At 47.8% G+C, this 67,295-nt stretch overlaps 9 protein-coding genes across 13 annotated transcripts in view; 4 read left to right on the top strand and 5 right to left on the bottom strand.

Annotated features, from left to right (window-relative positions):
- LOC135233466 (histone-lysine N-methyltransferase Smyd1-like) overlaps positions 1 to 5,441 on the bottom strand; it is a 7,664-nt gene extending 2,223 nt beyond the window's left edge. Inside the window, 6 exon segments of the mRNA XM_064297046.1 lie at positions 530 to 725; positions 1,317 to 1,355; positions 1,842 to 1,972; positions 2,116 to 2,408; positions 2,780 to 2,880; positions 5,251 to 5,441. Coding sequence (XP_064153116.1) covers positions 530 to 725; positions 1,317 to 1,355; positions 1,842 to 1,972; positions 2,116 to 2,408; positions 2,780 to 2,880; positions 5,251 to 5,372 — 882 coding nt within the window. The 5' untranslated portion in view covers positions 5,373 to 5,441.
- A 3,657-nt stretch (positions 5,442 to 9,098) lies between these two features.
- lzts3b (leucine zipper, putative tumor suppressor family member 3b) lies at positions 9,099 to 19,776 on the top strand. The gene is made up of 6 exons (XM_064297028.1): positions 9,099 to 9,323; positions 13,569 to 14,147; positions 14,381 to 14,986; positions 15,426 to 15,746; positions 16,234 to 16,464; positions 16,682 to 19,776. Exons 2-6 carry the CDS (start codon positions 13,608 to 13,610, stop codon positions 17,651 to 17,653), a joined length of 2,670 nt encoding a protein of 889 aa, XP_064153098.1. The 5' UTR covers positions 9,099 to 9,323; positions 13,569 to 13,607; the 3' UTR covers positions 17,654 to 19,776.
- Positions 19,777 to 20,470: 694 nt separating this feature from the next.
- On the top strand, positions 20,471 to 24,336 carry ubox5 (U-box domain containing 5). 3 transcript variants are annotated; one of them, XM_064297029.1, is made up of 5 exons: positions 20,471 to 20,627; positions 21,627 to 21,698; positions 22,091 to 23,381; positions 23,579 to 23,725; positions 23,915 to 24,336. In XM_064297029.1, exons 2-5 carry the CDS (start codon positions 21,645 to 21,647, stop codon positions 24,115 to 24,117), a joined length of 1,695 nt encoding a protein of 564 aa, XP_064153099.1. In that variant the 5' UTR covers positions 20,471 to 20,627; positions 21,627 to 21,644; the 3' UTR covers positions 24,118 to 24,336. The 3 variants fall into 3 exon arrangements, with proteins under 3 accessions (XP_064153099.1, XP_064153100.1, XP_064153101.1); XM_064297030.1 differs by having other exon boundaries at positions 20,475 to 20,642; XM_064297031.1 differs by lacking the exon at positions 21,627 to 21,698 and having other exon boundaries at positions 20,476 to 20,627.
- Positions 24,337 to 24,447: 111 nt separating this feature from the next.
- LOC135233462 (C-C motif chemokine 28-like) lies at positions 24,448 to 27,776 on the top strand. The gene is made up of 3 exons (XM_064297041.1): positions 24,448 to 25,362; positions 26,186 to 26,303; positions 26,733 to 27,776. Exons 1-3 carry the CDS (start codon positions 25,290 to 25,292, stop codon positions 26,845 to 26,847), a joined length of 306 nt encoding a protein of 101 aa, XP_064153111.1. The 5' UTR covers positions 24,448 to 25,289; the 3' UTR covers positions 26,848 to 27,776.
- Positions 27,777 to 29,964: 2,188 nt separating this feature from the next.
- Positions 29,965 to 34,961, bottom strand: LOC135233458 (uncharacterized). Its single transcript, XM_064297035.1, has 9 exons — positions 34,413 to 34,961; positions 33,797 to 34,031; positions 33,556 to 33,632; positions 33,263 to 33,351; positions 33,032 to 33,149; positions 32,635 to 32,771; positions 32,215 to 32,375; positions 31,720 to 31,837; positions 29,965 to 31,379 (listed from the first exon to the last, which is right to left on the bottom strand). Exons 2-9 carry the CDS (start codon positions 33,997 to 33,999, stop codon positions 31,044 to 31,046), a joined length of 1,239 nt encoding a protein of 412 aa, XP_064153105.1. The 5' UTR covers positions 34,000 to 34,031; positions 34,413 to 34,961; the 3' UTR covers positions 29,965 to 31,043.
- A 148-nt stretch (positions 34,962 to 35,109) lies between these two features.
- Positions 35,110 to 38,216, bottom strand: cenph (centromere protein H). Its single transcript, XM_064297037.1, has 10 exons — positions 38,050 to 38,216; positions 37,460 to 37,605; positions 37,290 to 37,345; positions 37,139 to 37,184; positions 36,966 to 37,034; positions 36,487 to 36,543; positions 36,309 to 36,372; positions 36,020 to 36,071; positions 35,591 to 35,751; positions 35,110 to 35,365 (listed from the first exon to the last, which is right to left on the bottom strand). Exons 2-10 carry the CDS (start codon positions 37,579 to 37,581, stop codon positions 35,273 to 35,275), a joined length of 720 nt encoding a protein of 239 aa, XP_064153107.1. The 5' UTR covers positions 37,582 to 37,605; positions 38,050 to 38,216; the 3' UTR covers positions 35,110 to 35,272.
- A 203-nt stretch (positions 38,217 to 38,419) lies between these two features.
- Positions 38,420 to 42,183, top strand: kgd4 (alpha-ketoglutarate dehydrogenase subunit 4). 2 transcript variants are annotated; one of them, XM_064297039.1, is made up of 5 exons: positions 38,420 to 38,683; positions 39,050 to 39,150; positions 40,079 to 40,142; positions 40,594 to 40,811; positions 41,359 to 42,183. In XM_064297039.1, the coding sequence occupies exons 2-5, from the start codon at positions 39,100 to 39,102 to the stop codon at positions 41,374 to 41,376; spliced, it is 351 nt and encodes a 116-aa protein (XP_064153109.1). In that variant the 5' UTR covers positions 38,420 to 38,683; positions 39,050 to 39,099; the 3' UTR covers positions 41,377 to 42,183. The 2 variants fall into 2 exon arrangements, with proteins under 2 accessions (XP_064153109.1, XP_064153108.1); XM_064297038.1 differs by having other exon boundaries at positions 38,420 to 38,759.
- Positions 42,184 to 42,254: 71 nt separating this feature from the next.
- LOC135233459 (chronophin-like) lies at positions 42,255 to 44,862 on the bottom strand. The gene is made up of 2 exons (XM_064297036.1): positions 44,011 to 44,862; positions 42,255 to 43,137 (listed from the first exon to the last, which is right to left on the bottom strand). The coding sequence occupies exons 1-2, from the start codon at positions 44,609 to 44,611 to the stop codon at positions 42,806 to 42,808; spliced, it is 933 nt and encodes a 310-aa protein (XP_064153106.1). The 5' UTR covers positions 44,612 to 44,862; the 3' UTR covers positions 42,255 to 42,805.
- Positions 44,863 to 45,358: 496 nt separating this feature from the next.
- Positions 45,359 to 55,798, bottom strand: mier3b (mesoderm induction early response 1, family member 3 b). Of its 2 annotated transcripts, none has more exons than XM_064297033.1 (13): positions 55,324 to 55,798; positions 54,517 to 54,541; positions 53,765 to 53,910; positions 53,016 to 53,150; positions 52,669 to 52,792; positions 52,259 to 52,332; positions 52,096 to 52,168; positions 51,600 to 51,745; positions 51,364 to 51,436; positions 51,172 to 51,266; positions 50,721 to 50,848; positions 50,257 to 50,408; positions 45,359 to 49,793 (listed from the first exon to the last, which is right to left on the bottom strand). In XM_064297033.1, the coding sequence occupies exons 1-13, from the start codon at positions 55,330 to 55,332 to the stop codon at positions 49,387 to 49,389; spliced, it is 1,587 nt and encodes a 528-aa protein (XP_064153103.1). In that variant the 5' UTR covers positions 55,333 to 55,798; the 3' UTR covers positions 45,359 to 49,386. The 2 variants fall into 2 exon arrangements, with proteins under 2 accessions (XP_064153103.1, XP_064153104.1); XM_064297034.1 differs by lacking the exon at positions 55,324 to 55,798 and adding an exon at positions 55,261 to 55,319.
- Positions 55,799 to 67,295: the final 11,497 nt, after the last annotated feature.

Genomic DNA, 67,295 nt, shown 5'->3' with positions numbered 1-67,295 from the left:
CACTGACTAGATAATCAATTCCCCCAGATTAGGCATGGGGATGGATTTATGTCCAGAAGGATGGAGCCAGGCCCAGCTTATCTTAATATAACATTGAAATCTGCAGGAGAGGCACTATATGTGATTGGCTGTGGACACGCACCTCTTACCTTGACAAAGTTAATGGCACTAGTTAATCATTTATGTATTGTCCATGTTAGTTAGCTACTGAACAATCCTCTGACTGATAAGTTGCATTTTCAATGATCTCATTTGTGTCAAAGGCCAGTCTATGATCTTTTTAATGGAGTGTTGCACATTGCATGACTATAAACCTTTTCAGTACAGTTCTGCTCATGTATGCATGTGTGTATGAGAAAGTGTGAGTGTGAGTGTGTGTGTGTGTGTATCTGTATATGTAACCTTTGTGTAAGTTATAGTGATTGACAGGCTGTCGCTACATTACTGGCTGAGTACGGTCACTACACCTGAGCTGCCAGTGGCCGTGAAGCGCACACACAGGTCATGTGACAGTGTGACCCCGCCCCACCTTGTTCTCCTCCGTGTCCAGGCTGGCCATCATCAGGTCGTCCTTGATGTGCTCGGTGCAGTGCTGGCAGGTGCAGGTGAAGTAGTACTGCTGCTTCAGCAGCTGCTGGCGCTCGGCGGACACGTTCAGGAAGTCCACGTACGACACCGTCACCTCCTCCCCCTCGCTGATCTTACCCAGAGCGCGCAGCTCTATCCTGAGAGAGGGGTAGGGGTGGGGGGGAGAGAGGGGGAGAGGGAGGAGGGAGAGAGGAGGGGGAGAGACAGAGAATGGGGGAGAGGGCCGAGAGAGGGGGAGAGCGGGGGGGTGAGAGAGGGAAAGAGAGAGAGGGAGGGGGGTAAGAGAGAGACAGAGAAAGGTAGAGAGCATGAGAAAGAGAGGGAGAGAGGGAGAGAAGAAGAGAAAGAGATGGATGGATGGAGGCAAACGACTTTAACAGGAAGTTACAGAGATGAGGGAGGGAAAGAGAGGAAGAAACCCCTATCTCTTTCTTTCGCTCTCCCAGTCTTTCACACGTGAAGGAGCTGTTGACCCCGCAGACCTGTGGGGTAACGGCTCTGCTGAACGCAGCGGTCGCAGGGCAAACGCAGGCAGGATGGAGCAACCGCGAGATGACAGGAAGTGATGTCACTCAGGTCAGTCTACGTGGGGGCGGGAGCAATGGAATGGAGTGGTGGGCAGGTGGGGGGTGGGGGGTGCGGGTGTGCCACGTGAAGGAAGTGGGGGGTTCTGTTTTTGGAGTTTTTACGGGGGAAGGGGGGGGAGGGGAGAACCCAAACAGACGCACCTCTTTTGAGAGTGAAACATAGTGCTCACGGCCGACTGACTGAAAGACAAAACCACAGCAGACCTTACAGCAACCCTACTCACACCCTAACTCTTCCTTTGCACCATCCTTGATGCCACCACTTAGCCCCCACCCCTCTGTCTTTTGGTAGGAAGTGACACATGTCCTTCCACCACCTTTGCCCCCTGTCATTGGACAGGTAGGCCTGGTCCCAAATTACCTCCTAATCACCCCGCCTGCACACTAACGCTCATTTTGCGTATTCGCGTGAGTCGCCATCTTGTACGAGCGTTGTCCCAGAACTGAGCGAGCCAGGGGTAGTCCCCCCAATAATGAGAAAACAAAAGCGCTGGCTTAAAAGTGAGTGCTGACCCAGCATGCATTGCTTTGCTTAATGCCGTTATGAGAGTCCTTAAAGCACGGCAGAGCTAGCCATGTTTAAAATGTCATTATGACTGCCAGTGGTGTGCCTGTGGCAACCCCGGTCCCTTTCGTTAGACAGGAAGTGACACGCGCGGTGCGTACTTTCCGTGGTTGAGGATGACGGTGCAGTTGGGCCAGCAGTCGTGGTTCACCAGGCACAGATTCGGAAACAGACCAACGCCCACTGCCTGGATGCCTCTTTGATCGCTCACCATAAACCCATTGCAGTTTACCTGATTAGAGAGAGAGAGAGAGAGAGAGAGAGGGAGGGAGAGAAAAAGAAAGAATGGAGAGATTGAGGCATATTCAAAGGAGGAGGAGAGGGGTGTGAGGAGGAGGAGAATGAGGATGAGGATGAAGAGGGAGACACACTGACCACTCCGAAGATGTGTGAGATGTCGTCCACCCTGTACTGCTTGCTGTTCCGTGGCCAGTAGTCCAGGAAGTTGTGAATGTCCACCTTGAGCTCCTTCAGGTCGTCCTCTGCCATGTCCGACACGTGGTCCTCCAGGTCTGTCAGGGTGGTCAGCTGCGTGTCCGACGCCACCTCCCCCTCCTTCTCCACCCGCCACAGGATCCGAGCCGCTAGCCTGCGGGACACACACACACACACACGCCATCAACACGCTCACACACCGCACGTCCTCTTCGTCCTCCCTCTTCCCTCCTCTCCCTCCTCTTCCTCCCTCCCTCCATTCCTCCTTCCCTCCCTCTCTCCCTCCTCCCTTTCTCCCTCTCTCACCCTCCCTCCCTCCCTCCATTCCTCCTTCCCTCCCTCCCTCCATTCCTTCCTCTCCTCCTCTCTCCCTCCTCTCCTCCCTCCCTCCCTCCCTCCTCCTCCCTCTCCTCCCTCTCCCTCCTCCTCCTCCCTCCCTCCCTCTCCTCCCACTCCCTCCCTCTCTCTCTCTCCTCTCCCCTCTCCCTCCTCCCTCCCTCCCTCCCTCGTCCTCCTCCTCACCATTTCTCTTCCCTTGCCTAGTCTTGACGCTCCCGCCACTCCCGTGCTTGGTTTCCGTCGCCCCACCGCGTGCTCGCCCTGCCGGCCCAGGTGCGGTCGCAGTACTGCGCAAACTTGCACTGACCGCAGCGCTGCAGCTTCTGCTGCCGCCGGAAACAGCTGTGGCACACGTGATCCACCATGCTGCGGGGAGAGAGAGAGGGAGAGAGAGAGAGAGAGAGAGAGAGAGAGGGGAGGGAGAGGGAGAGAGAGAGTCAGAGAGAGAGAGAGAGAGAGAGGGGAGAGAGAGAGAGAGCAGAGAGAGGAGAGGAAGAGGAGAGAGAGAGAGAAGAGAGAGAGAGCGAGAGAGAGAGAGAGAGAGAGAGAGAGAGAGAAGAGAGAGAGAGAGAGAGGAGGGGAGAAGAGGAGAGGAGGAGAATGAGAGAGGGAAGAGAGAGAGAAGACAATTATAAGGCAAAAAAAATATCCATGTTTTCTCAAAGCAGTGACAGAGGGAGGCGGGGCATTGAATGAGGGAGGAGGGGCAATGATAGAGGGAAGAGTGGCAGTAACAGAGGGAGGAGGGGCAATGATAGTGGGAAGAGTGGCAGTAACAGAGGAAGGCAGGGCAGTGACAGAGGGAGGTGACTGACACAAGCACACACACACAGACACACACACACACACACACACACACATTCCTGAAGGCAGAAACAAATGACCTTGAGACTGTAAAACACACATGTCCATCAGCGGTGCTCACAGGTTGCTGTACAGGGTGAATGAGGACAGGAACTCGTCTCACTCAAACACAGTCTATCCAATCAGAGCGCGGGGTATTTACGGCTATTACCGACCAACTCACTCAAGGTTTCATGGGCTGATATTGACCCTGTGGGTGCGTTTGCTGTTTATTTGACTCCTGCAGTAAAACTGGAGCGTTTCCATTACGGGACAAAAGGTCCAAAATGTTAGTGAGTTGCGTGGTTGCAATCAATCGTTTTTTTATTCCTCAGTGTTTTTATCTCGCTCGTGAAGCCATGGCAGAACTTCAGCACTGGCTTGGACAGTGTTCCTGCACAGCCAATTTGTGCTTTGATTGAACGGACCCCCAGGGTTTCGGGCAGCCAAGGGGGGACTCCTGTACCTGTTTGAGAATGCTAGAACAGGTCAGGCACAGGTGGGCTAATGCGCTGGCCTGCTGTCAGTCTGGACTCCCGTCTCATGGCCTCGCCACTAATGCAACTGCCAAATACCATAGATAAAAATGTCATAGATCCCCCTCCATCAGAGCACCATAGATATCCTGTGACTAAAAACACACCACAAAGCTGCTTGATGTTAGTGCAGCTTTTGAAATTAGCGATCAAAGCGCTCTCACTGAAGGGCTAAGGCCGTGGGTGGGTCTTGCAATACAGCCTTTTCATCTTGTCTCTCTGATGGGACTTTCTCATTCTCTGTAAGTGACCGTTTTGTCATCTTCTCCTCCCCATCCATGCGGTGTCCCACAGGGCTCAGTTCTTGGGCCTATCTTTTTTTTACTATTCATACGCTTCCTATTGGTGAGATTAAGAGCTTCACCATTGTAACATGGAAGATACTCAACTGTACCTCTCCTTTAAACCTAATCAGCTAGACGGGTTTCCTTTCTCGCAAGACTGCTTCGCTGCCATTAAAGGTTTGGATGGCTAACAATTTCCTACAGGCAAACTGTGATAAAACCGAACTTCTTATCGGCCCTGATAGCATGAGATTCACGGTACGTTTGAACTTCGGCTTGCTAGCAGATCTTATGCAAGATCTCGCTCTAAGAATTCACGAGTCATGCCGGACGAGCACATGAGCCTTGATCGGCGTGTAAAGACAGCGACTCCTTCCCGTTTTTTCATCTTAGAAATATTTCAAAACTTCAAAAAAAAACTGGCATCTCCCATTAAGAACTTGAATCAGTTACCCATGCTTAAACAACAATCCATGCGTTTCATACTGGCTGAATTATTGCATTTCTCTTTTCAGCGGCCTCAGCAAATCAGCTCTGGAGAAACTACAATTAGTTCAAAATTCCACAGCAAGTTTCCTCCGTAGGACAAGCCACACAGCTCCCATTATTCCCGCTTTGGCCTCTCTGCACTGGCTACCAGTGAAAAATAGGATTGATTTTTTATAATATTGCCAGTCGCTTTCAAGGCACACCATGACCTGCCTCCCTTTTACATTTCTGATCTCCTGTCCCTGCATCTCACTAGCAGGACTCCTGGGTCACCAAGTGTGTGTGTAAGTATGTGTGCTTATGTCAGTGTGTGCGCACGTGTGTAAATAAGTATGTGTATATAAGTATGTGAGTGTGTGTATGTGTGTATGAGCATGATATGTGAATGTGTGTGTGAAGGTGCATGTATCCGAGTGTGGGCAGTCACATGTGCGTGTGTAAGTGTGCGTGCGCATGTGCGTGTGTAAGTGTGCGTGTGCGTGTGTAAGTGTGCGTGCGCATGTGTAAGTATGCGTGTGCGTGTGTAAGTGTACGTGTGCAAGTGTGCGTGTGCGTGTGTGTGAGTCGGTCGGGTCTGTCCCTACTTGTCGAAGACGACGGCGGCGAAGCTGGGCTCAGAGAACAGCACGTCCCCGGCCCACAGCTCCTTGGCGGCCCGAAGGCCGCGACCCTTTCCCGGGGAGTCGAACACTCGCACGCTCTCCATGTTCCTGTCGTGGTTCGGAAAGACCCCCTGTGCCCCTCGGTCCTCCAAATCAAACCCCTGCTCATTCCACAACCCCAAGTCGCCACCCCCCACCCGTCTAAAATAGACTCCTGTCCTGGGCCGTACCACCTCCGGAGCAAACGTGGGGGTGGCTGGGGGGGTCCTGATGTGGAGATAGATCAGGGGGGAGGCGGAGGGGCTCTGAGGGTCTCCCACTCTGGGGGGGGGAATTAGACTGTCCCGTCTGTATTTTTATCGGCCAGCTGTTCCTGTTCATCTGGGCATGGTCTGCCCAAGCGTTCCTCTACTCTCTCTTTCACTCTTTCCCTTTCGCTCTCCTTCTCGCACTTTCCCTTCCTCTTGCTCTCACTTTCTCCAGTTTCCTTCTGGACTCCTCTACCTCTTTCTATTTGCCCCTCCTTTTTCTTTCTTCCTTTCTTCCCCCCCCCCCCCCAAAACACTCTGTTTAGCAAGTTTTCCTTGGATATCTACCCCCCCTTTACAGTTTTAATAAAACGTTTTTTAATAAAAAATTTAGCTTTTATAGTAGCCATTCAGTTCTGAGGCTTCCAACTGGCCAATTATCATTTTAGCAACTGTCTGCATCTGCATCTGCATCTACAGTCTGTCTGTGTTTACCTTATTTGTCTGCGTGTCTGTTTACCATCTGAGTCTGTGTTTAGTACCTGCGTCTGTGTTCATCATCTGTGTCTGTGTTTCCCGTCTGTGTCTGTGTTCAACATCGGTGTCTGATGTCAGTGTAGAGTAAGGACAGGGAAGGCTTTAGCTGAAATGTCTGAGTGAACACAACGGAAAAGCACACAGATTATCTTTGACCTCTAACAGAGGTCAAAGGTCAGAGGTCACCTGCACCTTCCACAGCCTGTGAAAGTCCCTTCCCTCATAAAGTAAGTGTGAGTTTGAGTAAGGCTCAAGTATTTCCTGTTTGGTCTTAAATACAGTTTACAGTTTTCTGCGAACATTGAAACATGAAAAGTGGGTAGATACAACAGACTAACCACACGGTTGGCTCTGTATTCTTTAGCTACAGACTGCACACACACACACACACACACACACACACACACACGTGCACAAATGCACACAGGTACTCACCCACAACACAGGGCATCAGTTCTTGCTTCAGTAGATTTAGGACTGTTGCTTGTGTTTATTTCCTGCATGTCCAAACATCTACTGCCATCTACTGGTTAGAAATGTGCATTGCAGGCTGAGTAGCAGTAGGTGGATCAGATTGGCAGTGGTGGACGGGCTTATTGTCATCACAGACATACATACACACCCCAAGAGCAGCGCCACATGAGTTACAACATGTGTTTGTCACGTTCGCAGGTAGCAGCAGCATCATTAAAAATCTCATCATACAATGGTGAGTATAAAGATGGAGTACTGTGGGCTGCAAGTTTAAGTCCTGATAGGTGATAGGGGCAAAGCAAACCCAGATACTCAGCTTGCGCCCCATCAGTTGGTCACCTTGGACACAGCCGTGAGAATCTCTGGGGAAAATTTTACGTTTTAAATTTTAAATAAATTTGTTTTCCCAAATATATTGTTGCCAATGGCATATACCAGACTTTCAGAAAAACAAAATCAAATATTGCCTAGTTCTGGATGATATTGTATGCAGTATATCCCTGGTTATATTTGGATCATTGCAATTCATTCAGTATTTTTAGTGTATCAAATACACACCTGATTTAGATCCATAAAATATGACATCACACTTTAGACATGCTTTCATACACAGTACTAGTGTGCTAAGTAGCCAGGACTCTGCAGACTGCAGGGGGTGTCTGATTGAGGTGTGAAAGTGCAGTTTCGTTAAGATGGGGTTCCTTAACCACGGGTTGGTCATTTTAAGGGCACTGACTGCATAACTGTGCTAAGCGGATTGGATAATGAGAGGTTGCCTGCTTCTGTTTTGCTCTAGTAAAAGAGGTACATCTGGTACTCTCCTTGGGTATTCTAAGTACCCAGCTCTGTTTGACAACAAAAGCATTCATGTTTAACGCTGACTCCTTTCTTGCTGAGGCTAAGTGATCTTTTCAATAGAGCCTAGAGATGAGCGTGTTCCAAATATGTGCTCATCTCTCTCCCTCTCTCTCCCTGTTCTACAGCACAAGCACTTTTACCTCTCTCCATCACATGACATGAGCCAAGCTTCACATTGGATGGAGCACATCGCCATAGCAACTGTGACCCACTGTAAATGGCATCAGTGAATTTGTGAATGGAGAAGGAAGGCAGGGTTTTGGAAGATTTCCTGTGTGTGCGTGTGTGCATGTGCATATGTGTTTGTGTATGTGTGTGTGTGTGTGAGTGTATGTGTTTGTATGTGTGTGGGTGCGTGTGTGTTTGTGTCTGTGCGTATGTTTGTGCATATGTGTGTGTGCATGTGTATGTGTTTGTGTATGTGTGTGTGTGTACGTTTTTGTGTGTGTACTTGTGGTGTATGTGCGTGTGTGTGTGTGTGTGTGTGTTGGTGTGTGCATGACTGGGAATTCCAAACTCAAGAGATGTGTGGAGAAAAATTCTAAATATCCCTTCAGAACACTCTCATCATCAGATGCTGTATCTCAGGATGATATAACTCAGAAGACGTACCTCTCTCTCTCCACCTACACATCACATGATGTGCAAATAAATTAATAAATTGTTTTTGAACACTGCAATTTTGTAAACAGGTTTTCCACAGTCCATCACATTTGGACGAGCAAGGCCAGTAGTTGTGTAAGCACAACAAGACCCAAGCCGGGCGTATATTTGTATTATAGGTGTCTTTCCTGAAGACCTTGACCTCGGTGAGATCAGGCAAGTTTCCGACTCGTATCCCAGAGTACAGTACCGTTCCAGCACCGCGGTCAACAGGTACCCTCTCCTGTCGAAAACTCCCTCGCACCTCCTCCCTCTTTCAATCCTGTGTCCCTCTCTTTGCCTCTCTCATCTCTTCATCTTTCACCGCCGTTTTTTTCCTCTACCTTCGTTCTGACTTAATTAGCCTGACAAACCAAAGAAATGTCTCAAACAATATGGAATAAGCAGTGTGTCATAAACCATATGGGGGGGGGGGGACTGTGTCATAACCCTTATGAAATAAGCAGTGCTATAGACTAATATATAAAATCTGTGATCCAGGGACCTTTTTTACTCCCAGCAGTCCCTACAGTTTGAAAGGGGGGAGCTGAGGAAGCGCAGCGATATGGTGGGCACCCGGTGCGTCACGGCTAAGGAACTAATGCAGCAGCGAGCCAAGGAATCCCAGCCTGCCCGAGGTGAGATGAGGTCATCCTCGCGCTCCGGTTATAATGTGCTCAGAAGGGCCAGAAACGAAACGGCCCACAAAGAGTCCAAGCGCGCATCACAACCACGCCGAAATACTCCAACGCATATTACCCACATACGCAGAATTACTCAAGCACGCATTGCACACACACACACACACACACACACATATGGACACAGAGAAACACTCAAGCACACATTACGCACAGAACTCAAGCACATTTTACACCCACACACCGCAGTGCTTTTTCAAACGCTACTGGAGTATGGAACACAGGTACATAGACGATGTGGTCCAAAAGACAGACATCGTGTACAGACACCGTGGTCCAGGAAACCGGTCACGTGACGGGACTGAGGCAATGCGGCGGCGGCGCAGGCGCAGTGAGTCTAATCGGGAGGGAGGGAGGAGGTGTTGGCGTGCGCCGGGAGGCGGGACTGAGGTGGGTGTGTGGAACAGCTGATGCTCTCTCCATCATCCGATCGCAGCCACGGGCGACAGCAGCTGCGTTCGGAGCGACCTGCACGCACACCGCCTTCGACAACCGCCCTGCAACCTCCGAACCGGACCGGACCTCGGACAGTCGGCGAACCGGGACCGACCGTGGAAATTGGAATCACGCATCGCCGACGGTGGTGGTGAAACCAGTGAGTACACTAATGAGCGCGGAGCAACTGGACAGGGTGTCAGCTGGTGCAGAAATGCATAACCGTGAAACTGCCTTTTCGTTCCATTTGAAAATATGGACCGCTTCGTTTTCGCTCTCCAACAGACATTGCAGCGGCGCTGGTGATGAGGAATAAAGCTGATGCTCTAGGAGGGAGAGAGAGAGCGAGAGAGGGAGAAAGATATATCTTGTGTGTAGATGGGAGGGAACGCTGTATTTGTTAATATTACCCATCCGAGTGTAAGTAAAGAAAATGACGATGTAAAGATGATGGAGATATGAAAACGTCGCAGTGTGTGTATGCGTCTCTGTGTACGTGTGTGAGAGCGATTGTGATTGTGGCGCGTTCTCTCTCCCGGATCGAGGCACCGCGAGCGGCTGAGCGGTGGTGGTGGTCGGCGACACGCATTATGTAATGCGTTAACGGGGAAAAGACGGAGGAGAAAAAAAAATAGACCCGTTCATTCCTCCTCCCTTGCGGCGTCCTCTCTTCTGTTTTCGCGTGCCGTGTGTTAGGCCACCGTGGGGTCTGTGCGCCAGGATTACTGCCGTCGTATCGCATGTGTGTTTCACCGTGAAATTACAGACTGTGTATGTGTGCGTGCGTGTATGTGCGTGCGTGCATGTGCGCGTGTGTTTTTGCAGTGTGAGTGCATTAGTGTGTGCTTGTGAAACGAGAACGTTGAACAGTTATTTTGTAAGGGATGCTCTATCTACTGTGCATACGAGATGCAGCATGTAGTAAGCAGTGAGTGGGGCGATCAGCGTGTAGTAAAAAACGTGTAATGGGGGCAGTGTGCTGGAGTGGTTGTGTAAGGAGAGCATAGTGCAGTAGGTAACGTGTGAGTGGAGGAGTGTGTAAAAAACAGCAGTGTGTAGTAGTAAGTGTCCCGGTGTGTAGTAGAGGATGTGTAACGTCAGCAGGTGTGGTATCATTGTGGTTTAGTCACGCTGTATTGGGGACGGGTGTGAAAGCCGTGTCTTGGGCAGTGGATATTTTAGACGATCAGGTCTGAGGGGCAGGGAGCTGGGCCTGTGTACAGTGCTATGGGTGGGTGAAGAACTGCGAGCTGTAGCCGACATGGTGAAGGTTACTAAGATACCGTTGCCATGGCATAGGGAACAAGGTAGGATATTTTTAAGAGCAGTGACAAGCTGTACATTTATGGGACTAACTGCAGAGCCTGCAGGGCAGATTTTGATGTGAAGCACGCAGCAGACTGTGTCGGGTAGCGTACTGTGTTGTGTACACACACGGAACATACTACGGATGTTTCCGGAATGGAAGTAGAATTCTCACAGACGGAGCACACGAGGTTTGGGGTGACCCCCGTGTATCACTAGAACAGGCTGATTCATGAGAAGGATGCACACACACACACACACACACACGTATATACATACACACACATACAGGAGAGTTACGACCATCGCCCTTCTGTTCAGCAATACAAAAATACTCCCCTTTTCACTGCCACGTGCTCTGGTAACATTGTGTGCGTCTGTGCATGTGTGCGTGCCTGTGAGTATGTGCATACCTGCGTCTGTGTATACGTGCGTCCGCAATACGTGTACGGTGCACGCAAAAAAAAATCTTTAAGGAGCGTGTTTGAGAATGTGTGTGTGTGTGTGTGTACTTGTGTGTGTGTGTGTGTGTGAGAGAGCATGCGCCCGGTGAGCAGTGTGGAAGGGATGACGTAATGCTTGTAAGACAGCAGAGGAGAGAGAGGAGGCAGATCGTAGAGCGAGGACACATGGCCACAGGCTGGACACCTGGGGTGGGGGGAGAGTTGGGGGGGGGGGTGGCAGGGGCAGGGGGTGTTACACTATGCTGAATTTTGGGACCGAGGGGTTAACCCAGACAGCCCAGGCTTCCCAACCCCCTCCCAGCCAGCCAATCAGAGGGCAGCCTCCCTAGGTACAGTGCAGGTGAACTGAGCTAAAGAGAGAGAGAGAGAGAGAGAGAGAGAGAGAGAGAGAGAGAGAGTGAGGGAGAGAAAGAAAGAGAAAGCAAGAGAGAGATGCAACTACCTGCCATAGCATGCGAGACAGTGTAGGAAACCTGTTCAATGCTGGTGCAAATGCTGCAGTTGCATAAGTCATTCAATTTAATGTATCTATTTTTTGTTAAAATGTATAATTATATTCTTTTGTTAAAATGTATAATTATATCGTTTAATTGCAAATAGCATTTGCACATTATTTGACACCGTATCGTATTGCACATTTTTAATTGTGTGTGTTATGTCAAAAGCATACCATTGGTGTAAGTTTTAGTATATATATATTTGGTAATATATTCTAATGTGCCATGCAGTGAAGCATTTTTTAATTTAAAGGGGGGGGGGAGAGCAAGAGAAGGGGGGTGTGGAAAAAAGCCAGGGAAAGACAGAGTGGCAGAAAAGAGAAATGTTTTTTTCGTCTCAAGGCCGCCATTTCCACTTGCGAGGAGGGTAGTTCTGGGATTAATAAAATCTAATTCAACGACCTCCCTCTCACTTCTCTTAGTGAGCTTCCATGTGTGGCAGTTCTGTCTCTGAGACAGATTCACTGGACATGCGTATGGAGGCATGACTCAGGCTTGCAGTCTATGACATGCTTGCGCATGGTGTGAGGGCAGGTTCACTGGGACGGTGTGTATGGGACAGGTTCACTGGGACGGTGTGTATGGGACAGGTTCACTGGGACGGTGTGTATGGGACAGGGTCTATGGGACAGTGCGTATGGGACAGGGTCTATGGGACAGTGTGTATGGGACAGGGACAGGGTCTCTGGAGACAGGGTCTCTGGAACAGTCTGTATGGGACAGAAAAAAAAAAATTCAGGAAAAAGATACACTGCGTTCTATAACCCAGACTTGAACCGCAACAAAATAATTACTCCTGTTTGTTTCTTTGAGCCAAACGTCTGTCAGTGCCTGCCATACGTGTTGTTTATTGATCATATTCACACAAACGTTAGCATCACAAGATTTCAAAGTAAAAGTGTGTCACAAGATGTCACGCTCTGGCTAGCTTGCTCAACATGAGTAAATTAAAACAGAAATCACTCAGATTTTTTGCCACCCAGGCAAATAATATGTTTTAAAAACTTCGGTTTTGATCCGAAGGCCAAAACATTACTTGTAGCCCATTTAATTCAGCTAATCCCACTATTTCATCCTGCTCCTGTCATAATAAAATTATGAGCGACATACATTTATTGCATTATTATTGTATGTTGGCATATTGTGGTAAAAATAGTTACTTTTATCACGACGCAATTCATTCCAAAGATGCAGCATTCCATGGGCTAATGTGACTAGTCTTGCAAAACTTTGAGAATATTCAGGGGTGGAAACTTTCCATGGGAATGAATGGGAATATAAGGGAATTAACTGGAATAAAAGGCAAATTGTGAAGGTTATTTGTGAGGGTCAAGTCTCTAAAGATGCTTCATTTTTTGTGGGGAGGGGGGCCTACCTCAACGGGCCTCATTTGATGTGTAATCAACTGAGACTTTAACAAAACGCAGATATGTGTACATATGGACAGATCTCTCTATGTGCCTCTCTCTCTCGCTTTCTCTCAATCAGCCGCTGTCAATTCAAATTCAAATTCAAACTGAACATTATTGGCTTGACAACATGGAAATTAACAAATTGTGTTTACAAAGCAGTTCGTTTACAAAATAGACAAAATAGGCAAGCGACAATGTAGACAATGCTGCACACACGCACACACACACACACACACACACACACACCTCAGGTCATTGCTGTCTACTGAACATTTTTGTTTGTTCTCTTCAAACAGGAGTGGGTTTTAACTTGAATGTTTCTTTTGTTATGAAGCAGGGCTTACATAATGTTCAAATTACTTTGAAGAGCATGGCCATGCACATAAATACATGTGCATACTGCATATAATAATTACATATAGTGTACAGCTGCTGGGGTTTGGTCTCCAAAATACAACCCCCTCTATCTTGGGATATGGTTTTGATTTGCTTTATAATATTGACCAAATACTGTAACAGCAGTGTAGTGGAGCTCAAATGGCGCTGGTTGGCATTTTTGTGTTGGTGCAGATGTCAGTTTGTGTTTGACTGTTAGTGTGAGTAAGTTGGTGTTGGTGTGTTAGTAAAACAGCAAAACTGAAAATAATAAATATGACTTGCGCTCCCTCCCTCCCTCTCTCTCCCCCCTCCCCTCTCTCTCCTCTCTCCCCCCCCCTCCCCCCCTCAGTGGGCGTGGTTACTGGCTGGCATTGTGGGCTGGCTCAGTATGCCGGGCGTGTCCTGCGGGGGGCGGAGTGAGCAGAGCGTGATGGGCAGTGTGGGCAGTGGTGTCGCAGGCGAGCAGGAGTTTGCCATGAAGAGCGTGGGCACACGCACCACCCTCCCCCGAGCCCCGCCCACTTCCCGCCGGGGCCCCACCCACCGCAGCTGCAGCAGCGAGCGCGCCGCCCCCGCCCCCGCCCCCGCCCCGCCCTCCGAGACCACAGAGGGCGGGGCCTCCAGCGATGGGCGGAGCTGCAGCACCGACCGACCCCAGCTCACCTCCGACTCCGCCTCCTCTGCGATCGTCTCCAACGGCGACCGGCTGCCCTCGTCAAACTCCGCCTTCCAGAATGGGGCGGGGCGGAGGGAGGGGCCTCGGGAACGCGTAACCGTGGACACCTGCGGAAACAACGTGGGTCTCGGCAGCGAGAAGACGAGCGGGGGCGGCGGACCTGTGACCCAGTACAGGGAGGGCCCCCCAGTGGCCAAAACCGACAATCACAACCCTCCCAAAATCCTGCCCGTGTCCGGGAAACTGGAACAGGTATGGCGGCGTCGGTGTGGGTGCGGAGAGTTCGCGTGTGAAGGTGTATTTTGCGAGTGTCGGAAATAATGGAATACTGAAGCGCTTGTTTTTTGGAACCTAGAATTCACCAAGCATTCTGATTCCCAGTTCTTCTCAAGGCTGTGTGCCAAGTTAACCATAGCCTGTTCATCTGCTTCCCCCTAACTCCACCCCACCCCACCCCACCCTACCCTACCGTATCCCCTCTACAGAACAATGCTGGATTAGTTCGTCCATCAGCCTTCAAGCCAGTGGTGCCCAAGAGCTTCCACTCCATGCAGAACCTAGTGGGACAGAGTGGGGGGGCCGGTGGAGGGGGGCGCAACGTTGCAGGCGGCGGAGGCGGGGCCGCAGGTGGAGGCGGCGCAGGGAGCGGTGCTCCCCCAGCGCCGGGGGCCCACGGGGAGCAGGACAGCCCCGGAGGGGGTGGGGGCGGGGGCGGGGGCGGCGGCGGCGCGGGGGCCGGAGGGGGCCAGGGGGGCCTGTCGGACTCCGGGCGGAACAGCCTGACCAGCCTGCCCACCTACTCGGGCTCGGGTTCGGGGTACGCGCCCCCCCACGCCCTGCCCCCCCTCAGCGCCTCCACCAGTCACATCAACCGGCTGGGCACGTCGGCGGCGGCGCCCCCCCTGGAGAAACCGGGGTACCAGAACGGGCTGAGCGCCTCGGACAGCGGCCGCTCCTCCTCGGGAAAGAGCTCCTCCTCCTACCAGCGGCTCAGCCACCTGGGCGACGCCCCTCTGCCGCTGCGCCCCTCCCCGTCTTCCGACGACGTCATCCAGGACCTGGAGGACCGCCTGTGGGAGAAAGAGCAGGAGGTGAGGAGACGGGGGTCAGGGGTCATGGTGGCGATAATGGTGAGGATGGTGAGGATGATGAAGGTGATGATGGGTATGGTGATGATGATGGTGATAATGATGATGGTGGTCATCATGATGATAATGGTGAGGATTATGAAGGTGATGATGATGACAGTGATGATGATGATGGTAAAGGTAATGGTGGTGATGATGGCGGTGATCGTGATGATGATGAGGATGATTGTGATGATGGTGGTGATAATGATGAAGATGGTGTTGATGATGATGATGATAATGGAGGTGATGATGCTGATGATGAAGGTTATTGATGATCACAGTGATGGTGATGATGATGGCGGTGATAACGATGAAGGTGATGGTAGTGATGATGGTCTGGATGATGAAGGTGACGATGGCACTCCCGATGAAGGCTAAGTGGCGCGCGGGTTCCCCCCAGGTGCTGCACATGCGGCGGAACCTGGACCAGAGCGAGGCGGCCATCGTGCAGGTGTTCGAGGAGAAGCAGCGGGTGTGGGAGCGCGACATGGAGGAGCTGCGGCAGAACTACGCCGCGCGGCTGCAGCAGGTGTCCCGCCGCGCCCAGCGCATGCAGCAGGCCCTGCAGGCCCAGATCGCGCGGCTGCAGCAGGACAAGCGCCGGCTGCAGGACGAGATCGCCGCCCTGCTGGCCCACCGCGAGGACCTGGAGAGGAAGTGCCTGGACTACAGGAAGGAGCAGGCCGACATCCTGCCCCGGCTGGAAGAGACCAAGTGGGAGGTGAGGAGGGGGGTTTGCCTGGAAGAGACCAAGTGGGATTGAGGAGGGGTGGGTTTGCCTGGAAGACAGGAGTAGCAAGGTTTGTGGAAGAGACAGTGGGAGAGAGAGGGGGTTTGCTTGGAAGAGACCAAGTGGGAGATGAGCAAGGGGGTTTGCCTGGAAGAGACCAAGTGGGAGGTGAGAAAGGGGGTTTGCCTGGAAGAGACCAAGTGGGAGGTGAGCAAGGGGGTTTGCCTGGAAGAGACCAAGTGGAAGGTGAGGGGGGGGGTTTTGCCTGGAAGAGACCAAGTGAGAGGTGAAGAGGGGGGTGGGGAATTTGCTTGGAAGAGACCAAGCAGAAGGTAAGGTAGGGGAGGAAGGAGAAAGCTTTTGTTTGGAAGAGACCAAGTAGTTTACTACTTACCTTTTAACCCACATTTATCCGGAGTGGTTAACTGACAAATAAATATTTTCCACATACCGAAAACTGACTGCCCTCCCCCCCCAGGTGTGTCAGAAGGCCGGGGAGATCTCCCTGCTGAAGCAGCAGCTGAGGGAGAGCCAGGCGGAGGTGACCCAGCGGGCGGGGGAGATGGTGGCCCTGAGGGGCCAGCTGAAGGAGGTGTCGGCCCAGCTGCGGGAGAGGGAGGAGCTGGTCCTGGGGCTCAAGGACTCCTACAGCAACAAGAGCCTGAAACTGGAGCACTGCCAGGGAGAGCTGAAGAGAACCCTGACAGAGGTCTGTCTGCCCCCCCCCCTCTCTCTCTCCCCTTCTTCATTTCACTCTCACACTCTCTATATCCACCTCTCCCTCTCCGACTCTCTCTTACATCTCTCTTTTTTGCGAGCAGTCACTGTGGAGAACGGCAAGTTAATCTCTCTCTGCCTTTGTCCCTCTCTCTCTGACTCTCTGACTCTCTGGCTCTCTCTCTGCCTCTTTCTCTCTCTTTCTGCAGGTATCTCTGCTGAGGGATAAGTTGGGCGGGTTCGAGGCCGAGGTGATGGGCCTGAAGCAGGCTCTGGGAGAGCTGAGTGGGGGCGGAGCGGGCGGTGGGGGCGGGGCTAGGGGCGGGGCCTGGAGCGAGCTGTCCTCCCCCAGCAGCTCCTCGGGCGGCGCCCCCCAGGCCTCGCCGGACAACCTCCTGAGCCTACAGAGCGACGAAGCCAAGGCCCAGAGGCAGGAGGCGGAGCGGCAGGAGGCGGAGTTTAGACAAGCAGAGCGGCGGGAGGCGGAGCTTAGAGAGGCAGAGCGGCGGGATGCCGAGCGTCAGGAGGTGGAGCGGCGGGAAGCGGAGCGGAGGGAAGTGGAGCGGCGGGAAGTGGAGCGGAGGGAAGCAGAGCGGCGGGAAGTGGAGCGGCGGGAAGTGGAGCGGCGGGAGGCAGAGCGGCGGGAAGCCGAGTGGCGGGAAGCAGAGCGGCGGGAGGCGGAGCGAAGGGAAGTTGAACGGCGGGAAGCAGAGCGGCGGGAGGCGGAGCAACAGGAAGCAGAGCGGCGGGAGGCGGAGCTCCAGGAGGCCGGTGAGCTGCGGCGGCAGCTGGAGCTCCTAACGGGGGAGCTGCGGCTGGAGCGGCAGCAGCGGCAGAAGCAGTCGCTCACCTTCGCGCAGGAGCGCCACATCTGGCAGGACGAGAAGGAGCGGGTGCTGCAGTACCAGGCGCAGCTGCAGCTCAGCTACGTGGAGACGCTGCAGCGCAACCAGGCCCTGGAGCTGCGCATGGGCCAGCTCCACGACAAGCTGGCCTCCTCCACCTCCCCTGCCTCGCCGCCACCCCTGCCCTCGCTCTCCTTGCCCCTCTCCCTCACCCTCTCCCCACCCCCCCCTGCCGAGGAGGAGAACCCCTCCGGCCCCGCCTCCACGCCCAACCAGCTGGCCCCGCCCTGGCCCGCCCACTCCCGCCTAGAGAGGATCGAGTCCACGGAAATATGACTCTGAACGCCCGCCGTCGCATGTCCGCACACACAGACCGCTCCCCTCAAGTTTTAAAAAAAATAAACCCAGATACCAAACCACTCGGCTCTCAGTATCATCCACTAGCATCCACAAACCCCAGGTTGTCTGTCCGAGGAGGCTCCCAGACGAAGGGACAGAGACAGACGCCAAGCACACGGACACACCGCCTACACCGTCGCATCAACACACTCACAATCTAACGCCAAACACACCGATACATTAACACACTTACGCCGACACACTCAGAGAGACGTGCGAACACAGACAGACTCACAGTGACACTGGTGCTCTGTGCCCCGCAGCACACAGAGACACCCCAGAGGGCCCAGGATCTCTGATAGAGCCCAGATCTAATGGTCAGGGACTTAGGTCCCTCTCTATACCAGCTGGTCAGAGAGACTGAGGAGGAGGAGGAAGAGGTGGAGAAGAAAAGGGGGGCTGGGGGAAAGGAAGTGTGTGTGTGTGCGTGTGAGGAGAGAAACACTGTTGTGATGTGGAGGGACAGGAGTGTTTTATGTGGGATGGCGGAGGGAGGCGGACTTCTGCGCGCAGCTGAGGGGTTGGGAGAGGAACAGAGAATTTCAGGGAGAAGAGGGGGCTTTTTAAAAAGCGTGGGGGTGGAGGTGGACACCGGTGGTCACCAGGAACATGGGAAAGCCAAGCTCCCCATCACCGCCAGTGGCTGCGGTTACCGAAGACAGACACCAGGGGGCAGTGCCGACACAGAGCTGACCGATCATACACAGAGACTTGACTCCGGGTCGACTTTTACATTTCCTTTTACATTTTGAACTGTGAAAGCAAACAGGACAAGAGAGAAACCTTGAAAGAGGTTCGACTTTGTTTGTGGATTGCTCTCGGGATGATTTTTGTGGAAAGGAGAGTTGAGGTTAGAGCAGGATGGCGGGTCTATGAAGCTGCTTCAGTATGTAAAGGCAGCAGAGACTGAGGTGCTACAGACATAAATATCTGTACTGTAGGGAATGAGTGTGTGTGTGTGTGTGTGAGAGAGAGAGAGAGAACATGAGCGAGAGAGAAAGAATGCATGTGCTTGCATGTGTGCATACATTACAGTATGTTTGTGTGTGGATGAGTGTGTGGGCATGTGCATGTGAGAATGTAGGCACACATTCATGTATGTGTATGTGCGTGTGTGCGTGTGTGTGTGTGTGTGTGTTTGGAGAGACTTTGGACAGTCAATCAGGGCGGGGCTGTTGGCATTTCTAGAACTAGGGTTTATTTAAAAGTTACAAGAGATTTCTTTTTAAATTATTTAAATGTTTTTAGAAAAAAATTCTAAACACTTACTGGTGTATATCTGCTGTGTGTGTTATTTTCAGTGAAACATTTCATCATTTTTTTTCCTTAAAGGAGAAGTTTAACTTCTAACCTGCTGTCTGCATTCAGGAAGAAGGCTGGGCTGAGTATGACATCACAACCAGGAGCAGCACAGACAACGCCACAGAGAAAGAGCAGGGGAAAGAGTGAGAGAGAGAGAGAGAGAGAGAGAGAGAGAGAGAGAGAGGAGATAATGCGGGGAAATTTTGTTTTAAGTTTTGCCAAATTTAAAATGAGAGACAATGCATAAGTGCTGCCCCCTCTGGTCAGAGGCTATAATTGCTGCTAAGTACTGCTGTCATGCTCAACTGCAGCCTTTGTAAAGATAGGTGCAATGGACATGGATATAGATATCATTGTTATTTCTGTGTATATATTTATTCCAGTATACTGATATATTGCGTGTGAATAATTTAAGAAGATTATTATTAACGTGAATGAATTAAACAGACATCTCAGCTTTTATTTTTTTTAACTAAGCAAATATATATAAATATATATCAACATAAGTATATTCAATTTTGATCTACCACATGGTACAAATTAAACAAACATATCCAAAAAAAAAAACTTTTACGTCCATTTGTTTCCTTTTGTTGTTACTCTGAATAGATGTTTTTATCGTGAAGTTCAAGGGAAGAAAATGCTACCAATTGTTTCTTTTTATATTTTATTTTGGTATTTATGTTACTGTAATGGCTTAATGAAAACATACCCTTGTGAATATTCATTTACACAATAAAGACGCAAGTAAAACAACACTACTACATTTCCCAGAATTCTGTGAGTGAATTGGTTCCCTTCTTTTTTGTGATTATTTGCATACAGTCACAGAGAATGCTTGCTGTCAGACCCAGTTCCTATCTCATTTTAGGTCGGATTCAAAAAGACTTAATTCTACGTTTATATTTGATAATTATGTTTTGTCATATTCACAAAACCTATGTTAAAATATTTCGTTATTTATTCAATAAGATACTTAATTAAAGAATTAACGTAATTTCCAACTTTATCATTGTATATGCCGTACAGCGTGCTGGAAATATGGGGTTCATTTAGTGGGTGTCAAAATCAGCCATGTACTCTGCGAAATTCTGCAAAATGCTTCCACAGAGATGCTGAAAACGCTTCTGGAATCACACACCGGTTTTGCTATGGTCGATGAAAGATAAGCAAAACATTAAGGTGGTGGTGAAACACGATGATGTAAGCAAACGTTCTGATGTTAACGCCACCTGTTACATTTTGAGTATTCAATTTTTGGAGATTGATACACTGTATACAATGGAAATACAATTAAGAATATCTTTTTAAGGTTCGTTGTCCGTTTTAAAATTTAAATTTCACAGTACCCCGTCAAAAATCATGAGAACAGGACGAAATATTCTAGTGAGTCCATTCGGAGCGTTGACACAAGGCGTTAGCTTTATGTGCGCGGCTCAGTTTGTCCCTGTAGAGCTGCCTTAGTACTTCCACTGATGCCTCATGCATCTGTCCCACAGGCCACAGGACTGTAGTTCTGTGATCTGTGTTCGTATAAAATCCAGACTGGATGAGCATGTCTGGGAGGCGATAGCAGCCCCTGGTGCAGCAGGAGACCACCGATGTGCAGGTCGGTAGCTCGCAGGTAACACCAGCAAGCTAAGTAGCCACATGCTAGGCTACGTTCATAGCTAGCAACCGCGCTTGTTTAGAGGAAATACAATGGGAACTTCCTAGCTACTGAAAGATAATTACCTTAGCTACCCCGTCTATTGAGCCATTTCCAGACGATGGTTTCTGAGCGAGTGAATGTTAATACTGCACAATCCCCCACCTGATTATCAAAAACTTTACATTTTTTGCTGCACGCAACACAATATTGCGATACCAATGCACTACTGAACAATAGCAACTCAGTTGTTGGGTATTCAGCTGGCTTACTAAGCTCACGTTAAAAACGAGAGAGATTTGTGACACCAGATATTGGTGCTTTACGCCAAGGTCTGCAGGACACGGGTACATTTGTTTCGGGAGGGTTTACGATATCATCACTCCTCCACCACCTGCACGAGCAGTGCACTGTCATGGTAACACCGTCTAACCAAAATAGGGCGAAACAGGCAACAAAATGGTCGCAGCAAAGACCGCCTGTTCACATTTTTAAATATTATTTCCTCCGAAGTGTCTTGTTAATCTACTCCTAGTCCGCCACGACAAGGTGTCAGAACGCAGAAATCCGTCAAGGAAAGAGAAATCTGTTCAGTCAAGAAAAATATCTATTTCGTGCCACAATCAGGCTTTCAGTGGCTTTTCAGGTGCAAAAAAGGCTGTCTCAGCAGGCACCCAGTGTGTACTATATAAACCATGAAGGCCACTCTCCTATTGCAAGTAAACTCATTAACGTCCTATTATATTATCTCTGTGTGAAAAGACCCCAGCACAGACGCGCAGGTTGAGTGCAAGTTCATGTTATACTTCATTATGAGGCTGTTTTTGGTCTAACTTGGTGTTTCAAAAGATGCCGTGATGAAGTCTTACTCATGTGATCTTTATTTTGTGCTCTCACTGCCCCCATCTCCATCTCTCTCTCCCCGTCTCTCTCTCTCTCTCTATCCCACCCTCTCTCCAGGTTATACATTCTGCCGTCATGGTGGTCAATCTCTGTCTGCCGCACTTTGAGACCAGTGTGCATTGTAACAAAGTACGTCAATGAACTGGAGCTACGCGGTCTCCATTAACTCTGCTGTGCCGACACTTTTCAATTAATACTGCTGAATTATCACTGCTGCCATACACACACACACACAGCTTGAATGCCATGTGGTTTATAGTGTGTTATGGGTGAAGCGTTTAGCTTCATCTTTCTCTCTCTCTCTCCTCCCTCCCTTTCTTTCAGTTAGCCAGCATGCGTCTCCCTCAGCCTCGTGGTAGCAGCACTGTGTGTGTGTGTGTGTATGTGTGTGTTTTTGCATGCGTGCTTGCATGTGTCTGAAATAGGGAGAGATCAACGTTTTTGGAATTTTGACAAATGGTGACTTTACTGCTGCACCTGTGTACACCCTACATGTCTGTTTCCTCCCCCCCCCCCCCCAGCTGAGTGCTGACGGCTATGATGTCACAAACCTGCTGTCGGGGGACCCGAGTGTTCGTGGGCGGGGCTTCAAGCTGGAGTACTTCCTGCGGCCGCCGGTGCAGGTGACGCTGCGTTTCCCGGTGCAGGTGGAGGTGTGCCGCGTGGACGTGGAGCTGTGGCCCCCTGGGATGGACCTGGGCCAGGCGGCCCGAGGCCTGGAGGTCCTCACCTCCTCCGCGGCCCAGGACGGGGGCCAGTTCCTGCTGGTGGGACGCTGCAAGGTGAAGGACGAGGTGTCCGTCATCTTCAGCGGGCCCCGCCCCCGGCCACGCCCGCCCTTCCCACCGGCCCCGCCCGACGCCCCGCCCGGGGCGCTGGGGGTGGAGTTGTGGAGCCGGGGGCCCAGGTCTCTGGGCGTCGTGACGCAGCTGCGCGTCAGCCTGCCGTATGGGGGGGCAGGGTCGCCCCTGGGGCTGCGGGCGCTGGCTGTGTGGGGGCGCCCTGCTCACTGCTGCCCCCCGCTGGAGGTGGAGAGAATAGCGCGGGCTCACACGGACAGCTTGAAGGTGTCTCAGCATGAATCCAGATCCGCCACGCCCTGTCCCGAATCGCTGCCCACCCCAGACCCCCCCGGTGCCAAACCCCCCAATGACACCCCGGTCCCGGAGGAGTTTCTGGACCCCCTGACACAGGAACTGATGTCGTTGCCCATGCTGTTGCCAAGCGGTGCTGTGATTGACAGCAGCACGCTGGAGACGTACCAGCGGCAGGAGGCCACCTGGGGGCGCCCTCCCAACGACCCCTTCACTGGGGTGCCCTTTTGCAGGGATGCCCAGCCCCTGCCCTGCCCCCTGCTCAAAGGCCGAATCGACCTGTTCCTGCTGCGGGGTGGGGGCGGGGCTGGGGGCGGGGCCACAGAGGGCCGGCTCGGACGTGCGGTGCAGCAGGAACAGCCACGCCCCTCCAGACTCGCCGACCACCCCTCTTCTCTTACTGGGGCCCCACCTGCCCCAGATCCCAGCCACCCCCGGATTTCAGGGGACACTCCCTCACCCCCTCCCGTGGGGCAGGACAGAGGGGTTCAAGGTGGAGGTTCGGACCCTGTCAGGGGGCAGGTGAAGCTATCTGCCCCTGATCGGGGTGTCGCCTCTGCCAGTGGGACAGCGGGGTCGATCCTCTCCAGGAAACGCCCGCTGGAGGTACAGGGGAGAGGGGGGCGGAGCTCCGGGACTGGTGGAGCCCCTCCCCCCTCGGACTCCTGGACTACAGCAAAGAAAGTTCGGAAGGACACCCCTCCCCAGCCTGACTCCTGTGAGTGAGCAGGACCTCCGTGTAACCTGCAGCTCTGCATGATACTCTGCTGTGATTGGTCTCTCTAGCACCGACTGTGCTGTGATTGGTCTCTCTGGCTCAGGCTCGGCTGTGATTCTCCTCTCTAGCAGAGGCTATGCTGTGATTGGTCTCTCTGTGTCTGAGCCTCTGTTGTGATTGGTCTCTCTGTGGCACAGGTTCGAGTAGCAGTTCCCATGAGCAGCGTCTGGCAGACAGCTTGGACCAGGCATTGAGCTCTGCCCTCAGAAACCTCCCAGCATTCACTGCTCACCAAGCCGGCAAATCATGTGCCACGGAAAGCCAGGGAGGCGGGACCAATACAGGTAACTCTGCACTCTTAACTGTTAATCATAATGAGCTGAACCTGCACACATTACACTTTGTGTGTGTTTGTGAGAGTGCGCGTGTGTGTGTGTGTGCGTGTGTGAGAGTGTGCGTGTGTATGTTTGAGTGGACTCTAAGGGAAAATAAAGGGCAGTGAGAATAATTGGCTTCTCTTATCTCTCTCTCAGGTGAGAGCAGGTGTGCCCTGTGTGCCTGCCCCCTCTCTCAGTACCCCTCCTGCCCCCCCGCGTTCCGTCTGCCCTGTGGGCACCTGCTCTGCCGCCCCTGCCTGTCCCTCCAAGCCCCCTCAAAACCGCCCCGGCCTCCTCTGCTCTGCCCCGCCTGTAGAGCCCCCGCCCCATCCAGCTCCATCACACGTGTGCACTTCTGAGAGCTACACGGATTCACCCCGACAACACGCGTGTGCACTCCTAAGAGCTACATGGACTTACCCTGCCATCACGCGTGTGCACTTCTGAGAGCTACAGGGACTCGCCTTGCTAACATACGTGTGGGCCCGTGGCAGCACCCAGACTCAGTCCAAGTGCTCTACATTGTACTGTATCCACACCCACTTTCACTGTAAATAAAAGAAAGTAAATTAAGTAAATACAGTTCTGTGTGTGTCTCTCCAATGCTCTGTGCTGACACTACCTACAGAACGCACAGACCAATCCGCTGTCTCTTACAATACCTGCAGAACTGCACCACACAGTCAAATATAAACACAACTGTGTCATATTCAAATTTAGACTACAGAACTGTGCCACTGTCAAATTGAAACAACTCAACTGCACCACACTGTCAAATTTAAACAGCACAGCTGTGTCATACTCAAATTTAAGCAGCACAACTGACACACTCAAATTGAAACAACACAACTGCACCACCCTGTCAAATTAAACGCCACAGCTGCGCCACAAACAGTATGCCCACTTTGGAAAACACCCCTGTGCCGTTACAGTTGCCGTCGGCGCCATCACCGCTGTGGAATACTTCAGTTGCGGTTTGGCTGTGGCACACAGCTAATTATACAGTACCTGTCTCGGCAAACAGAGAGGAAAGGGAGAATGTGCATGGCGGGATTTATTGGCCTAAAAAGAATGCACCTGAACCTGCTCAGGCAGGCAGATCCACTGCTGCTCCAGGAACAGTGAGCCACCTGGGATTGTGTTCTCACGCTTCAAACAAATTTACCAGTTTGCCTTTCCCCTCCTGCTGATGGATGCCCTGGGCGTGTGGTCCTGCGACGTTTTGGACCAAACAAGCTCCTTGTGTTGTGGTAGGACTACAGTAGCTTCATTTGCCAAGCTCAACACACACACGCACGTCTTAGTATGGGCTACTGGAATTACATTCGTATTGATATATAAATCCTAAATGGATTAAATCTTAAATCCACACGCAGTGCAGTGAGCCAGAATGCCTGGGGTGATCCTGAGATGGGCGTGGCTGGCGGAAAATGGGCGTGGTGATTGGTGATCCTGAGAAGGGCAGGGTTTGGTGGATGTGGGACGTCCTGTATAAGTACAGACCTGATCGATCTCCTCCCTTCACCCCAGCATGGCACTCAGCATCCAAGCATTGCTCCTGGCCTTGTCCCTGCTCCTCTGGGTCTTTCTACTCACCTGTGAAGGTAAGCTCACCTGTTCTTCCCCAGTACCTGCTCCTCTGGGTCTTCACACTCGCCTGTGAAGGTAAGCTCACCTGTTCTTCCCCAGTACCTGCTCCTCTGGGTCTTCACACTCACCTGTGAAGGTAAGCTCACCTGTTCTGTCCGCATGCTGCCCCTCTGCATCCTCACTCTGTGAGTACTGGGTCACCTTGAGTAGCTTGAGACACTAGCCGCGATTCATGTTGTCTTAGTTCATCGAGCAGAATTTTCAGCGCATTTTAAACGGCCATCTACTGTCATCCCTACAGTATAGAACGTGCAGATGCTTCTCTTTCTTAAGATAGACAGGGAAAACACTGACATGCAGGCACGGGACTTCAGAAATTTTTTATTGTAGTTCTTTAGAATGATTATAAATTATGGAACCGATCAGAGTTTAGGAACCGGTTCAACTGGCAATGTACACACAAAATATCAGAAGTATATATAATATCAGAGTCAGAAGGTTCTCTGGCACTGGATTTGAACTTTAAGGGATGTGCTGATGAGGGACTTTGTGAGAATGTTGAGTGAACAGCATTGAGTGAGAGATTATGAAGTGCCACTGTGGATTTGATTGATTGACTTACTTGGGTGTGCCAGAATCTGATTTCAGCACGCTGACAGACCATAATTATTCCTGGATTTATTAGTTAACCAAAGTCATGTAAACAAGTACCTGTGTAGCCAAGAAGCACTACGGGCCGCTGTCTTCGTGGGACCAGAAACGGGTTCAGACGGCACTGACAAATTTTGCCGCCGAGGACACAAATTATTTTTTTCTCCCTCGATGTTCTGCTTTCAGGAGCCATGCCAAAATGCTGCCTCTACACGGATAGACCCGTCTCGTCAAAATTACTGCGGAGAGCGGAGAAGATCGAGGTTCAGAGCAGTGGCGGGTTTTGCGACATCAGCGCTCTAATGTAAATATACAGCGGCAGTACGGACAACGCTATTAGAATGGAAAAATCTCAAGCTATACATCAACAGAGACCCTCTGGCAGACACAGATTTTACTAGCAGTTAAAATTTTATTCTTTTAAAAAATTTTTTACATACATTTAACGGTTTCCTTATAACAGGGACTGTTTTAGATTCAGTAACAAATTGTATTTCCCCGAGTCCACACCTCTAGGTTTAACCCTTTGACATGTATGGTTTTTGGAATGTTTTTTCAAAATTCTCTAAGTCAGTGTTCTAGAACTCCACTGCTTTCAGTTACCGGTAGTGATTGATACATCACCATTAGAATGTTCAGTTAAGAACATTGTAATCACACACTTGTGATCTTAAAGGGTTTAAGCATATGCATGTGCTACGGGTGGTAACGTCCCTGTCCTTCCCCGTTCCAGAATACACGTGAAAGGAAAGAAGTTCTGTGCGCACCTGCCAAAGAAGGAAATCCTGAAGAAAATTCTGAAACGCAGGAGTGGCAAAAAGAGGATGAAGTCTTGTTTGGGCATTTAAAAACAGGAAGCAGGCCAGCCACGAGTTGTGGAGGCCACACAACACACCTATGTACCGAAACTGTGCCAGTTGCTTTCTCGGCGCTGCCTGCTGTCCCACTGACTGCTGGAATCCTGATTATTGTCACTATTTTCTTCTTTTTGCAATTTTTTTTTTTTTTCAAAATTCTAAGCCAGCGTTCTAGAACTCCATCGCTTTCAGTTACCAGTAGCGATTGTTACATCAGCATTAGAATGTTCAGTTCAGAATATGCACCTTAAACCTATGCAGTGTGTGTGCAGCGTAAAGCCCTTTATTTGGCTAGGCATATATAGTATGGACCAAAAGTCTGAGAACCCCACCAAGAACTGATTGTTTTCATTATATATCAAAGGCCGATACAATATTAAAACATAATGTCTAACAATTATAAGTCAAAAAAAGCATGTAGGTATTCATTGAAGGGAAAAGTGTCCTCCTTTCATCTTGATTACTGCCTTCACTCTGATAGGCATTGATTTTGCTAGCTTATGTGACACCTCATCGTCCATTTCATCCCTGCACTGTCTCAACTCCCATAGATGATCTGTTATGTTACTGCTGATGCTTTTTCCCTCTTCAGCTGCTCCCACAGATGCTCGACTGGGTTCAGTTCTGGTGACTGTGGTGGGAATGCCATCCTAATAAGCTCACCCTGTTCTCAATAATGTATTCTTCAATAAAAAGTGTAACTGAATTATCATAATTGCATTATTCCTTGACAAATAATGAAATAAACCAGGCATTGGTAGTATCCTCAGGCTTTTGGTCCTCACTGTATATAGTTTTAAGTACTGGGAAATAAGTTTGTAGACTGCATTACAAAATTAATTACATATAAATATAATTTACAGTTTTGCTTAATGGTGTAAGACTCTTACGTATTAAAACAAGACAATCTCATGCCCAGAGCAGCACCTGTGTGGTCATTTAAAAGTTTATTTGTGTGTGTGTGTGTGTTTTTTTTTTTAACAAGACAAGCCACCACGGTGACTCTTGGACTTTGAGGGCTAGACACACGCACAGACATAGCGTACCACCTCCCTTAGCAACCGCTGTTACCAGTGTGCCAGTTCACAACAACCTTACAGCTTACAGCCCAGGAATGCCACTGTAAATTTGTACCTCAACTGTGGATGATTTTTTTTTTTTTTTTTTTAAAAGAGGCGTTAAATCACTAAATACACAGAACTACATTCACAGGAGTGTGATAAAAACCTGAGTGGGTTGCGTAAGCTGTGTACAAGCTCGTTTCTGCGCGTTTCTTTCGGTGAAACAAAAGAAAAATCTCTCGGATAGACAGGGGACACTCAGTCGTCAGGAATGCTGAGGAAGTCAAAGAAGAAGGTTGCTTTCCTGGAAAAGCCACACGTTTGTGAGTAAGCTCACTATGTACTTACTGGGAAAGGTGATTTACTGATAACTAATAACCTTGATTCCTTTCATGTTTTAGTACAGAAGTGACTTTTGTATAATGTAGGTCTTTGATCGTTAACCATAATAAAACAAATGCTTAATTAATTTGGATAAGAAAAATTAAATTAGGCGAATCGTAATCACAGATCAAGATTTCACACTGACTGAAGTCACAGGCTTGCAGTGCTGGCCTGAGTGCAGACTGTCACACAGTCACCACACCAGAAGAGCAAGGAAAAAAAAAAACAAGGAAAAGCTCAAAAATAAGATATAGAAATCAATAAGAGGTAAATGTAAAGATAAATAAAAGTGCAACTTCCGCCCTACATTTCTCAAGGCATAGGATGTTGAGTGGAGTTTCTGCCACAAGTGCTGACCCCAGACCAGCGCATGCTGTTTTTACAGAGCAGGTTTGGATTAAAGAGTGGTGTTGGTAAACTGATCTGGGATCAGCTGTTGGCCAGTGTCCTCTCCCCATGCAGCAGGAAAGAGGAGGAGCTATTTGGGAGGTCTACGTCTCCCGCCCCTGCCCCCCATGCTAGCGCCGCCCCCAAATCAGACACCTCACCCTGCCCGGGCACCGGAACGGACCGCTCGCCCCAACCTGCCCCCGAAGCTGACCCTCAGCTCCTCCTGGCCCCCAGCGCCCCCTCCTGGAGGCAGACAGGTGAACACCTGTGCACCTGAACCACACACACACAGACAGACTGTCCTACTCCTGCTCACCAGCAGAGGGCAGCACCGCAGCAGGAGAGCCATGAAACCTCAGGATTATTAAATTCAATTTTCAATACGTGAGCTGAGCACAGAATGACAGGAATGAACTGTCATGTGACTGCAGGGGGGGGAGGAGCTACTGCAGCTAGTTTATTCACCTCTGTGCGTCCCGGATCTGCAGCTGCTGGAGGTGAATCCGCCGGTCATCGACTCGTCGTGCCTGGCGCCGGGTGCGGATCCATGGGAACGGCGTTTCCCGTGGCAACCCCGGAACGGAGCTGAGGGAGAGAGCGCTGCTGCATCTAGAACAACGATCGCCATGGCAACGAACGCAGCAAACACAAGTGGACTGACCCGGCCCGGCCCGCGCCTCTCGCACGCGAACGCCGACCCCTCTGCCGTCTCTTCAGGGCCGGGCCCGGCCCAGGTGAGGGACCTCATCCTGCTCCACCGGGAGGACTCCAAAAAGGCCAAGCAGGAAGCTGAGGAACTGCGCAGGAAGGTCCTGTACCTGACAGGGCAGTACGAGGACAGGTAAACACACCTGCGTCACTTCAGCAAGGGACACGGAACCAAAACATACTACTAATACTTACTACTACCACTACTACCACTACTACTACTACTACTACTAATAACGTGCATTTATGTAGCCTCTTTCTTGGACTCAAAGTGCTTTAAACTAAAGGTGGGAAACTCACCTCAACCATCAAACGCATTTACAGTGTGTATCCCAAACGGTGAAATCACACCTGACAGTTTTCATGAAACCAATTTGCCCAATTAACTTACAAAGACCTGTCATTACATAATTATCAGACCTCAGATTCCCCAGGAGTTACTGGAACACTGCCTAGCCCCCACCCCCCCCAAAAAAAACCACATCACTCAAAATCCTAAGCCAGGCAAAACTGGCTCTGATCCAAAGGTCTGTCAGAGTTGTGGGGGAAAAAAAACAAGACCATGTGATAACCCTGAATAATTTTTAATTGAGCTCATACAGTTGTTTTTTTGGGAACATGTGAAGGCACATTCAGCGCAGCCAATTCCAGAACATTCCAGTCAAGTTCCTTCTGGTTGTTTCTGAGAATTTCTGATTTCTTTCAACACTCCTAGTAAAGTGCGTTCCGGTCAGTTCTGGAAGGTTAATGGCTTACATACGTCACTCTGGATAAGACAAATGCACGCACACACACACACAACCACACACACACACACACACACAGGCACGCACACACACACACACACACACACACGCACAGACACAGACACAGTCACACACACACACCGAAACACATAAGCGTAAATGTAAAGTAATTCCCGAGGATGAGGTCTCTCTCTGGTGTCCAGGGTGAGGGACATGGAGGAGCTTCTGGAGGCTGTCCAATCGGAGCGTGAGGAGGCGGAGAGGGAGAGGCAGGAAGTGGAGCAGCAGAACTCGGAGCTGCGCAGCTTCAACGCAGAACTGCGTAGCCTCATCGTCCGCCTGCAGACATGCACAGCCCTGCCCCCGCCAAGGAGGGCCCAGTCCAGGGCCCCGCCCCCTGCCGTCGCCCCCCCACACCCCCGCTCACTCTGGCTCCGGGACAGACTCGCTACCCAAGGACTGGTCCTGAATCAGTTACCTTAGTGCCATCGTGGCTGGGACTGGGGCTTGCCATGTTTGGGTGAACTGATCCTAGATGAGCTGTTACAGGCAAAACACCGGGGTGCCACATCATGAGATTTTACTCCCACTTTGACCCATGAACATGACCAACGCAGTGCAATCAGCTTAATCGGAAAACCCTTAATACAAACATCTCACATCAGAAAACACACAACCCCACACCACAACACCAGGAGCCATGGCTGATTATCTGTAGATTACATAAAAGATTATATGAAACCCGTAACCATGCTGTGAGCACCCCCTGAGTTTTGGGTAAATGGCCTCTCCCACTCAGTGACTTGTGTTGCCGCCCTCCATCAGTTCTGGGTAAATGGTCTCCCCCGATTTGTGTTTTATCTCCTCCCTTAGTTCTGGGACAAGTGACCTCTCCAACTCAGTGAACTGTCCCCCCCCCATTAGTTTGGGGTACATGGTCTCTCCCAATTAGTGACTCAGTCTCTTTCCTCAGTTTTGGAGGAAGTGGTCTCTCCCTGGTAGGGGGGTCCACATAGATCTCCTTCAGAGCAAGCAGCAGCTGTAGCACAGGGGTACACAGGGCCGTGAGGACAGGCACACTGTAGTACTGCAGGTAGAAGAACAAGTCCCGCACTGGGAGCACCCCAAAAATGGTCAGTGTACCCCTGCTCAGTGGCGGCAGGCACCTCGCTTGCCAGTAGGTGGCGATGTTGTGGTACATTCTCAGGTCCAGGTCCAAAGTCGCAAGATGAGCCTGAAAAATTAAGAGAGATATTGTTAATTTTGCTTTTATAAAGGTGATGTTTAAGCCCCTTTTTCCTGTAGACAGGACCTGACACACACAAAACTTAACCAATGTAAATACCCTAAATACCCAACTGAACCAATGTGATAATTACCCAGAATTCCTCACTCAACCAATGTTACAAATACACAGAATTCCCAGCTGCAGAAAACGGCTTCAGATGCGCAACCCTGTAAAACTCAGCTCCATTCCCTGAAACACCTATCCAGGCTGAAGACCACAACATAAACTTCCCTTAGCGCTACGCCCTCAAAATCTGTTTTGGCTCATTCGGTGGTGACGAACCCACCAGCTCATCCTGAAACCCGCGGACCGTCTCCTCGACGGCGTTCTCCAGGCGCTGGTACCACACGAGCAACCGCAGCACCAGCAGGGTCCAGGTCGCCGTGGCAACCAGCAGCAGAACCCTGCAGGGGGGAGGGGAATGTCGTATGACCTCTGACCCCTGCCCGATCTAAAGTCACCAGTACCTCTACCCACCCTCTGGCTTTAGTTAGTGCAGAACAGCAGGCTTTCGGTTTGAGCTGAGGGTAAGTTATAAGGAATGCAGTTGCTGCTCTTGGCAATTTTTATGTTATTTGTACCGCATTGAGAGGACATTGTGAAGGGGTGTCATTATCATTAGCAGCACCGCACGCTCAAACCAAAAGCACACTTCTCTTTCCACCAAACTACTGCAGCATTAAAGAACCTTTTTCTTTAAGATAAACACCGCTAGCGAATGGTTTCTGAGTGAAAAGCACACCTCCACGGTGTCGCAGGGGGAAGATGACCGTAATCTCACCACATCTTAATCCTTCTGGGGGTGAGGCGGCTCTTCTGGATGACGTTATCGGCCAGGTAGTAGAGCAGAGTGCCTATCGCACCGATGTAGAGCAGCAGGTAGAGCTGATAAGTGCCGTGTGTCTGCAGCAGCTGAGTCTCAAACTGCTTCTTTATGCTGTCCTGTTAAATGACACATGTACACAGACACACACACACACACGCATGAACACGCATGAACATGCATGCATGCACACACACACACACACACACACACACACTGAGTGTCACAGACTAAGTCACAGTCAGGGAAGCCCAGGAGGCTGATTGAAAAACAAATAGCGTTAAAACACATAGATTTAAATGACTATAATATCATGAAATATTTCTGCCTCTTTAATCAGGTTATAGAGTGACCTGGGGGGGGGGGGGGGCGGCGCACCTGCAGATGGAGGAAGTGGGTGTGCCACACAAGCAGGGTGTGGTTCAGCGCACTCTGGGGTCCGTGGTGGACCGGATGTGCCGCGGTGAAGCCATTTACCGCCACCGTGTACCTATGCACACTGAGCAGCAGAGACCCTGCCGGCAAACAAGGTCAAAGGTTAAAGGTCACACTAACACAGGCCCTGTCACAACACAGACTCTTTATGCTCAATAGACGCTCAAGCTCCTGCCTTACATCCTGCCTCTTAAAGACAGGAGATTCAACAGAGTGTCCTCAGTAGTGTACTTGTTCACAAGAGGCTAATAAAACACTCTCTGATGCAAGAGCAGTAACACTAGAACTGTTGTATTACCCGAGCTGTGAAACATCAGTAGGGGTGGTGTAGTAAAATTACCATGTAAATATTTGAAGATGAGGAAGACGCTGAAGGACACGGTCACGCACCCTAGCCCCAACGTGACGCCCTCCTGACCGGTCAGCCGCATGCGGTCCATCTCCGGCCACATGCTAACCTGTAGGAGACCAGGACCCGGGAGAACAGCCAATCAGAGCAAGAGTCAGAGCGTCCTTACCCCACCTTCCACAGCCAGCCCAGGCTCAATTTAGTCCCGCCCCCTAGCCTTACCCCGCCTCCCACCGCCAGGCTGTCCAGGCTCTCTTTAGCTCGCTGGTGTTTCTCCTGCAGCTGCCTCTGTCTCTCCTGCAAACTGGGGCCTGTGACACACACACACAGGGTGATATATATTTTTTGTGACAAGACTCCCGACTGGAATCTTCCTTTCCAGGGTGACATTACAGCCAATCATGTGCAGAGTTCAATAGGTGAATGAATGAATGCAATGGCCAACTGCAAACACCAATGAAACAGCAGTAAAGCCCAAGCCAGGCCTCAGGACCACCTGCAAGCTATTCCTGTACCTGGAGTCATTCTCAGATTGGCAAGGTTGGGACTGACAGCCTTTTCGGATAACCTTTGACTCGACTCTGAGCTTGACCTGGTGGAAAAAAAGAAAGAAAAAAAGTATTTGAACCCATAAGGCAGATGGTAGCTGAAATATACACACAATTACACTGCATCCACGCGAGACAACATTAAACCGCATGGAATGTCTTGTATTGAATGCAGTCTCCTGTGACAGTCGCTTGAATGATTGCTCACGTCATTAGATTTGCCTGGGTCCTCGAGATCAGCGGTGTAACGGGACGCATTCGAGGGGTGAGACTGAAAGTCCTTTGCGGGGTCCCGTAGAGGTTCTCCTTCGCGCCTTCTCTGCTCCGACGCCGACGCTGTTTTAGTTCGCGTAAAGCCTCCGGCTTCCTTTGCGCGGTAGCGTTACAGAGGTCCCCCGCGTTGGCGGACATCGTGAATGGTTCACTCCACCGGTCTTTAGTGTCTGTAACAACACAGATGCAACAAGAGCGTAACATTAGCAACAGTATGTTAGGTCATTTAGCTAAACACTCTCCTGTGAAGACACTTATCATCACACAATATCAGAATATATCTCCCAATGGAAATAAACAATGCAACGGAAAAGTCCGATAAATAGTTTATATATTCGAGAATAGACAATTAAATATTGAAGTATTACATTCGTATTATACATCGGTATCAGCGGTGCTGCGGTCACTTTTCGCCAAGAAATTCTGATGAGTTTACCAGCTAACGCTACACAGTTTGAACACTTTAGACAATACTGGCCAAATAACTAGATCAAATATCGCGCAATAATAATAATAATACACAACCACATAACTGTGAAATTTCAGATTACCTTGAGTTTAGATTATTCATTAGCACCGCTCTGCCCAAGCTTCCGTCTTTCGCCCTTTGGTCTCTTACAGCGTTTAAATTTGCCTCTGCACAGGCACGATCAGACGCTGGTCGTGTGGTCGGTCTCTATCGCAGACCTGAGTGTCGTCCGATCGCTGAAACGGTGCTATATTGCTCTAACCTTATTCTTCGGTTCAAACTTCCTGGATGGTTGTTTTACTACGGATATTACCAAGCATTGCCGTCAGGTGGCGTGGTTTCCGTTTGCAGGACGGCTTCCAACATTCAAATCAAAATACCATTCCAAATATAGATTTAGCAACATATTTGAAACATGGAGAAATAAATTGTGCATTCCAAAATCGTTCAGTGAATGATCCATATAGAGCGTTTTTTCAATACGTTAGGTTTACAAATGTACTCTTTTTGACAAACATTTTTACCTCATAAAATCACTGACCGTCAAATAATTAGTAGCACGAAAGTCATTTTAAAGATTACCTTGGCACAATTAAGATGACCCGTTTATGCAAACAACAGTCACGTCAGTTTTAATCTCCTGCTGATGAGGCTCTCCCAGTGTAGAATGTGTGCTTTACGTCAACAGTAAAGAATGCTAAATTTATTTAATTAATTATACATGAATAAAAATAAATGTCAAAAGGGGGGCACACACCCTATAATGACTTCACACCAGCTGTATTCAACAAAGATTTTAATTCACTTCTATTATTATTAATTTTTTTTTTTTACAAAAGGGTTGCAATATAAAGCTAACAAAACAATATTTGAAGATGGACATATAAAATGGCTGTATAAATTAACATTTTAATCTGACAGGTGGAAAAAAAGCGGACGCCTTCAATCGGAATCCGGCATGCTCTCCAGCCCAAGGGCAATGTCTCGGAGTTTGGGGTCATCTCTCCAGTGGATCCTGCTGGCCAGGATCACTCCCTGAGGGCAGGGGAAGACAGTGAGAGAGGGAGGGAGAAAGAGAGAGGGAGGGGGGGGAAGAAAGAGGCAGGTGGAGGTTGACCACAAAAACAGAAAAGCTACATGACATCATAAATGAAAATCCCAGCACAGCATTAAACATGATCAGTATATACCCGCAAGATGTTCTGCGTGAGTGTTCAGTATTTACCCGCAATACGTTCTGCGTGAGTGTTCAGTATTTACCCGCAGTACGTTCTGTGTGACCGTGGTCATTTTCTGGTACTTCTCCAGGACGGACTGGGCTTTCTGCAGGACCTTGCTGTACTTCCCCTCCTCCGGATGCTCCCTCACCCTCTTCAGCTCCTCCATCTCCCGCATCTTCTCGTGAGTGAGCCTCTTCAGTTCTGCATGCCCGGCAAACACAGTTCAGCGCGAAAAACAAATCCAGTAACCACACACATAATATCACTGATAAAATGGCTATACAAAATAAACTGAATGGAACTGAAAATTCATTGACAAAACCTGGAAAGATTTGGACATTCTATTCTATGAGTTCAGTGAACTTCATAATGCATTTTATTGACCTGTACATTTTATGATATCACCGGCCATTGTGATTTTTTACTCTGTGCATGACCGCGAGAACAATCACACGCTTGAAGAACGTACCAAGCTTCTGTTTCTGCAGCCCAATGATCTGGTCCTGAAGTTCACGTGATTCCTGTAGGAAAAACGCCAGTCTTTCAGGAAAACACAGTCGTACAGTAAAAGTCTGCAGGTGAATTTAACAGGGGGTAGCAGCAAAAGCGCTGAAACAGGGCAGAGGCTGAACAAATTAAACCAGCGGAATGAGACAAAGTAACAGTGAAACTGACGAACAAAGCAACAAAGTAAGAGTGTGACAGAACAGAAACCGAGTAATGACGTAAAAGAGTTACGTGGCGCAACGTGCTCCCACCTGCTGAAGCTTCATTACTTTTGAGCACAGGTCCTGCGTGTGATTGGTTGTTGCCCTCATTGCACTGTGACCCAAGAGATAGAAGGAGGTTATGCAGTGTACAGTATATATGCAGCCATGCCCCCTCCCACACACACATACAAACACACACACACACACACACCAGCTCAGTACTCACTCAGCCTCTGTATCACTCTGCTTCAGTTTATCAGAGACAGCCTTCCAGACCTGCATTCTGCAAAGCACATGTTATGACATCATTAATGCTGCAAGCATCTACATTACAGAAATAAAGAATTTTCATTTTTATATACATTACAGCCACAAAATCCTACAACCTGCAAAAAATGCTTGAATTGTTAGATAAAGGCAGCTGTATCCTAGATTATTCGGCCGTACCTGTCTCATTCTGTCCTGAATGAATGTGTGACCCTCACCCCCCAAAAAAGAAGGGGCAGCGTTCTTAGGTCATTGGCGCTACCCAACCAGGGGTTGAACCAGGTTGAACCAATGACTGCCTGCACCTGAGCCGAAGCCACAAGCTAGCCAAAACCCTGCTTAAAAATGCCCAGACACCTGAGCGACATACCCGTTTAAGGATGCACAGGACACCTGCTGCACAGGTAACTCTTCATTACCTGCTGAGGACACACTCACCTGTGCAAGGCCAGTGTCTTGTTGCAGTGACTGATTTTAGCCTCCTCAATCTCATTTTCATATTCAGACCTGTGGATTATACATCTATTTTAGCAACATACCATTGTTTGAGATATTTATGGTCATTTAAAAACACTTCAGTTCTTTCAGAGGAAAAGAAAAAAGAAACATACTCATCTTTTTCTGCATCTGAACTTTCTCCATGGATTTTACTTTTACCTGATTGGGTGACAGGAGACATATTACAAACATTTTGAAAATGTTCTGTCAGTGATTCATGACAGAAGAAATGTATGCAATTATAGAGATGGAAAAGCAACCTACTTGCTCTGATTTTTACCATCATTTCAAAGCACTGATTAGACATCTGTTCCTTTATCCTGCAATAAAGAATAAATAAACAGTCAGAAAACTACAGCACAGACTCATTTGGAGTTACAGCACTGTATGTATAAGTTACTTAGCTGCCATGACTACATCCAAAATTATATTACCTTAGTATGTCTGTGTTCGAATTCTCTTTCTTTCCATTCGGAACTTCGGGCGCATGGCAACCCATCAACGCCACCTTCTCCAGCGCCAAGGCCACGTCCTCAAGCTCCCCATAGACATCCATAGCGTTTAGGATCCTGGACGCACGCTAAGCCACCAAATCAAATGACAATAAAGACGGGAGAAATATCCAGCTGCAGTTGGGAAGTTGCACAACAAATGCATCACCATGCAAATATTGAATGTAGTTTCGTACAATCTATATCTAGAGGCAGCGATGTTCCTCCTGGCGTGTGTTTTGCTAGCAAGCTGATAAACCGTAAACAGAGCCTGATATCTGCTATTCTCCTATCATTATTGACTTATAAGCAAATGCCAGACAGTTTTTACTGCTGTCGACAGCTGTCTGATTAACTGTCAGGTTACATGGTCTGGTAAGCTGGTAAACTCGAAGAAAATTATTTTTTTTAAGTATAGTGTCCACATCCCACTAGCTAGCAAAGCTAGTTAACATAAGCGAATAACTCAACTTGTAAATTCTAATAAAAGGTAAATCATTTCATGTAACGATAGCTCGAAATATGTTTGTTACCTTTCCCCGGTACAGAATAAATCAGATAGTTGTTTTTTTCTCTCGATCAGAACAACCAAAAATCTAGTTTTTGCCTTTAGAATACAAGTCTCCTCTCCTGTTAGTTCCGCAGCAGGGCGGTGTGTTTATGACATTGGGCAAACACGATAGGTTGGGGAACGGTCTCGGTAATGACGTAATAAAATATTTATATTTTCATTGGTCAAATTCACGTCAATTCTTGGATGAGGCCTTTTCTGTTCTGTGATAGGCCCTCGCTGCAAACTGAATCTGCCGCCAGGAAATTGTCACTTGTCATATGATCAGCCAATGACAGGGAGGACAGCCAGGTTTTATGATCATTGCATTCGCAGTGATATTAAAGGTAGAGAGTATATCCGTATTTGCTTTCAGTTTACACTTTGCTTTCAGGGTTGACACTGAGCAAGCGTTGTTAAAGTGGCTAATTGCGAACGCCTTCTCTGTCTTCTACTGCTCTTTACATTTGGAAGACATCTCAGGAGATGCATAGATGTCAGATGAAGGATGCTGATGTTTTATGTCTTATAATGCGCTACTGCTTTCTAGGTGGCGAAGGTTATCTCCATGGCGTTATGCCCAGAAGCTTCTACACGACATCTTCAAGTATTAAAAAGTAGGATGATATCTCACTAACTGCGCTTCAATCGTATTTTTCTAGAGACAATTTCCTATTGACATTATTGGTACAGGTAAGATTAATTTACTAACTTTAGCTGATGAGCTACATGCTCTTGTGAGTGTGCAGTCTATTCTCCTGGTATTTCCAGCATGATTAGTTAATGTTTATTCGAATACAATGGTACGACAGAGGTAAGGTTGTGTTCAAACTGCCAGATACCTCCGTAAAGCCCTGATAGGTGCAGAATACTAATGTTGCTAGCTAGCTGCTGGTAAACAGATCCTTTAAAGATGCTAAAATTGTACCTAAACCGTTTAACAAACAAAAGATAAAAACAGCTCCCCCTTCTGTGCTAATCAGGAATAACACCCAACTGAGGTGTAACCCGGAAGAAGAAGCCTGAGGTCGCCATGGGGAGTAAAGTCAGTGGCAAGATGGCCGCCGCCGGTAGGGTCGTTCAGGTAAATGTGCGACTCAAAGTAGCCAAATTCTTCATGTGTCATCAGTCAAACAGGGTACCAGAATGTGCATTTTATTCACGTTGACTGAATATAAACCAACGGGGTCTATAATTTGCTTAAATGTTGTCATGACGTACGGGAAATGCTTAACGTCCTTGTAAGTCAGGGAATAGGCATCCAGCAAACAGCTAGCTAGCTAACCACAACCAAGAGAGTAGCTAGCCAGTGGACTATCTAGGCAACTGAATAAAAGTAGGGTGTCTAACATTTATGAATAGCCAATGAAGCTAGCTAACGAAAGACAATTTATAGTCAGTGATTCCACTGTTCTGTTTTCAAATGGGACAAAAAGGAAACACCGAAACTAGTTGTCAGTTATTGGGATGAAAATTTTTCGGACCTAAACATTATGCCAACAAGTGTCCGCCGTGATGATTTGTTCATTGGGGATAATGATAGATAAGTTACATTTTACGTACGGTATTAATGGTGGATAATTACGAAATTGCGGACATTCTAGTCTGATTCGGACTGGCACAGGGAAGCTCAGCTGACAGTTAGCTAGGTTTGGGTTATGTCCCCAGGGTAAATCCTGACCTTCCTGTGCGTGAGTGATGGCCCCCTTTGAACTCGGTAGCCAGCAGGATATTTGCAGTGACCAACGCTGCATTTTGAAGTCTAGGGTATACTTTTTAGCTACACCGGTTGTAGCTGGCTTGCTTTTAACTAGCTAATATCTGCCTGAAACATTTTTTTCATTTTGTTTGCAACATAAATGCTCTTAGATCTTTGGTTTGCTGCATCTGTTAGTGGTCAGTGTTTCGTTTACTTTCAAGATCATGCTTTTGTGACAAACCTTCATGATTTTTCTTTCTGTGACATGTTGCTTTCCCTTTTTTGAATATTTTCTTTCCTTAAATATTTACAGGTCGTACGGCCTCACGCACCATTAATAAAATTCCCAAATCGAAAGGATATACCAAGGCCAAATGGTAAGACTGAAACTTAACTGTCAACATTACACATTTATTCACATTTGTAGTCCACAGCTGTGTGGTCTACATTGTAGTATCTAAGACTGCATGTCTTGTGATTGTTAACAAGGATATATCCAAGGATAATCAAGTAGATTTCTGGGAAAATCAGGCTCTTACATGCTGTTAATGGAATGGGATTCATGAAAGGGTGTGTCAGTGCCTGCAGGTTTCTGTGGTTCCCTTTCAAGGAGTAGCCAATTTTGGATTTGGAAACAAGGTGTGTGGGGTCTTTAGCCAATCACTGGCTTAAATTAAGCACTTGATTGCTGAAAGTCACTGCAACACTGCAGCCCTCCAGGACTGGAGTTTAACCTGCAGTCACTGCGGTCATCTAGGACTGAAGTTAAACCTGCAGCACACTGCCCCCTGCAGGACTGGAGTTAGTGGGTCTTTGTTTTTGTTTCAGTCCAAGAGGCACTGAAAATGGTGGCTGCCGCCTGCCTGCCAGAAACGCCACCCGTGGCGCAGACCTCAGCACCGTTGCCCCCGCCCTCTACGGCGGGGAGGCCCATGGTGACACTCAGCCGGCTGCCTGGCAACCCGGACACGGTTACCACGGTGACGGACTTTCCCCAGAGATACCGCAGGAGGCTTCTGACCATAGAGGAGATGGAGTTCATACAGGTGGGTGCCACACCAGAACACGGAGACAGGACATGGGCTCTGTGAACACCTGAATGGGTGGAGCTGCAGTGGTGACGGAAGCTTGTGTGTGAGAGCCAATTAAAAATGACTTTACTCAGCAACACAAAGGTGAGCTCTGCTGTGGTTGGAGGGTCACGGCCTGTTCCTGACCACAGTGTGCATTCAGACTTCTGGCTCGCAACAGTGACATCGACACCTTCTGCTCCTGGATGCCTGGCGTGTGTGTGCTGAATTGTGTTGCTTAATTGGACTAATTGCTGAATCACCTGTAAGCCTTTCACTGGCGATTTCCTAAACTACACACTGCAGTAAAAAAAAAAAAATTCTTGAGTACTGGTGTGCTGTGCTGCAAAAGCACAGCCGTCAGCTCTAGCTTTACCACTCAGACGTGTGACTGCAGTCGAGCCGAGTGACCCTGGGGGCAGTTCGTTATGAGGACAGCTAGCACACTGGAGCAACTGGAACAGATTGACTGCTGACTGCTGTAAAACTGAGCTCTAATCCCGTTCTGTTTGTCTCTGTGCAGCGTGGTGGACCTGAATGAGGGGAAGATCCAGCGTAAATCTACCAAAGTCCTTATCTGTGGAAGTCTGTTTGTGTCTGGGGAGCCCAACCCATCGTCGTGGGCGCACTGCGTTGTATATTATGGCAGAATATAAATAAAATTATTTAATTTCTGGGGGAAATTTATACACAGTTTATTTTTAAAGGTGTTGATTGTGGTATTGCTCCCCCCTTCAGAATGCATCCAAGTGTCTGTCTGTCGCTTCATTGTTATCCCGCAGAGTTCTTAAGGGAATATGGAACTGCGTCCTGCTGAAAGTGGAGAGTATGTGTCACGTTATTTTACTTTTGCTTAGAGACGCCTGTTGGTGGCAGCTTAGAAGGAATGGAAGGTTTTCTCTGTAACTCTCACAGTAACACTTTAAATCGGCTTTAAAGCCGATTTTCCTGGGTGTAGAATAGCCATTTCCCCGCACTGGGACTGGAACCCATGACCTCCTGGCGCAGTCTCAGGTGTTCACCATAACAGTACATATATGCTGGTGCTTTGCATAATGTTGCACAATTTACGCTACACCCCGAGAGATAGGGGAAGCAGAGGCAGAGTGGGACAGGAACTAAATCCAGTCTGATTATACCAGCAGCCACTCGCCATTCTGCTGCTGGCTGGTCTGGGCAGTGCAGGGTTTAGTCTGGCTGGAGAGAGAGGGCCTGTGTTCCGTCATGCAAGTGTTTGGACAGAGCTAATACAAGTTGGATCTGTGGGATTTATTTATTAAAATTGTTTTTTTGTTTTTTTTGGGGGGGGAGGTTTGGATTTTTTAATCAATAAAAAATGTATAAACGAGTGTGTGAAATGTGTTGTTTTATGATTCGGTTTGTTCAAACTGGTTTAAAACTTTCTTTAAAAAAAAAAAAAAAAAGAGACTATTTTACACCCTACAGGCCACACAGTACTACAGGAGAGCATGACTATTTTACACCCTACAGGCTACACATAGTACTACAAGAGAACCAGCGGCTATTTTACTCTATAGGTCACACAGTACTACAGGAGAGCCAGTGACTATTTTACACCTTACAGGTCACACACAGTAATACACCAGGGCCAGTGGATACTTCACACCCTACAGGCCAGTCACAGTATTTCAGAAAAGCCAGTGACGATTTTATACCCTTCAGGCCACACACAGTACTACAGGAGAACCAGTGGCCATTTTACATGAGGACATATGTAGTATTTCATATGTAATAAGAGCTGGTCTGTTCTTTTTGTATGGTTTATACCTCTGCTACACTCAACTATTTTGATTGTACTTCACACATTTTTGGGAGGTATTTTGTAACTAAAAACATTTTAGTGTACTTTGCTGGTTTCTGTGGCTTAAAGAGCCTTAATTGTTCCCCCATGCCCAAAAAAGTCTGACCCGTGCCGTACAGGTCCCCCTGTTCCAGAAAGCTGTGGGGAGTCACCGTTCCTCGCCCAGTGCCGGCAGGAAGTCGGCGACGGTGTCCACCACGTAGTCGGGCACGCACGCCGCCTCCTCGGACGCCGGGCTGTCCCTGTACCCCTGCGCCTGCTCCAGCGTCGACACGCCCGTCAGCGTGAGCACCGTGTCGACGCCGCACGTCCGGCCGAACAGGATGTCCGTCTCCAGGCGGTCGCCCACCATGACGGTGCGGGCGGGGTCCACCCCGAACCGGCCGGCGATGCAGTCGAACATGAAGCGACCGGGCTTGCCGACGACCGTGGCCTTGCGCCCCGCCGCCGTCTCCAGGGCGGCCGCCAGGCTTCCGGAACCTGTGGAGCGGGAGCGGGAGAGGACCAATCACAGCGTGAGAAACTGCGCATCGCAAAAACGTGCAGGTTGGCACATCGTGGCACAGAGATAGCTGTGGGGTGTTCTCCGAACATCCTGGCTCCTAAAACGCAAACATACCCTCATATAAAGGCGCAACCACAATAAGCCAGGATTTTTTAGTCCAGGCCTACTTAGCTTCAACACTAACCAAACACAGCCATGTCCAGCTTCAGTACTAACCTAGCTTCAGCTGTTTTACAGGAGTAGCCCATTTTGGATTTGGAAACTAGGTGTGTGGACTCTTTAGCCAATCACTAACTTAAATTAAACACTTAGTTGTTGAAAGTCACTGAAATACTGCAGCCCATCAGGACTGGAGTTAAACCTGCAGGCATTGCGGTCCTCAGGGACTGGAGTTTAGGCTGCTGATGCTGGAGCCCTCCAGGACTGGTGTTAAAGCTGCAGACTAGGGCCAGTTCCGAATTGAGTATGGCTGCTGGAAAATGCCCGAGTGGTAATATTTTAAACCAAAACTGTCACAAGGCATGTATATCCACACAAAAGTGAACAAGTACAGCAGCTTGGAGCACGTTTGGCGATCTACACCAATGAGATAGACGGTTCTGCGCACAAATAATCACAACCTGTACTCAGTCTATATTGTTTATATGAATAATGACGTTACGGTTTCCCTGCAAGCCTTTATTTGCCAACATTTTAAATACCGTGATATTCGTGCGTAAACGCCTGATGCGGGGGAAGCTCCATTTATCTGTAATGCAGTACATTTTGGACTTGAGACGACAAATGCATTCAGCGTTGGTCATTGCAAGACAACGTCCAGACAACGGCTTAATGCAAAACGGGCCAACCTGGTGACACTCTGCCGCGTGGAAGCGGGTGCCAAGGGTCTCGGTCAGTAGCCAGAAACAGGCAGTCGGGATCGCGCAGGTAGCAGCAGGCTTTCGCCAGTTTAAGAAAATTCAGTTTGTCGTCATATCCGACCAGGACCGCCTTGACGTCCGAATCTAAGGGGCAGTCGTATATGGTCGCGCCGGGAATTTCGGGTTCTCTCCCCACAGCAGGCACGCCAGCTTCGTGCAGCTCCGTATACACTCCGTCGCCGCCGATGACATAAACCTTCCCTTGAACCTTGGCCACGTCTCGCAGGTAAACCGCCGAACAGTAAGCCGAGCTCAGGATGTCGCTTTGGACGACGTCACTGAAACCCAGTCGGGAAAACTTCTGCAAATAGCCGTCCCTCGGTCGGGTGCAATTGTTGGTAACGAAGAAAACGCTTTTGCCTCGTTTCTTCAACAAACTCACCACCTCCGGCGCGCCCACCACCGCCTTTTCGCCATTCCAAATCACCCCATCGCAATCGAAAAGCACGCAGTGTTTCGTATAAAGGAGATCTTTTAAATGGGTTCCCAGGAGCCTCAGGCAACCATGGCTTCTAACAGCGCCTGCCATCACAATTAAAGCGCTTTCACCGACTGTCACTCTGTCCAACCCTGTAAACCAGGGGAAATTACGTCACGGGCTATAAAAATAGAGAATGGCGCTTTCTGAACGACCTCTTTTTTTCTACCCGATTACGAAACTAAAGGCACATCGGTAAATAAGCCCATACGTAAGGATGGTTTACTTGCACCTCAACATCAAGCCTTCGCTTGACATTAATCGCCACACCCCCACAATGATATCCGCTCACAGTGCTATGGGAGCCGAGCCACGCCTACTCACCGCACTGATCCAATGAAACAGCGGTGCACGGCCCGTCAATTCAGGATGGTTGAGCAAAGCTTAGTCGCGAGCGTTCCGACCACAGCACCCTAAATACTTTTGGGCTGGGCGTTCGCCATAAAAGTAGCACGTCGCTTAATGCATGATATAAATATGTATCAAATCATTAAAATGTATTAAAAGAAGCAAAGGGATTTGTGAGATTTGAAATATTTTATCCTACCGATCACTGTGCGTTCTGATTCCTGGAATCCAGCCTTGAGTTGAATAGTTTCGTCAAAGTACAAATTGCCAACTCTTCAAAATGATTTATTACGCACTATGCACCTCTGTATAGCCAAAATGCTGCAGATATGAAAGTGAAAATAGTAAAATAATTTAAAGTTAAACATCATTTCTTCAATTTAATTGTGAAAATAGTTAAGTTTAAATATAAGTCTAAATGTTTTAACAGCAAATGAAACCGAAGAATACTCACAATATTTCCAGGTTTATTTCTGGATCTGTACACCAGGTATTAAAGAAGAACAAAATACAAAATCCTCAACAAAACAAAAACAATTCAGTTTATGTACAAATATTTATAAACAATAAAGATTTCCTCTTTAACATTTCAGATATTAAATGCTGCTCTGATTGTCTAATTCTGGCTATATAAATTTATGTTTTACTCACAAAGAAAGGTTATTTTTCAAATTAACTGAAAACATCTCAACTGCAGTGGCGGTTAAGTTTTCCTTTTCATCTCAAAAACGAAATACAAAAAATATAGAGAAATTAATATGGTAATTGGAAGAAAAAAAATCGAACCCACATTGAAGATTTCTTTAAAAAGTCACATTTAAGATAAATTTTCTGGGGGTGGTTTAAAATACAGGTACTCTCCTAAAGATTTGTTTCATTAGGATACATTCTGAGCATTCTTTTTTTCTACTACACCTTTGTACAAACTTTGGATAAAATAAATAGGCCGTCACTGAGTCACTGTCTTTGTTAAGAGTCAGTCAGAGCTGCAACTTAAACAGCTTGATAGTCTGCCTTCCTGCTTTACCCCACGTACTGGGACAGTAACGAACATCCTTCAGATTTACCCTGCAGTCAGCTGTTATGTTAAGGACAGTTTAACCAAAAAAAATAAAAAATAAAATAAATAAAATTAAAATAAAATTTACAACAGGAAGCCAGCCAAGGAAACAAAATAAATAAGACTACTGCTACAGACAGAGCAGGACTTGCATTTAGCCGTGTAGCAAACATAGTGAGATGATTTCAGGGCCTGTAGTCACAAAGCACACAGAGCAAGAATGCTGACTGAGGATCAGTTTCTTCCCAAATCCATATCCTTATCTCCTATGAGTGTGAAGGCAAAACTGGTTCTAGATCAGCACTTTTGAGTACAAGCCCCGGTGTCAGACACAGGCCATATTGGCATTGCAAAGTGGTCCCGCATTGTGTTTGACATGCAAACCTAGCATCAAACCCAATATAGTGTTTACTGTTCAAAAGAGTTACTGCATTCCAAACAATTTAGACTCCACCCACAGAAACCAGGCCTCAAGAAAGCCACACCCCCTTTATCAACATCTCCACAAAGCTTCAGAAGTAGTGATCTCAGATCAGTTCTGCCTGTTTTTTTTTTTTTACATCAGCACTTCTACTCCGAGACACTACGAATATGGGCTCTGGTCACTAAAGGAGAAAACAAAATAAGAGTGCGCCCCCTGCTGGACAGCAATCAGATCTCAACTTCTGCAACAACCTTTAAGTGCACACAAGTCTCACTGACACTCCAGCAAGCAGCATACAGGCTGTATTTCAGCGAATCAAACTAAAAAAAAACAACAAAAAAAAAAAACAGAACAATCACTTAATACTTCGATAGGTAAAGCAATGTTTAGTGGTTTTCTTCAGTGAAAAGTCCCATCTAGCATGCATGGATAAATGGTTTTCTGCTGCAGACAATAATGAAGATAAAATAAAAAGTCAAACTGTCATGTCTTTTCTGTACATATTTACAAATTATTGCCTTATATCAACAAGGAATTTCAACAAAATCTTTGAACAGAAATTCACAAGTTTATGAGGTCAAATACTTAACTTTTTAAAGACTACCTGATGATTATATACAAATGCAATTCAGGGGCCACCTGCCTGCATGGGGGGGGGGGGGGGATAACCTGCCACAGTGAAAACACCACTGACCTCACCAGCATTCTCCATAGAAATAGAATTACTAGCATGGTTTTAAAAAAAACAAAACAAAAAAAAAAAAAAAACAATAAATCAATTTACATAAGTGCTGGAGGGCCACATCGGATTGGATCGAATTCATATATTAATATTAAAATGCAACGCTTCACGTACCATAGAGGCTGCTATTACACTAGTACATTAAGTAATTTTCACATATACATCATTTTTCATAAGGACTTTCTGCAGAAGGGTATTCTGGACAAGCTAATCAAATAGAACTCCACCAATCTAGTAATTCTACAGCTATGCTGACATTCCGCAGTGCCTCTGGTCTTCCTGACCGGGTTATTCTGGCTTCAGGTCCCATCTCAGAATGCATAGATAAATTAAGTAAACATGAATACTGCATAAATTAAACTGCCAACTATGTCCTCTCTGCCTTTTTCTCCTAAAAAGCCCCAAGACAGTACCCACCATGCCCTGTTTCTCAACTGTAATCAGTTGTCAGGAAAGTCTAGAGCTTGCCTTTAGACATCGGAACCAGGCTGCAGTACCGTGACGCAGGATTGGTGTTCATATCTGTACTGTCATGACGTGTGACTGATGCACGCATACGTGTCTGTGTCTATAGTTACGCGATGCGGGCTTGCTGTTCGTGTCTCTCGTACCATGGACGCAGGACTGGTTTTCAGGACGCCATTGTGACCCGACGTCAGCAAGGAGATGGGGCTGCAGTTTCATGGCTATGTACAGGTGTACACTTAAGATTCAAATAACATCCCTGTCCCCAAAAACAAAAAACAAAAAAAACAATTAATGGGGACTCATTGGAATAAAGATGAACATGCACATGGCTCAGCTTAGACAGTCAAAATAGTCTTATACACACAAGTCTCTGAGAAATGTAAAACGTGCCCATTGGTTTTTTAGCAAAGTTGTTCAACTGTACACTTTCTACAAAAAAAGGCAACACAATTTACTTACAAGACTAAGGCTAAAGTTGTGATGAGCTTGGCGCAGTCCACTACGTATTCTTTGCAATAAATACACACCTAGCTATCCACAAACCAGCACACATTCACCAACACTGTTTCTCAGACATTTTAAACAAAAAAAGAATTACGCACAATAGTTCAGTCACGGAGAAACTTCAAAAGCAAAAAAAAAAAAAACCAACTTTGAGTAGAAAAACATGGGTTACTGGGGTAGTCACGGTATCAACCTTTGCACTGTTTCAGGGAAGAACATTTTTTTGGGAAAAGCTGTCAAAACCAGTAAGTTAACCATCTGACCGTGATGATTACATTCTTGGAGGGACCTCATTTTGAATTCTGGTCCGTTTCTACAGTGCGGTGTAAAGCTGTGATCTGAGCATTCTGCTCACTTTTCTTGCACGAATGACTGGGAGGATTTTACTCGTTCTCTGAAGCGTCAATCAAGGAGACCTACGCCTTACAAAAATTAGGCCACAGATAGCACACAGTCATAGTCGCTAACAGAAGAAAATCTCTTGACGTGTCAGTTAATGAATCCATTTTTTTTTTTTTTTAAATGCTTCAGGCTGCCCCAAAACTACGTTGCGCCCATCCAAACAGACAGTGAACGTTCTGGATGCAGAAATCCATCACTCATTTGGACATAAGCAACTCCCCTTCCTCGTGTAAGACGTCAAAATGTGCCGCACGCAGACCGATGTCTCCCACAAGGTCTGGCGATGCCGTTCTGTGGTTCTTCCCTCTCCCAGACAGAAAAATTCCGTAAACCAGGACGTCTCGACGTCCCCAAGTGTGTGCTCGGGAACCCCGCATTCAGGACGTCTCTGCAGGGTCGAATGTAGGGGTTCAACACAGAGAGAACTGGGGCCCTCCGACCAAAACGCTACAACCGCCAGTGTCTAAGCACAGCCAATCTGTGACCTGCAAACTCTCACCTTCCAAAGTACCACGTGAAACAACAACAAACAAAACACACATAGGAAAAGGGGCGGAGGGGAGAGCCGTTTCCATTGGCTGTTCCGCGCGGAAAATGCTGTCATTGGTGTAAAGAAGCGGCGGGGGGACTTCCTCTTCACGTCCCAGACGACAGACCATCCACATTTAAAAACTGAAAAAATAAAAAACCCAAATGGCTATATTTTCTCTTGAGAAATCAAGATTTTTAAAGTTCTATACGATAAAAGACATCACTGATGTCATAGTAAAAAAAATATTTATATATATATATATATATATATATATATATATATATATGTACACATTTACTCTAAATAAAAACTGAAATGTTTTCCAGTGAGTAAAGAGTGTAACGCGTCATTCGGCCTGTAGGGCGGCGTGCTGCTGGTGTAACGAGCGGAAACCGTTGGCCTCGCCGCCGAAGTCCGTGACGGAGACCGCCATTTTGGTGCCGGCGAGGCGGTGGGGGTGGCCGCGGGGCTGGTAGTCCACGCCCAGGTCCGTGACCGACACGTCGTTGGCGAAGGGCTCGGACAGGCCCAGCTTCAGCCGGCGGGGGGGGGGCCGGTCGCGGGCCTTGCCCCCCCGCGCGTCCGCGTGGTAGAAGCCCGCGTCCAGCATGTTCAGGCAGTTGGCGTCGCCGTTGGGCGCGAAGCCCAGAGCCTCGTCCCGCCCCAGCGCCCCCTGGTGGTGTAAGCTCTCCAGCGGCGCAAACCCGAACGCGTCCCCGGGACTGCACACTGTGGCCACACTGCCACTCAGAGCTGAGAGGAGAAACAACATCACGCACACCGTTACCATGACATTACAATCATTATTACACCTTTTTTTTTTACTTGCTGTCGTTGTCGTTACTTTCTAGCCATCATTAATATTGTCATTATGATTCTCATAATTTTTAGGGGTCCAAGAACAGCAGTACTGGAACCTTATTGTTTGTTTTCCTGTTTATTATTATTTTCTCCTGCTCCGTTTAAACTGTTCGGCTCTTGCTGTCTGTGCTGTGCTCGAACCCCTTTAATTACCGCTAGCATCTTTATGATATTATTATTCTCATTATTTTTATTGCTGTCCTCATCACAAACATTACCGTTACAGTGGAGTGATAGCGGTAAGGAATGAGCCGCCTGTAGCAGAACGTGACTTCTACAGAGCCCGCTTCTAAACAGAGTACAGAATGTGGGCCGCACTGACCCCTGACCCCTGACCCCCGACCCCCCCACTCACCAGTGAGGTCACTGGCGGTGATGGAGTTCAGTAAGCTGAGCTGCTGGTCAGCGTTGGGTTCCATCCGACCTCCGACCCCGCCCGGGCACACTGACCCCGCCTCATCCACAGCCAGACCCTCTGCCTCGTCCACCAGCCTGTCCATCAAATCCCTGAGGGGGCGGGACCAACACGGAAACGGGAAGTCATGTTAGACAAAGTACTTTTTGTCACAACGCAATTCAACACCGATGCCACCCAAAAGCTCTGTATAAAGTACAGCTGTCAGAGGAAACCGGCAGAGGGAAAAATAAGTAAAATAAAAATGATTGTACATCCACGTTTTTGGAAAAGAATATTTTTGGGTGGAAAATGATTCCACAACTGCGGGAAAGGTTAGGGCATGGGGGGGAGGGTAAAAACAGCCAGCCACGCCCAGCTGATCAGGGGTGGGGGCATGGGGGGGTGTAAAAACAGCCACTCACGTCACCCCCGGGTAACAGCTGTACTTCTTCTTCCCGAAACGGGTCTGCTGCACGAAGTAGTCGAAGCGCTCCGACTTCTTCCACATGTAGTAGAAGGCCACGCACTCGGCCACGGACCGGGTTCGAACCTGCACGCGGCGGGCGACCGGGGCCCAGGCGCGAACCAGAGAGGAAACAAAAGCAGAAGAAAGAGGTCACTTCCTGCACAGATTCGGGTCACTTCCTGTATAGAGACTTCCCAGCTAACAGGGCACGTGACATTCTGTCAAGGGAATCATTATTAGTGAAAATAGCACCAATAATAAAGCATTTTATTAAAACAGTACTTCTCTCAAAGTACTTCACAACAATTAATACAGCAGGAAAGTACAAACACGGTGTACAGTGATGTGAGCAAATAGAAGTGCCTCCTAGTGAGAGTGTGGTAGGTCTGTCCCACAGCCGGCCTCACCTTGTGTTTCTGTATGAGGTGGAAGTTCTTGTCGTAGATCTGAAGCGCGTGCTCAAAGTTTCGGCATTCGTCCTCCGTCCATGGAAGCCCCTCTTCTGGAAGGAGAGAGAAAAAGATGGGCTCGCGTTTCTCCACTGGGGGGGGGGGGGGGAACGGAAAGACTCACTCTCCCAGCATCCCACGCACACTCACCCTTCGAAGACTTCGCGTTGCTGCGGAGTGCATCGTGGGTATTGTAGTTACACTTCATGAGCTCGTACAGCGCCTACAGGACAGACAGAAACACCGACGTGAAAACAGGCTTCCAGAATTAGAGTAGAAGGATAAAGAGCCTAAGAAAGAGAGGGAGTGAGAGAAAGAGAGAGCGAGACAGGGAGCAGGAAAGAGAGAGAGAGAGAGAGACAGAGAGCCCAGGTGTTCAGGCGTACCTGCTCGTTGTCTCGTACGTGTACCGCCGCTGCAGCCCCAGTGGTCTTCCCCTCAGGCCGTAGCGTGGCCTCCCACAGGAAGTCCCGCACTTTGCTCTCCGCCAAAACGCCGGGCTTCCACAGCAGCTGGTCTTCATCCTCATACACTGCAACACCGCCGCAGGACGTTACACAAACGTTACACTGCCACTACACTGATGTTACACGAACGTTACACTGCCACTACACGAACGTTACACTGCCACTACACGAACGTTACACTGCCACTACACGAACGTTACACTGCCACTACACTGATGTTACACTAATGTTACACTGCCACTACACTTATGTTACACTAATGTTACGCTGCCACTACACTAATGTTACACCACCAAACAGGCACTACGCTAATGTTACACCACCACACAGCCGTTACACAATCATTACACCATCCTACAGGCATTACGCAAAGAAACCACGTCGCCCTACAATTCAAGTGACCCCCAAAACTCACCCTTTTCGTTGTCGCGGTAGCGGCAGAGGCGAGTTGGGACTTCAGCTTGGTACTCAGACCCCACCATTATCTCCTGCAGGGAGAGAAAAACAGAAACACAGTGAGGGCCCAGTTCATCCATGGCCACGGGTTCGAGCCGGGCTGCGGCTGCAGAGAGACTTGCCTTTCTGGAATCTTCCGGGTTAACCCCGTCCTCTTCCCCCTCAGACTCCTTGTCTCCGTCATAAATTGTGTTGGCTGAAACCATGGCAACAAAACACAGTGAGAACACAGAAGCGTTTTTGAAGTAGTTACGGGCAGCCCCGTCGGGTATCGAGTTTTCAGATTATCCGTTAGTTTGAGAAACGGACAATATAATTTGATCTGGCAAACTGGCTCTGTGTGACCATGGGAATGTTGTCTCGTCTCTCTCTGCCTCCCCCCCCCTCCCCATTAGCCATTAACCATGAAAACCACTAGATTCAGAACATAAACACACTTTATGTTCTACTCAAACCCTACTGCAATCTGTATTTAGAATCCATATTTCAGTCCAGGGTGGACCACTAGCTCTTCAACTCCAGCAGGACTTACATCTGAGGGTTCGAGGGAAGAAGTCGGTGGCCTCGTGTGATGTCACCGAGGGGGTGAGGTCATCTGCCGAAGACTGCGCCTCCTCCTCGTAGTCCCCCGAAAGCAAGTCTTTCGCAATTTCCTCCTGAGGATGAGGACACGCATTACACACACGCACACAACAAACACGCACGCACACACTATACATGCACTATACGTTCACTGTACTCACTCACTCACTCACTCACTCACTCACTCACTCACTCACTCACTCACTCACTCACTCACTCACTCACTCACTCACTCACTCACTCACTCACTCACTCACTCACTCACTCACTCACTCACTCACTCACTCACTCACTCACCTTGTCTAAGGTCATGTCGGGCAGCTCGTCGGGCAGCTCCCCTGACGACTCGTCCATGCTGGACGCGGCCGCCGTGCTGACCGACGCCTCGTAGCGGTAAATCGCCAGCAGCTCCTCCAATGGCATGTTACCTTCCTGTAACCAAGGAAACGGCAGAAACCGCCACAAACACATTAAACATAACCGCTGTATTATCTTTACTAAATCAAAAGTGGAACTGTTGTGTTCGGTGAGGAAGAGCTGCCACAGGTGCGTAAAGGAAAGAAAATGTCATACGCACTCTAATATATTATAGAATATAACATATAATATATTATTACATAAAAGTTGGTACAAAATTACATTACAGTGCAAAAATGTGCGAGTGCTAAGTGCTACACAGAGCTAGGGCAAACGTTTCAGTTACATGCTGCAGTTCTCCGAAATATAAGTTAGTATTATCTTCACCATCCATGTGGATTAAGCTCATACTGTTTCTGATCGTTATTAAGAGCGCTGGGTCAGGAATATATACACCATAGATTTAATCTATTTGGGTTGGCGACTGACCAGCTTTGGAGTCTCAGGGTCTACTCTAATCTGGTGCTTGAAAGTGACAGGATGGTCTGCACTTGTGCCTTCGGCTTTGGTTTGAAGCATCCATCAAACAAAAATGTAAATCAATATTCTATAATAAATAAATAAATATAATTCAACATTTCTTGAGAGACATAAGCCACAGGTGGAAGAAGAGAGAAGTGCTAGGCTACCTTCTCCAAATCGGCGATTTCTGCACCAAAGTTCTTCTCTCCGTCCTGAATCTCTTCGTCCTCCAGAGTCTGTTCGTCGTCGTATTCATGCACCAGCATCTCGGCCGAAGGATCGAAGTCGTGATCTTCCGAAGACAAAGAGCCGACTGCACAGAAAAACACGCAAGTAGCAACACACTGCGGGTTCGCTGGCGTACTTGGCCTCAACATCACCAATCCTCCATTCAAAAATTAACGGAATATAGGCCTATCCGCATATGAAGCCACTTGAGACTGCTAATGTTGATGTTATTGGTGTCTGGGTCATTCTTAACCGTTTGACACATGGAGTACACATGGAGTTTAAATGAATTACTGCTACATCCGCATAATAATAATTCATTTAAAAAAACTAAGATATGAGCATCGAAAATCAATTTCAAAATTTAAATGTGCAATAAACCATTAATCGAGGACATGTTGATTCAGATCTTCAGATTGGCACATTTAGATGTACTATATGAAGACCAATCTCACTAGCATGTACATATTAAAAATGAAAACAATCTAAATGGACCACGGGCTGGAAACAGTAATCGACAACAGGTAACGTCAGTGATCCAACAGGTTTGCTCCTGTAAAATACTGTAGCTACAGCTCAGTCCAGCGATTTATTTTTATTAACTAACAGCATTTATCAACGGAAAAATTCAAACAAAACGCATAAAATAGACGGCTGGATGAAAAACGTTTGAAATAGGGAAAAAACTCACCTGGACTCGAACTTCCAAAGGAAGCCTGAGGAAGAGAGAAAAAGGCAACGAATGAAAAACAATATTTTTCCGTAATATTTAAATTCTCCAAGTAGCCTAACGTTTAGGCGACCACAACCACTGTTGCATTACAGCACACAGCCTGCTATGCTGTCAACCCATCATCAGAATTATGAAATAATTAAATAAATATCTGCGCTCAGTTTTTCCGCTAGGCGATGGCTATTTTCACGGATACTTGCTAACCGCTTCGTGTCGGGAGACTAAACTCAATGTCAACGCACTACCCAAATCGCGACATGAAAAATCACGATAAATGCATCTGATGTTTGAGCCGCGTAAGCGAACTGGCCATAGCGTCGGCGCTCACAATTAAGCTAATCAAGGAAAGCCGAGAGCGACCATAAAAACAAACACTCTTTCGATTTGCGCGGCCAGCTGCAGCGGATTCTCTGACCAACCGCCCGCAAAGATGTCTTCAATATGATCGAATAATAAAAACGCGTTCATTGCAATAAATGTACATAAAAATACATTTTTCCCAACTGGTGGGGTTTTCTCCATTGGGTTGACGAAACATTCTTGCAGTCTACGATACATACGCAGCGGCCTAGCACCGCAGGATCCCGCTATACGTTTACACATATTTCACAATTTTATCCGAGTTAATTTTGCCACCGAAAACAATACAAGACACATATGAACCTTAATTAACACAATCAGTTAAATTAAACTCCATTGTACCGGTTAGAAAATTTTAAAATATCCATTTAAAATCTGATGCTCCTTCCCTGTTTCCTTTCTTACCTCCGCCATATTGGTACCTCTAGGCTAATAAGCGGAGTCCAGCCCGGTACCCGGATCGACTCGGTGGACCAATCGGAAGCTCCGGCTCCGCTCTTCGTGAGAACTTTCAAACTGCGCTGCGGGAGAAGTGCTACGGACAAGAGCTGCATTTCAGATTTTGTCTCACCTTCGTCTCATTTTATCCGTAAAGCCTTGCGGACATGCAGGTTTTTTAAAAATGTACACCACAAATATGCGGGTGTACAAAGTCAGACTAGATATAGACGAGCAGACGCAGTGTGTTTACAATAACCAGCTCACGTAGTCTTGTTTAAAGTCGCATAATGTTTTCGGGAAGTTTCATTTAGATCAAAGTGACAGAACTGCATTCCTTGAAAAAATATGACGTAATATGTAGCCTTGTTAAATCATCACACATTCTAGGTAGCCTACTATTAGACATTTGCAACGGCATTCAACTAACCTGAACCGATTCTGGCTACATTTAAAAAAAAAAACATTGCATGCACATTGTTGACTTGCAGGTTACCAGTAGGTTTGGGGAGAACGAGGGAGACATGTCAGTCACCCCAAATATTTTCATATGAATTATAACTGATCCTTGCTAGCATGCTTGCGAGAGTTGATGTTTCACATAGTCCAACAGTGCGTCTCCCCCAAAGTTCCAGTGAATCCTACACCTGTGCGTGCATGCAGACAAACACTCACCAATACACTGTGCTGTTATATGGTGGCTGTGTGTGCTGCAGTGGTTGCATGTAATGTAATCCAACGTGCTGTCAGATACAGGTCTGAAGTATTTGGCCTTCGTTGTTTAAGAAAATATGCGGGCTTACCTGATCTTGTATAACACACGAATCACACGCGTTGTTCACATATCCGTCATATAGACTGTATATCAGCATAGCTACAGAATGTTGAGCTTCAATGCAGTGGCAGGGTGGAATTTCCCTTACAACAGCGGTTTTCAACCTTTTCTGATCCAGGGTCACCCACCCAGGCTCAAAAGCACCCAGGAGAAGCCCATTATAAGTTCAAAAGGGCTATAAAAAAAAGAAAAGTTTTATATTTTGAAATATGTTCCCACTGGTCATTGCATATCAAGTCTGGCCAGTGAGGGGCCCTCTACAGTTACTCTTATGGACCCCCCTGTGGAAAATCCAGGCCTTAACAACACTGATCATGCAACAGTATGGGTAAATGAGGCGATAGGGGGAGAGAGAGAAATTAGCATGCTACAACTGCAAGATTAATGAGGCCAAATGACACCATGACCTCCTTTGTCTATGTAATGTGTATACTGGTTGCAGAGATTTTTTTGGGGGCGGGTGCTCAAAGTGGGATAAGGGCCCACCAACCTTGAAAAACTGTTTTACTGCACCCAGTTATTGTAAAGAATATATTTTGCCGAAGTGAACGAATGAAAATTAAGGACAGCAAGGATATCATATCAAAGGGGCACATCGGACTCTTGGAGGGGCAGGTGTATGCAGGTTCTTATTTCCAACAATCATACCTGACTCAATTAGCTAATTAACTGTCACACCAACGCGACTTTACTCTTAGATTAGACTACAGTAAAACATTTCAGACAAAAGAATGGTTCTCATTCATGTCAAGAAATTTTGTTAAATTGCCATATCGCATAAATAATTATTAATTAAATGACTGAAAGCAAATGTCTGAGTGGAATCCTGAAACAGATCTGACTCTAGAAAGCCATATATCCCTGAGAAATGCATTTCAGACTCACGTTCGATATATATCACAGTTTCCTTGCAAAGGTTATATTTTATTACAGTAATTGTTCTCGTAACAGCCACAGGTGTCCAGCTAATGAATCACTATGCAAATCTCTCCTCCCACCAAACTCCTTTGCATCTTGTTCTCCTCAAATAGACTATCTTGGCCGTGCGACTTCCTCTGTCTCGCTCCCCTCCGGCACTTTAAGGCTTGTTTGTGCGTCATACGCCTCACCATCCCTTCTGACTTTGTGAACGGCCCCCAACTGCTGCATACGCCCCACCACACACACACACACACACACACACACACACACACACACACACACACATCACGTACATGCACACACACACACACACACTCGCACGCACACACACACACTCGCACACACACACTCTTACTCACTCCACCCACACGCACACAGACCCCCTCTCAAACTCACGTGCAGATGAGAAATTTAATTTCTAGAGAAACGCAGATGAAAGTATTTTTCTATCTCTGTTTCTGTCAGACCAATAAAGCTCAATTGAAGCTTTATGAGTCAGATGGATTTTTTCTTGTCATGAGTTTAAAAGCTTTTCCATCATGTTCGTTCGTTGTCACGCCTGAATTTAAATTTCAGTTGAGTGTGTGTGTGTGAGTGTGTGTGTGTGAGGGTGGTAGAGTGAGAGCTCTGATTATTCTCTCTGCTCTTGTTCATCTAACTCACTGAAAGAGAAGTTAAAATTGGCTTTGTGAAGTGGTTTAGTGATGTCATTCCATGAATAACATTGCGATACGCAGTTATAGCATCATGCATACGGCTGGCCTTTGGCTTTAGAAGCGATTTAAGTTGAGCCACTGAATAAGGGTGACTAATCATCAAGCAGTTCCCTGGTCCCAAAGGCCTCCACGCAAATGCCTGGATTTAGAAGTTTAGCCAAAAATAGACAAATCGCTCTAAAAGCAGCCATCAGCAGAAAATACATCGCTGGTAATTATCTTCGTCATTATTGCCATCGTCATCGTCACAATTACCATCAACATCATTATCATCATCTTATGATCATCATCTTAATTGTCTGAGCTTTGGGAAAAAATATATATCCATAGTATTAGGATAAATTGTAAATCCTAGAGGTGAGGTTTTTACTATAAGCCCCTTGGGGTTTCTTACCTCTCCTGCATAATCCCTGCTATGTTTGTTGTTACATACTTTTGGTTTATCACTTACTTTGTGTGAATAAATAAATAAATAAAGCTTCATCAGCATAACCTTGATCATCATATTCATCCCAGCTGGTTTCATCCCACTAAAGATCCTGGTGCTAACCCCAGCAAAGCCCCCTGCCCACTCCTGCCCCAGCAAAGCCCCCTGCCCGCTCCTGCCCCAGCAAAGCCCCCTGCCCCTGCCCCAGCAAAGCTCCCTGCCCCTGTACCCGCTCCTGCCCCAGCAAAGCCCCCTGCCCCTGTACCTGCCCCAGAGAGAAGGAAAGAGGGGGTAATAGAGGGTAATAGAAGTATGCTTCTGCGTTACCCACTGTCAACACTTATGTCAACACCTTCCACAGGTCGTGATCATGAAAAAATAATAAAAAATAATGCAGCATATGCTTAGGTAGACCCCCATCTGCTTATTTTACATTCTTTTTATTATTTAACTTCCTAAACATGTGGAAACCAAAAGTCCCAACTTTTTAATATTCTTGGTGTTGCGCATGTTGTATTGAATTCTCTACATCTGCCGCAAACTAAATTTCTTGTTGGCCTCTCAACACGCCGCCAGGTGGCAGTATGATGTCACAGATTGTCTATTACATTCGTTGCCGTGAAATTCTGCTCTCAGGCTAAGTTAAATGCTGGCAGTCAAAGCCAAATGGGCACTTTCGGCGGTGAACTGCGAGTCACGGACTTCTTCCCTGTCAAAACAGCGTTCCCGAGAAAGTTACCGGCACGCTATCAGTTGGACACAACGGAATGGTCAGTGCGAGATCAACTTTGATGGAGTACTTTTAACAAAAGGTAACCAAACTGTAACCAAAAAGTAGGAGGCTCAAGTCCTGGGTATGACACTGCCCCTGTACCCTTGAGCCAGGTACTTAACCTACATTGCTGCAGTATATATTTAGCTGTATAAATGGATGCAATGTAAATAGCTGTGCAAGTCACTCTGGTGTAAGAGCATCTGCAAAATGCCAGTGATGTAATGCAATGGATCACGCCAAATGTGTTTTTTTTTTTTTTTTTTTTTACATTCAGCAAGCATATTCCCACGGGACCCTTTTTACAATGATCAGCTGAGCAGGTCTGTGCTTTTAAAGTCCTACCTAACCCCCTGTCATGTGAGCCTGGCCCCCTTAGATTGCAATGGTGTCCACCTGTCACCCTGCGCCCCCTCACCCACCCACCCCCCACACACCCATTTTCCATCTCCAGTAAAGAAGCTTGTTATTCCAATACTCCGGCCTGTTAGTGATTGTTTCCCCCGTGCTGCTGGAATCCCACAGTCAGACACGTGTTCCACGCATGTGATTGTGGAAGGGTGCCCTCGCTCCAGTCTCTGGCAGACGCCCCCCCCCCCCCGTACACCCCCGCAGTGAGGCAGGAACGTGCTCTCTGCAGCCGTATGCCGGGGGGCCTGGGAAATTTTAATGAGACTCAGTGAGTGATAGCGATATTCACTCCATAAAGAATAAAATACTGTAATATTCGCTATATAAAGGCAAAAATACTGTAATATTCGCTATATAAAGACAAAAGTACTGTAATATTCACTGTACATAGAGAACAATACTAACACTCATAAAAAATATGATATTCACTCTGTAGAGAAACACTGTAACATTCACTATATATAGAGAAAAATACAGATGTTCACTATAAAACAGAGAAATACTGTAATTTTCACTCTATAAAGAGAGAAATGCTTGTAACAGATAAGGAACAACCAGCTGGGAGTGATTATGCAGTTGGCTGTTGCGGCTGAATCTGAGCAGGCAGAGGCGCGTGGATATGGCCTCAGTCTGACGGAGTAGCAACGCTCATCCTTCAGCTGTCGGTGGCGGGCAGGTCATGTGACCGGGAGTGTTAAGACGGGAACACTAACACCGAGGAGACAGAGCGTGTACGTGAGAACACGCGGGTCTGTTCTGCCACACACCGAACGCGTCACACACCTGTGCGATTCTCTGTGGGGATGCTCACCTGCTCTGCATAGGAGGGAAAGCATGACTGTGGCTGAACTGATGATAAACGATAACTGCCTGCAAACTGATTTAAAAAACATTTTTTTAAAGGAAAAGGTTCAGAACATAGGACTTTGGATTAAGGCCGTGTGTTAAATCGATTGGATCTGAGACGGTTTGAAAGGATAGTTGGCATGTTCATGGGATAGCGGCAGTTTCTATCACCAACCTTTAAAAACCTTCTATTTTTCTTGACTATTAATAGGCCTACTTATACAACATAGACATGAAATACAAAGCACCATCAAATACAAACATCAATAAGAGTGTGTGTGTGTGTGTGTGCGCGTGTGTGCGAGTGCCTGTGTGTGTTGGTGTCTCCATGTGCTGCACTAAAATACACCAAAAAGAGGCCGATTCAGTTCTGTAATTGAACCACCTACCATCAGCCATTATCCCCCAAGGGCTCCTCTGGCATTACAAAAAAATGTAAAAATAAACAACATGCCTTTAATGTGTATTTATAGTCAGTGTTGTGGGATAGAGTGAGACATGGAGAAACGCGTGCGTTTCTGCTCGCGCCTGACGAAGTTTCAGCCGCGAGGAACGGCGTTGCGGCGGGCGGGTGGGGGCGAAGCGAAGCTATCGGTCCGCCGCAGGGCTGCGGTCTCGTTTAATTTATGGAAATCGTCTCCGTGCGGCGGTCACGGTCGCGGCGGGCGGCGGGGCGGAGGTGAGCGATGAAGCCTCTCCCCGCGGCGCTGACGGCGGTAATTACACGGCGAGGAAGCTCCAGCTTCATTCGGGGCGCTATCGACCAACAACAGCCCTGCCCGTTTCACCGTATTACATCACATACATTTAACAGATGCTCCCGTTCGGAGTTATAAGAGCAGTGGTGATATAGCCTACACCAGGCTAGCATCACTCACAGAACGCCGTTAAAGCTCCAGTATACAGTTAAATGCAAAAGGTACAGAGACAGTGACACGAGTTTTGTTGTTATGGCTCTGTGGGCTACTCCAGCACTTTGGATTTGAAATAAAAGAAAAATATGAGGTTAAAGTTCAGACTGTCTGCTTTAATTAGAGGGTATTTACATCCATATCTGGTGATTTATGAAGAAATTACAACCCTTTTTTTACAACCCCTTTAGAACCCTACATATAAAGTAAAAAAAACATGATTGACACAACAATATTGCATCACTGTCTGAACACTTTTGCATTTAACTCTCGTTGAATTATGCCAACCTTGAACTGTGACATAGTCATGATTATTATTCATGATTATTCTGCCACATAATTGACACTACCCATAATGCACCACAAAAACAATGTATCAGAAGCAGTGTAATATGTTCAAGTGTCCAAAACGGGGCTAATTTTTAAACTCACTCGTTTGTTTTTTTGGTTCCCAGCAACACAGGCTTCAGTGGTGTCTGTTTGTGTCACACTGGGAGAGGAAGCCGAGTATGAGACATGGAGACTGCAGGTTTGATTCCAGTCCAGCAGTATGCTGTAGCTGTGCCACAGATTCTTCGGACACGGCAGATAACTCAGCTCTGTTCCGAACAGTGACAGTTCTGTCTCCCTGCCTTTGGAGCCGGAACATTCCAATCTGATGAATCTGAGAAGTCATTAGGGGAGGGGGAAAGGGAGAGGGGCGTGGTCAAGTACAACACCAAGAACAGACAAGCACATCCCATCTCAGGTGCGGGTGCGAATTGAGAAAGTAAGCGTGCGATTCACTCACAGTGCAAACTGGTGAGACCCAACAGAAGGCCCACAGTGGCCGAACGGCATCGGTATTTATGTCTTAGACATTTTCTAATAAACAGGCATGGCTGGAGCAGAGAGCTGCGGGTCCTACTTTTTGTATTCCCTGGTACATCAGTGCTGTAACACTGCCACCGGAAACTCCCGTTACCAAGCAGAATCTTTTGCAATTAAGAAACTCTTGTAGTTAAGAAGCACAGAGGACAGAAGAAACGCAGGAGCCGAGCGTCCGTAGAACGCAAAGCACCTGCGGTTGTGTCCTCAAGTCCTCAACCCTTATCCTGAGCCTCAGTCGCAGATCTGCCTGCCGCAATTTAAAAAATGTGTCATGCCGATGTTTTACATGGCGGTGAATAATATTACAGCTCAGAGAACGCATTAGCAGCCATTCAAACAGCAGCTGTAAGTGCGTCATGGCCTGGAGTTTCATTGCAGTCCTACGCCGAAGGTGAAATGAGGCAGAAAAGTGGGGTTCAGACTAAAGTGGTCGAGTTGTCGTAAGGTTAAAAAGAAAAAAAAAAACCGGTTCGTCTTTGTCTTTCAGTGCCATCATGTTCCAGCATAGTGCTGGTCCATCTGTTACAATTCACAAGTGAAAATTCTCATTCCAATGCGCAGTCACGCTTGTGCCACAATGTTCATTTCTGCTTGCCAGAATCGCTGGTGCTTGATTTTTCCATCTCCAACCAACCACATTCAACAAAACGTCATGCAGCATATTACATTCAGCACATCGGTAATGTATGTAAAACCATGATTAGAAAATGTGCTCATTAGCGAATATTGGAACAATTAAAACTCTTGTTGTGGGAGGGATGTGTGAAAAAAAAAAAAACATTTCAATAACCGATGTGACACAGGTAGTCAATACTAAAACCGATGTGACACAGTTAGGTCTGCAGTGTATGGTAGTCATTGGGGCTGGTTTAAAATAAAGGTTTGAAAGGAACGTACAAACTGCACTACACTTTCACCTCAAGCAGTGCTACACCTACCAGCATTCTGGGAACATTCTGTCTCGCTTGGTTTCTCTCTCTCTCTCCTCTGTCTCTCTCCCTCTCTCAGTTTCTCTTTCATGTACATTACATTACAGGCATTTAGCAGACGCTCTTATCCAGAGCGACTTACACAACTTTTTACATAGCATTTTACATTGTATCCATTTATACAGCTGGATATATACTGAAGCAATTTCGATTAAGTACCTTGCTCAAGGGTACAACGGCAGTGTCCTACCCGGGAATCGAACCTGCGACCTTTCGGTTACAAGTCTAGTTCCCTACCCACTGTGCTACACTCCGTCCTATGTACTTTGGAGAAAATCCAAGAGGCTACGAAATGTCATCCTGATACCCAGACCCAAAATGTATATTAGCACCTTTTTTTGGCACAGATCCAATGAATGGGCAGGCAAAGGTACAAACCCATTGGTTAATTCTGACCAATCATTTCGGCTGAATCAGTGAGCACTGGTCAGTAGTACGTTGCCAATAAACCCTTGTGATGCAGATTTCATTGGCGTTAGTAACTGTTATAATGTCCAGATACATGCCTATTTACTTATTTATTAAAAAAAAATTTTTTTAATGAAAATAATATGGCATCAATTTGAATACTTTTGATTACTGGATGAGAAGCTTAATAACCAATTATTATTAATTTATTATTATTAACTTAGGGTGCGCTCTAATCTGGCAACTTATTGACCTTTAGCGACAGTAATGATGGCCTGTTTCTGGATTATTCTAAATCCTAAACTTGCGTAAGCTTGGCTTGGTGCTCGGATACCCAATATCAAAAGCTCCCTACTCACGGTGAATGAACACCTGCACATTCAATCCCATCTGACAGTGCACAGAAAAACCTGCTTGTTTCTAGATCAGATGCATCTCCACCCCCCCCCCCCCCCGTGATTGCTCTTCACCTGAGTGGATTCGCAGACACAGAATGGCATTCTTTTGCTCAGACTCACATGTGACCTAAGAACAAATGTCACCGGGTGTCTGTGCGAGTGAGCAGTCCCCTGCAATGTAGAGCTAATATTTTATCAAATATTTTATCCATTTTCTGTACGTGTGTGTGTGTGTGTATGCCTGTGTGCATGTGTGTGTGTGCGTGTGTGTGTCTTCACCCACACTCGTAGAAATAAAGAATATATCGGCGATAAGGTCCAATGTGGTTTCCATAGCAACTGTGATGGGGGCAGTGACGAACAGCCAGGTACGCATTCACAGAACGCCGGGCTCGTGGTACGGGTTCGCCCGCTCCGCTGCCTCAGGTGAAGGGAGGACACGGCCTGTCCTCCTCAGATCTCACCGTCCGTCCGTCCGTCCATCTGTCTGTCTGTCCGTCTGTCTGTGGCACATCGCAGCTCTCTCACTCCCCTGCCCGTCGGACGACCGGCTGATGCACACGAAGAGCGCACCCACAGGCCGAGCCGCCATGCCCCATTTTCTCTGAGCGCAGTGGGACCCGCGTGAGGGTCTGTCTGAGGGCTCGGGTTCGTCCCGCGGAGTTTGGGTGTGAGACCCGCCACCGGTCCCCCTCCGGCGGCACGACCCGCGTGCCTGGCGCCCACGGGAACCGCTTTAGGCCATCAACCCGCTAAGTGGTTCCCCGGGTCCGAATCGAGGGGAGAGAGCCGAAAAAATCGAAGAGCTCGACAGATAACCTGAGAGAGAGAGAGAGAGAGAGAGAGAGAGAGAGAGGGGGGAGGGGAGGAGAGGGGAGGGGGACAGAGAGAGACAGAGAAGAGTGAGAGAGAGAGGAGAGAGGAGAGAGAGAGGGTGGGGGGGGAGAGAGAGGGGAGAGAGAGAGGAGAGATGGGGGTGGGGGAGAGAGAGGGAGGGGGAGAGAGAGAGACAGAGAAAGGGAGAAGAGAGAGAGAGAGGGGTGAGGGGGTGGGGAGAGGGGAGGGAGGAGAGAGACACAGAGAGAGGGAGAGCATGAGTGAGAGAGAGGAGGGGGGTAAGAGCAGCTCTCCCTGTTGCAACTGGGGGCACATTTCAATCCGAGCTGCATTGATCACATGACGGTGGGGTTGGGTGGATTTTTTTTTTCCGATCGGTTATCGGACTGATTCTGACAACCATAGCTCACATTTGTGTGAGACGACCTGAATCTCAAACGAGAAACATCCCCCACTTATCTCTGCCCCTCTTTCCTTCTCTCTTACACACTCACTCTCTCCCTCTCTCTCGCACCGCAGACATACAGTATCTATGGCCAACATTAATCTTGTAAAATTTTGTGCAATTTTAAAATCCCTTCTGGGATTCAGTTTAAATCTGGAACATTTTATGAAGTTATGCCAGTGAGAAAATAAACGCATTTCATGAAACTTCTGCGCCACTGTTCAGAATGTTCATAAAAGGCATGGTGCATTTGCATTTCCTGTTGTAAGTCATCTTCCTGTTATAGGCCAGAGAAGTTGTGAGTGCAGCCGTAGGCGTGTGTAAATGTCAAGGCATTCTTTATGCGCAGTTTTAACCCTCTGAGTTATCCATGCAGGTCAGAGTCGGGCGTGAAACCTAGGTCTGTGTGGTGGGCGTGGCCTTCAGCGAGTGGGACACTGTGCGCGAGGAGGCTGTGTTCATGCGGACTGGGAAAGCAAGGCTTTCTGGGAGGAGCTACCGCGAGCTGTCAATCACCGAGCCCGTCTGAGCCAATCCGGAGGCTTGCTCTCCGGAGCGAAAAGGTTTGACTGGTTCAGATCCGGTGGTGATTGGTGGTTGCAGGTGGTAGCCCCGCCCATCGTGGAGTTCATGAACTCTTGCCCTCCCTCCGTAAGGTCAAGCGTGCGTGTGTTTGCGCGCATGCGAGTGAAGTATCCCACTTTCTTCCCTCAGAAGTTTTGTTTCTGAGTTCCGTTTCACTGTTGCTCTCAGGCAGAATGCGTTTCTCTCTTCCCGAGTGAGACCAGTTACTGCTCAGCTGCTTAATCCTTTCAGTTATTTTTTTCCTTTTCATTTATATTTTTGACCCCCTGGTTTCCTTTAGAATTTTCCACTTGTGGCGTCGGGTAGGCAAGCGATTTAAACCCACTTATCATTCAAATCGGCACTTTATCTCAACAGCGCAGTTTAGCTCACCTGTTCCTTTATGTTTTAACTTTCCAGCGTCACACTCCGCAGAAATGTTGTAAAAGAGGGGTGACTCACTCTTGGAGCTGCATAAGGGGGCGCGACTGAGGGCCCCCCCCCCCCCCAGCGGGGTGTGCAACCCGCCACCCCCCCCACCCCCACCCCGCCTCAGCAATCAGGACCATTCAATTCAACTGCCCCATTAACCCAAGCGAGTGATTCACTGCCACAGCCCTCATTAACCTGAGTGATTGGGATGGCGGGTGTGCCGCCTGCCAAGTTTCCCATACCCACACAGCACCCCGATACCTCAGTACCCCTCAGGGGTTTTTCCCTACAGAAATAACCGCGATGGCCACAGACTCTCAGCCCTGAAGAACATCTGTATCTTCTGACCTCATGTCAACGCATGGAATTCAGCTGCAGCTTCACACGACCACACAATGAAGCCCCAAACTTGGGTTGTTTTTTTTTTTACGTTTTTCTCCTTTTTCCTGCAAATTTCATCATCACAAATGATTCAGTCCCACAATCAATAATTCTCCCCTCTGGACATGTAGCAGAAATAACAACATCTGACGAATGCGGTCTGATATAAGTAGCCAATTGCAAGATGCTCAAATACACAGGCAAAATGGACACAGTACAGTGCAGTGAAAAAGTATCTCTGATTTCATCAATTATTGAATATTTGTTGCACTGAATGCTGATACTTAACCCTTAACCCTTACCATTTTAGTTTTTTTTATTTAAATACACTCCTGCAGTTCTCTGAGACTTTTCAACCAACCATAAACTCAATTGTGCAATAAATATTAAAGTTCCAAGTTTTTTCTTTCGTTCCAAATGTGTTCAGTAACGTGTGGACGCTTGGCCTAGCATTCAGGGACAGAAACGGGGATGCTGACAGCGGAGAGGGCTGCTGGGTAATTAGGGAACGAGAGACGCGCAGCGCCACCCGCCTGCCCGCTAAAGACTGCATGAACCGGGTGGAAAAAAAAGTTCACAGTCATAGTTTGTGACTTGAAGCCGCTCTGCCGGATTGGCGTAAGGATTAAATGAAGAATCGGAACGAGGCGGTGCTTTATCCTGCCTGACCTCTGGGTGAAAGCTAATTGGACGGCTGTGTTAACTCCACAGAGAAGAAGCTGGAGAGAGAGAGAGAGAGAGAGAGAGAGAGAGGGCTGTTTTTATGAATGAGTAAG

This window comes from Anguilla rostrata, chromosome 10 (genome assembly GCF_018555375.3).
Source record: "Anguilla rostrata isolate EN2019 chromosome 10, ASM1855537v3, whole genome shotgun sequence".
NCBI classification, from domain to species: domain Eukaryota; kingdom Metazoa; phylum Chordata; class Actinopteri; order Anguilliformes; family Anguillidae; genus Anguilla; species Anguilla rostrata.
This window is presented reverse-complemented; position numbering and strand designations above follow the sequence as displayed.

Bases quoted from the DNA above. Each gene is read 5' to 3' on its own strand.
- lzts3b (XM_064297028.1), top strand. From the start codon at position 13,608: ATGCCGGGCGTGTCCTGCGGGGGGCGGAGTGAGCAGAGCGTGATGGGC. The intron at 14,148-14,380 runs GTATGGCGGCGT...TCCCCTCTACAG, and splicing joins TGTCCGGGAAACTGGAACAG to AACAATGCTGGATTAGTTCG. The intron at 15,747-16,233 runs GTGAGGAGGGGG...CTCCCCCCCCAG, and splicing joins TGGAAGAGACCAAGTGGGAG to GTGTGTCAGAAGGCCGGGGA.
- ubox5 (XM_064297029.1), top strand. From the start codon at position 21,645: ATGGTGGTCAATCTCTGTCTGCCGCACTTTGAGACCAGTGTGCATTGT. The intron at 23,382-23,578 runs GTGAGTGAGCAG...TCTGTGGCACAG, and splicing joins CCCTCCCCAGCCTGACTCCT to GTTCGAGTAGCAGTTCCCAT. The intron at 23,726-23,914 runs GTAACTCTGCAC...TCTCTCTCTCAG, and splicing joins GGGAGGCGGGACCAATACAG to GTGAGAGCAGGTGTGCCCTG.
- LOC135233462 (XM_064297041.1), top strand. From the start codon at position 25,290: ATGGCACTCAGCATCCAAGCATTGCTCCTGGCCTTGTCCCTGCTCCTC. The intron at 25,363-26,185 runs GTAAGCTCACCT...TTCTGCTTTCAG, and splicing joins CTTTCTACTCACCTGTGAAG to GAGCCATGCCAAAATGCTGC. The intron at 26,304-26,732 runs GTAAATATACAG...TCCCCGTTCCAG, and splicing joins TGCGACATCAGCGCTCTAAT to AATACACGTGAAAGGAAAGA.
- LOC135233458 (XM_064297035.1), bottom strand. From the start codon at position 33,999: ATGTCCGCCAACGCGGGGGACCTCTGTAACGCTACCGCGCAAAGGAAG. The intron at 33,150-33,262 runs GTAAGGCTAGGG...GGTCTCCTACAG, and splicing joins GCCTGGCGGTGGGAGGCGGG to GTTAGCATGTGGCCGGAGAT. The intron at 32,772-33,031 runs GTAATTTTACTA...GTTTGCCGGCAG, and splicing joins CATCTTCAAATATTTACATG to GGTCTCTGCTGCTCAGTGTG.
- cenph (XM_064297037.1), bottom strand. From the start codon at position 37,581: ATGGATGTCTATGGGGAGCTTGAGGACGTGGCCTTGGCGCTGGAGAAG. The intron at 37,346-37,459 runs GTAATATAATTT...TCTTTATTGCAG, and splicing joins TCGAACACAGACATACTAAG to GATAAAGGAACAGATGTCTA. The intron at 36,373-36,486 runs GTGAGTACTGAG...CTTGGGTCACAG, and splicing joins CAGAGTGATACAGAGGCTGA to TGCAATGAGGGCAACAACCA.
- kgd4 (XM_064297039.1), top strand. From the start codon at position 39,100: ATGGGGAGTAAAGTCAGTGGCAAGATGGCCGCCGCCGGTAGGGTCGTT. The intron at 39,151-40,078 runs GTAAATGTGCGA...AAATATTTACAG, and splicing joins CCGCCGGTAGGGTCGTTCAG to GTCGTACGGCCTCACGCACC. The intron at 40,143-40,593 runs GTAAGACTGAAA...TTTTTGTTTCAG, and splicing joins GGATATACCAAGGCCAAATG to TCCAAGAGGCACTGAAAATG.
- LOC135233459 (XM_064297036.1), bottom strand. From the start codon at position 44,611: ATGGCAGGCGCTGTTAGAAGCCATGGTTGCCTGAGGCTCCTGGGAACC. The intron at 43,138-44,010 runs GTTGGCCCGTTT...CCCGCTCCACAG, and splicing joins ACGCGGCAGAGTGTCACCAG to GTTCCGGAAGCCTGGCGGCC.
- mier3b (XM_064297033.1), bottom strand. The intron at 53,911-54,516 runs GTGAGTTTTTTC...TTTTCTGTGCAG, and splicing joins CTTTGGAAGTTCGAGTCCAG to TCGGCTCTTTGTCTTCGGAA. The intron at 51,437-51,599 runs GTACGCCTGAAC...TCTGTCCTGTAG, and splicing joins ACGTACGAGACAACGAGCAG to GCGCTGTACGAGCTCATGAA.